This window comes from Amblyomma mixtum, chromosome 6, assembly GCF_055824585.1.
Source record: "Amblyomma mixtum isolate Tamu chromosome 6, ASM5582458v1, whole genome shotgun sequence".
Classification (NCBI taxonomy): Eukaryota; Metazoa; Arthropoda; class Arachnida; order Ixodida; family Ixodidae; genus Amblyomma; species Amblyomma mixtum.
The window spans coordinates 71,398,643-71,459,590 of NC_143017.1; the positions used below are offsets into that span (position 1 = coordinate 71,398,643).

The window sequence follows — 60,948 nt, forward strand, 5'->3', positions numbered from 1 at the left end:
AGGTCTTTGGCGAAATGCTTCGGCAGTGGTACTTTCTACGCCGACAAGGCAAAACAACTGCGTATGCGAGCTGTAATGTTTGGTGCCCACAATTTATGAGAAGCCCGTACACGATGATCAATCAATCAATCATTTATTCAGACATGAACTTGCATGCACAGTACATGCCCACGAGATGAGACAAAAGGAAGAAGCTGCTGGCATTCTTCCTGACGAGGCCTCACCCCGGGTCACACGTCAAGGACAGAAGGATGATCAGACTCATTAAAACTCAACAAACTCTTTAGTTCAATTTTCACAGTAGTTGAAAGTTAAGGCACATGACATTACAAAGAAAAAAGAAAAAGACCAGTAACGCTACACTTCGCAACACAAAAGAAAATATGACAAGCGTAAGGCTATCACTGTAAACACTACATATCAAAAGTATTTGATGGGTCAGTAGTACGCATAAAGAACATCTTCATTTTCTTTTTGAAATGACAAGTGGTTTTACATGTTTCAGCTTCGTCAATTATGGAAGGATACACAATGAAAACTGCAGAAATTTGGTTACCGATGTGTTGGGTGCAGTAGTTTGTCCGGGCACGACTGGAAACGAAAGAAGTGACTCGCAGACTATAGCGTATGTTTCTGTTCACGTACTTGTTTCTGAAAGATGTGATGTCCTGCTTTATTTTATGATAAATATGAACAGCAACAGAAAGCGTATAGCACAATGAGAATGGAGGAACATTGGAGGGCTGTAATAAGCAGTCGCCCGAGGAAGGATTAGGAGAACATGCGCATAGCTCTTTTTTGTAATAAATATAATCTGACTGTGTCAGTTTTGTTGCAAGTGCCCCAAATTAAATCGCAATACACCAGTTGTGAATGGATCAGGGCAAAAACAACTGCTTTTTAGCCTGTACGGGCAACAAGTACCTGATGCGATTTATCACACCAATAGATCGAGCTACACGCAAACGGACGTGATTTATATGGTCACCCCAGCCTAGATCACTACGGAAGAATACGTTCAGGAATTTGCAAGAATTTACGGATTCAATCAATGTATTGTTGAACTGGAGTTGGATGGAATAATCTATAGGCTTATTTTTGGGACGGAAAATGATAAACTTTGTTTTCTTAACATTCAATTCCAATTTGTTGACTGCAAGCTACAACATAAGTTCATGTAGCCAGGAATTTGAACGACGCTCGAGTTCAGGAAGATCTAAACCGGAAAAGAAAACGTTCGAGTCATTTGCATACAGAGCAATGCTAGAATAAGATAAAATGTTTACTATATCATTAATGTATAGTGTAAAAAAGAAGGGGCCCCAGTATGTATCCTTGAGGAACGCCAAATTTGATTAATTCTGCGTCGGATATGGCATCATTTAGTCGCGTGTACTGAGTGCGATTTAACAAACAGCTTTGTAGTAACCTGTGAGGTGTTCCGCGGATACCATACGCGTATAACTTATGAAGTAGTATGTCGTGCTTGATTGAATCGAAGGCTTTGGATAAGTCAAGGAAGACACCAACAGTGTAGAGCTTATGTTCAATATTATGGATCAGACTGTTTTTTATCTCGAGCAGAGCTGCCTGTGTGGATTTTCCAGGCTGAAATCCGTATTGCTCCTTGCAGATTATATTGTTGGAATGCAGGAATTTATATACCCTCGTGAAGATCACTCGCTCAGCAACTTTGGAGAACAAAGGCAGTATAGATATCGGACGGTAGTTATTGGGATCATTTTTGTGGCCTCCTTTGAAAATTACTGTAACACGGGCAGATTTCATTTTATCCGGGAACTCTCCTGTAAGAAGCATTTGATTACAAATATGCGCACTTGTTTATTTCTGCTTCTTTTGAGCACAAATGAATCCTCCTCTTTACAACGCTAGCGGTTAAAGCAAAGGTTCCCGGCCTATATATATATATATATATATATATATATATATATATATATATGTGAGAGAAGCCAACAGCCGCAGAAATCAAGGGGCACAGGGTATTTTTAATTTATTTATTTATTTTGTGGTGTTGATCAATTTATAATATTACTGAATATGTTATCGCTTAAAGCTAATCAATTAGCTTTAAGCGATAACATATTCAGTAATATTACAAATTTATCAACACCACAAAATAAATAAATTAATTAAAAATACCCTGTGCCCCTTGGTTTCTGTGGCTGTTGGCTTCTCTCATATTTATAACGAGCCCCTCATTCCCCTTTCCTTGTCTATATATATATATATATATATATATATTCGGAGGTCGTGGGTTCGGATCCCACCGGCGGCATGTGGTTGTTTTTTCTTCTGCTTTTCTAATCAATTAGCTTTAAGCGATAACATATTCAGTAATATTCTAAATTGATCAACACCACAAAATAAATAAATAAAAATTAAAAAATCCCCTGTGCCCCTTGGTTCTGTGGCTGTCGGCTTCTGTCATATATATATATATATATATATATATATATATATATATATATATATATATATATATATATATATATATAGTAGCAGTTATCGTCAAATAACTAGCCCTCACGGTGTCGTGATTACGCCATGCTTATAGCTGGCGCCCCACGCTAACTTCGGTCGCGACAAGACGGCGTCAGACGCCTTGACACGCCGCTCAAGATTTGAGCCTTGAGAGGCAGACACTCGCGGGCCCGCTAAGGGTCTTAATAAATCAGAAGAGTGTCACCTCCGGCGGCTACAAACTATCTCGTTTAATAACCCAGCTAAGTTTCACACCACTGAACCCGAGTCTTTTTCGGCGCAGTGCTGATTTCGTGGGCAGAAGGCAGACTTATACCTTATGGTACGGGCTTGTCAGGAAAATAGCAACATTGACGTAATAAATCAGCTCACGCGGGAGGGCTGTGAGGCGGCCCTTTCCAGCTCAGACCTCGAGGTGTAACGAGCCCTCGTCGAAAGAGCACGGGCAGCGGCTTTTGCCAGCGGTGTACCGGACTATACCGACCAGTCATCCAGTCATGAAGGTCAAATGTGGCCTCCCGGTGACCTTGGCTCCTGCTAGGCCAGTAAAGCTTTCGCTCTTTAAAAAAAAAAATGGTTATACCGTGAAAGAGCATCTCTAGATTTGCATAACAGGGCTTTTCTCACAACGTCAAGAAAAGCTTTGTTGCAGGTCTAATACGGCATTGTAAGGATGCTTCAACAGCGAACCCCTCATTCCACGCATCTTTTCGCTGTAAATCATCGGGCCCATGCTTTTTTCAGAGGGGGTAATGACGCGAAGCTTTGCAATTTTTGTCACTGGCACGCGGATTTATCACTTTATTTGCGACGCGTGATGTCACCAGATTTATCTGGAATGATCGCAGCCACGCGCAGCTAGTTGTAAGTTGTTCGGGGTTGTAGTGGTTGCTTGGTGCGATGTATCTCGAAAGTTATTTGACGACCGCCGTGCACGTTTGTTGCTATCACCGCCGCCGAATTGTTTTTTTTTTTTTTCGAGCGCAAGTCGGCCAAGTAAAGAATTCGTTTTACCAACACTTCTGTCTGCTTTTTGTCAACGGTTTGCCAGCGGTTGCCAACTGCTTTTTGCCCTTTGAGTTTTGGTGGTTCCTATGTTGGACGAACTGGTCGTTGTTTGAACGATAGGCTGAGGGAGCACAAAAATTATGTCAAGAATGCTGCCCGCCACATCGGTGTTCACTGTCGTGATTGTTCTTGCCAGCCTTTATACGACAAAAGCAGGATTGTAGATAAACACAAAAATCAGCTGACTTAAGAAGTTATCGAAGCGTCTGAGATCTTGAAGCTGGGTCAGATGTGTGTATGCACCCCTTCTGTCGCTATCTTGCAGAAAGAACATTAATTTTTGCACACGTGTTAGCCTTGTAAATATGTGTTTGGTCGGAGGGATATTTGTCACGGTTCTTTGTATTTTTCTTTTTTCAGTGTCGCTGGCGCCTTTATAAGCATGGCTTACTGAGTAAACATTCTGCTGTTAGTCAGCGCTGTGTATCGTCCCTTCTTTTCCTCTGGCCTTGTGCCGTTGCGCTGTTTCACAAGAAATCATGTCTTACCAACATGTCCATCAGTTATTGTTGTCTGTCTGCTTGTCCATTGCCAACGACGTTGTCACCACCATATGTGACAATACTGCTGGTGATTAGAACTGGAAATGGGTTTCCGTCTTATTTCTAGAATGCATATTAAACATTGCCGTGGAGAGAGAGGAGAGAAAAGATTTCATAGTGCTTTTATTTACAGGACGCATTTATTTGAACTATGCTTTTCTTCAACTTTTCCTTTAAAGAAATGGAAGCAATGTATTCTTCGAAGAAGAAAATTTCTTGCTCCGGTGGGGCAACCTTAAATCTCCTCTTTGGCTAGAAGTAGAAATCAATTAAAATCAGACTTTATCGCACTCGCTTTTTTCTTTCGCCCGCCTTACCTTGTGTAACATAAACTGGCCCAAAGCGAAAATCCATGCAGTTGAGGTGCAGCCTTGTCCCCTTAGTGAACAAGAAAAGATATTCAGCATAGTTCGATTACAAACAAGAACTAAATTTCATCGAACGAAAGCGCGGCAGACAAGATGGCTGAAGAGGGCCCGTAATGACGTCCTGATGGCGCCTATTTTCACTCGCCGACCTTTGATTCATCGGCACTCTTGAAATATACTGGCACTGTTTTGATCGCGCGTGACTTGATGGATGGCTTTGATCATTAATGTTAATCGATAGAGCACAGGCGTCCCTAAACCTGTTTTCTTAGCGCCTTTACTTCGCTGAATGCATCTGTGTTAGGCAAATTACCGCATTTACGCAACCTAAATAAAAAATATGAACCAAAAACTGGCACTACGTCTCCGGTTAGTACTTCCTCTTTTTAACGAAATGCAAGCGACCTAACAGGATTGCTTTTTACTTCGTTTCGAGTTCAAAAACCTTTATTTTCTTGAAACAAAGAACTTTTTAAACTTAAAGGAAAGCTCGCTTTGAGATAAGCAAGTGCTGCGATTTTTTTTTCCTTTTTTTCGTGATAAATTATGCCGCAGTGCTGTGAGCTGAAATCATTACTACGATATATATAGCTTCCGATGGCTGTTGGATTAATTAAAATATTTTTTTTTAACATGGCAAGTACCAGTTCCAGAAGAATTGCTGTCAGGTTTGTGATCAACTTTTCAATATACCTAACTGTCTTCCCATTTGGACGGTTTGGTAGAGTCTGCCTCAACAGCGATTATCTCCGCAGACATTGCAGCTGGCATTTTCCGGGACAGGGCGAAGGATATCAGAGTAGACCGCATGCGAGTCGATGAAGACTCGAACCGGCTTCAGTCCGGTGCGCGAGAGGTTTTGAGAGAACAGCTGGAGTACCGTCGCCAGATCAAAACCAGGTCATGATGAGATATCTCTATTGGATTTCCAAACGCTGCCTTTCAGTGTACAGCGACGGCTCAGAAATAAAACCAGCTGTTCACGTTAACAACTGTCATCTGAAATCAAAGACCAAGATCACAGCGTACCTATTCTTATGATCGTGTTGACATGCCAACACTGCAGCATCGTGGCAGTACACTGGAGTGCGGGTGCATGACGCACCTTTTTTCACAGTCTGTTGGCCAGCATAGGCGAAGTGATCAATGTGCTTGGTTTACAAGGGGCTCCTAACGCGCCGGGCATAGCATGTAAGGTTAAAAGAAATAATTTTATCTTTCTTCCTTTCTTACGGATCGAGACACTATTTCGTAGGTAACAGCGGTTAATAAATGGAAATCTCAGCCAGCCTACAGCTGGAAATTCGTAACTGAAATAGAAAGAACGCATGTCCTGATAATCATTATTGTTACTGCGTCAACTTGACCAATCGGTGCAGTGTATCTCCAGATACTAGCTTACTGCACGCTACGAAACAATTTTTGAGATCAAGGAGAAGTTCGGGCACTCTCTAACAAAGAATAATGACCGTTCTTTTTTCTAACTCCAATTAGTGACGAATATGGTAGCGCAGATTACTACGAGCATCCGTTAATGGGTGATTAGGGCCAGGTTCTCGTTTCACAAAATCACGGGGGTGCTATTGTTGAAGTCGGTGGCTAATTTTACCCCGCGACGCGGACGGCGCTAAATGGAAATGAGACGTCGTTTCCTGGATTGGCGCAGTAACGTATCTTCGCTTTGGGTTGGAACGGCCAGGAACAAAACTGCGGCGTGCGAAAAGCACAGCCGACGCGACCGGGTAATGTGCGCTCATTAAGTGGAGAAACGACTCGCTAATAATAGCGGAAGGAATGCTAGCTCCGCCGAAGGCCACGGAGCTTCCCCCGTGGGCTGTTAACTCGCTAATAACTCGGCGATTATAGTGCCTTTCTCAACAAAGAGCCATTTCCTCTCATTTTTAGAGCGGTTCCTTTCCTGAATAAAGGTTTTGTTTTTCTTTCAATAGATAGCACTCGGCCGACTTCTTCAATGCTCGAAGTACCGAATAATTAAGCTCCCCTCCATGCACCTCCGACCAGCGGGTGACATGTTATCATGTTATCACTTTCCACTGCCATCTTTCCTTCGTCTGCAAACTATGCCCACTGTGCCATTAACATTCACATGTGTCTTGTAGTGCTCTTCTTGCAACGTGTAAAGTGCTTGAAGGCTGCCATGCTATTCGTGGGCACGTCTAAAAAACTAACCAATAAAGATAAACAAGTCTCAGGAGCATTTATTAACGGCCTCTGGACGATATCACGTCAAACGGGCATACTCGGCAAGGGATAGCCACAGAAAATAGAGAAGTTATTCGTCTCTTCTGGGTCTAGGAAGAACCAGCTGCTTGAACTTCCGTTTCAGTAAATAACATAAGGTTAAGCTGTGATACAGTTTTGTAATCATGTTAAGACCAAAATGGTTCACTATCGAATAACGGCAACAGGTGGTGGCGGAGGTGCTGTCAAGGCGTAAACAGAATAAGCCATACACCTATTATTAGCAATTGCTCCGCCTCCATGTTATGCAGGCTAAACAAAAAGTATCTTTATGTTCTATAAACAGCCCAAGCAATCATCTAAAAAGATGGCAAGAGAAATGGCGTCAAAAAACGATTTTGCTTCAAAAAGCGTCAAAAAGCGATTTTACGCGGCTTGGCGTCAACGTTGAGTGCGTTCCGGACACTGGATAAGCAGCACGCCCATCCCTGCCACCCTGGCAGGTGTCAGTTGAAGCACTCTATGCTTGAAGGTTGATCGCGAGAGTTGGCTCACCATGAACGAGGCCGCTACCAGTCAAGGACTGCCAGCCAGCCTCTAACCGCGGCCGCGCAACTCCCCGTCTCCCAGGTCTGCGTGCCGGGGGCGGTGATAAACGACTTTTATGATGGAAATAAAAGTTGTTCAATCAATCAACCTAATTAACGCTTTGGTGGTGGTGGAAAACGTTTATTTGCTCTATTTTACAGTGGTTTTTGCGGCTTCAGATGGAGTCTTCCATCTTCTCTTCAGGGTCGGTTCCCCTAGTCCAGGGCTCCGCTGAAGGTAGCTGCCCTGCGTGCACGCCTTACTAGTCCTTGTTGGACTTTCAGGATGTCGCTGGATAGCATCCTCTACCACTGTTCCGCACTCGGGTTTTCAATTATGGCTAGCTCGTCTTATTTTCTGGCAAGCCTATATGGTATAGACCGTTTACAGCGCGCAGTTCTTCCGTTTGAGACCAGATGGCGCCACGGGTGCGCTCGGAACACGGCGTCATTATTTGCCTCGTAATCGCCGGCGTGTATGCCTCGACGCAGCAGTGGAAATGTGAAAAGTAGGGGTGTGCGAATATCAAATTTTTCGAATAAGAATCGAATACGAATACTTGGTTCCGAATATCGAATCGAATACCGAATAATCAAGGACAGACGCATTTAAGCACTACAAAACATTATTTGAGCATCTAAGAACATCACAGTTGATTAAATGAACACATCGATGATTAAATGAACACAAAAGCTGTGTGTGGCTGCACAAAAATGATCAGACTCGAACATTATTCTTAGAAGAGTGGAAGTATCAGAGAAGATGGCTGGTACACAGCATTGATTAAGGCTAGCTTGTCATCAGCACAAACGCGCGTTGCTGGGATGAACATAAAAGGTTGTAGTGAAGGAAAACCCGCTGTTCCACATGGTCAGGCAGTAGTTCCCTTCTAGCTGAAACGACTTCTCCAGCCAAAGAAAATGCCTTCTCACTTGGCACTGAACTGGCACGTATTGCGAGGTACTTCGTGCACAGCTCTGACTATACCAGCTTCGCAGTTTTACCCACAAAGGAGCCCACCAGCGCAGTCAGCTACGGCATGGCCCTTGGAGGAAGGAAGAATTTTCGCGCACTGCTCCGGGCGCCGCTTTGTTGTTATTTTTCTGTCGATAGGGCTTGAGGACCGAAATGAATGCCGGTGCTCACAATGTATTGTCACGTTGTAGTGACGGCAGTCCAGCGGTCAGGAAGACACCAGAAATACTTGCAAACGAAGCTCTTTATTTGGGCTGACTTGCGCCCTCAAAAGAACTGAATCACTTGGTGGCGGCGTAAGCAACAAGCGTGCTTGTCAATCGTCGAACTACGAATGCCCGCTGCTCGTGGCATCGTTCAATTTAAAGCCGGCTAGGAAACTTCGAGATAAGGCCGCCGCGGTGGCTCAGTGGCTATGGTGCTCGGCTGCTGACCCGAAAGACGCGGGTTCGATCCCGGCCGCGGCGGCTGGAATTTCTTTGGAGGAGAAATTCTAGAGGCCCGTGTACTGTGCGATGTCAGTGCACGTTAAAGAACCCCAGGTGGTCGAAATTTCCGGAGCCCTTCACTACGGCGTCTCTCATAGCCTCAGTCGCTTTGGGACGTTAAACCCCATAAACTAAACTGAAACTTCGAGATAACAGGTCGAGATCATCTAGAGTAATCTAGAAACACGTAGGCGAAGCTGTTCATGGCTGTGAACAATCGAGATTAGTCCGGTCGCTTCTCGCGTCTCGAACAGAAATGATAACACCCCTTTTCTGCGGCCTTGCGCGAACGAACGGATGCTACAATGATACGTGGCATTACCCCCCTCGCAAAGAAGCATCGTCTCGATGCTTTAAAATGAAAATAAACGCGGAGAATGCGAACTTCGAGTCCTTTAGCGTTCGTAATAATGTTTAAGGGCAGCGGTAAAAGCTTCAAGTGTGGCTGTGTCGTCGTCGTCGTAGGGGTCGTCGTCGTAGGACTCGTCGTCGTAGGGGTCGTCGTCGTAGGGGTCGTCGTCGTAGGGGTCGTCGTCGTAGGGGTCGTCGTCGTAGGGGTCGTCGTCGTAGGAGTCGTCGTCGTAGGAGTCGTCGTCGTAGGAGTCGTCGTCGTAGGAGTCGTCGTCGTAGGAGTCGTCGTCATAGGAGTCGTCGTCATAGGAGTCGTCGTCATAGGAGTCGTCGTCATAGGAGTCGTCGTCATAGGAGTCGTAGGGGCCGTCGCTGTAGGTGTCGTCGTCGTAGTTGAGGCATAGTCTTGTGTTTTCGTCGATGGACGGTCTTAGTTCTTGCGCTCAGAAGCAACCTCCACCAGATGTCACGTTGTAGTGACGGCAGTCCAGCGGTCAGGAAGACACCAGAAATACTTGCAAACGAAGCTCTTTATTTGGGCTGACTTGCGCCCTCAAAAGAACTGAATCACTTGGTGGCGGCGTAAGCAACAAGCGTGCTTGTCAATCGTCGAACTACGAATGCCCGCTGCTCGTGGCATCGTTCAATTTAAAGCCGGCTAGGAAACTTCGAGATAACAGGTCGAGATCATCTAGAGTAATCTAGAAACACGTAGGCGAAGCTGTTCATGGCTGTGAACAATCGAGATTAGTCCGGTCGCTTCTCGCGTCTCGAACAGAAATGATAACACCCCTTTTCTGCGGCCTTGCGCGAACGAACGGATGCTACAATGATACGTGGCAGTATATTCGGCTAGATACGAATATTCGCGTCGGGTCGAATGTTCGAGACAACACGAATACTTTGATTTCGAATCGAATACGAATACTAAAAATATAATATTCGAATTATATTCGAAAATTTCGAATATTCGCACACCCCTAGTGAAAAGGGAAAATACATGCTCTGTTGTGGGTTGCTAGAAGTGCGACAAACAGTTAAAGGGGCGGGATGCGATCGTTTGCGAGCTTCACGGAGTGAGTGAGTGAAAACTTTATTGGATCTTTCAAGGGATTCGCGGTTGTGAAGTCTCTGTCGTCTTCTCTGGCGCTGGCGACTTGAGGCTTCTCGTCAGCAAGGGTGGGCCCCTATTCCAAGGCTCCACTGAGTCGTGCTGCATCAGTCGCGTGCTGCACTAAGGCCCTTTGGGTCGCGAGCTCGCCGCTGGTGAGCCGACTCTCCCATTGCTCCGCACTCGGGTGTTCGTGTTGGTGGAATGCCTTGTTGCGTTCGCATTCTCACGTGATATGATAAAGTGTAGGTGTGGCATCGCACCAAGGGCAGGTGGCTCTGTATTGTGTCGGGAACATCTTATTAAGTATGTGTAGGTTAGGAAAGGAGTTGGTCTGTAATCTGCGCCAGCCGGTCGCTTCCTCCTTTGTTAGGGCTTTGTGTGGTGGTGGATATCTAAGTCTAGCTCCCCTATGCAAGTGCAAGGTCTCTGCGTATCCCCCCTCGCAAGCCTGTAGACGGAGCTCCGGAGCATTTGACTGCCCTGCTCGGAATGCGTTACCTCGAGCTAGGCTGTCTGCCCTTTCGTTCCCCACTATGCCCGCGTGGCCCGGGATCCAGATTAGGTTATGCCTGGGTTTCTCCTCGGCGGAGGTTACCCCGCTGAGTATTTTAAGGGCTGTTCTGCTGATCCTGCCCCTCGTGTAGTTCCTACACGTCTCCTTCGAGTCCGTCAGTATGTTGAGAGATCGGCCCGTTCTGTAGCCTTCTCCTGCCGCCAGCGCAACGGCAATCTCTTCGGCCTCCGCTGTGCCGGCGACCTTTGCCGTGGCACACGTGATCATGTTTCCTTCCTTGTTTACCACTACAGTCGCGGCTACGCGTTCTCTCTCGCGCGGATATACGGCAGCGTCCGTGTATACGGTGTTGTCTAACTAGGCTAGCGTTCTCTCCACGTACTCGGCCCTCGCTTTTCGTCTGTTTTCGTGAAGATTGGGGTCCATGTTTTTCGGCAATGGCCCTGCGTTAATGGTTTTCCTAAGGTGGTCCGGCACGTCCGCGTATCTGTCTACCAGTCCGCTCGTGTCCCGACCCAACCTTCTTAGGAGCGCTCGTCCCGTGGGGGTGCCTCTGAGTCTCGTGGTTTGCGTTCCCAGCAGAGCTTCGGCGAGCTCGCTGAAGGTGTTGCTGATGCCTAGCTGGAGCAACTTTTCGTTCGACGTGTACTTGGGTAGGTGCAGAGCAGTCCTGTACGCCTTCCTGAGAATGATGTCGGCTTGCTCTCTTTCCGCCTTGGTCGTCGCGTGGTACGGCAGGGAGTACGTGACTCGGCTGACAATTAGGCTGTTAACTAGCTTGAGAGTGTCGTCTTCTCTCATTCCATATCTCTTTTGGGAGACTCTGTTGATCATACGGCCCACCTGCTCTGCCGCCTTACTCAGCAGGCTGATGGTGTGGCTGCATTTCCGGCTTCCTTGCAACCACATGCCCAGGATCCTTATCATGTTCTTTTCCGGGATGTTCTGTCCCTCGAGAACGACCTCCAATGTCGCTTGGGTGGGATGCTTGCCGACCCTGAGGAGTTCCGACTTCTCCGTCGAGCATCTTAGGCCCCTCTCTCTGGTGTAAGTTTCTACGCAAGTTGCCGCTTCCTGTACTTTTTCTTGCTTCTCCCCGAGTGATCCTTGGGTGACCCATATCGTGATGTCGTCGGCGTACATCGCGTGTTGGATGCCCTGGATCTCCTTGAGCCGTCTTGAAAGTCCAATCATTGCCACGTTGAAGAGGACGGGCGATATGACGAATCCTTGGGGTGTGTCTTTGCACGGCGTGGGGAAGACGTCGCTTCTCAGCTCGCCCAGCCCCACGGTCGCCGTTCTGTCGCTCAGGAAGGCTCTGACGTAATCGTGCGTTCTCTTCCCGCAGTTGGTGTTGTTGATGCCCTCCATGATGGCCGCGTGGCTTACGTTGTCGAAAGCCCCCTTTATGTCGAGGGCCATGACGACGTTTTCGCCCGCCTTCGGCATCGCCTCGAGCACTTCCTCCTTGAGTTGGAGCAGCACGTCTTGCGTAGAGAGGTTGGCTCTGAACCCGTACATGCTGTCCGGGTACCATTGTTCGTTTTCCAGGTGCGACTGGATTCTCTTCGTGATCACTTTCTCGTAAAGCTTGCCCAGACACGACGTTAGAGATATCGGCCTGAGGTTCTCGATCTGGAGCTTCTTGCCTGGCTTCGGAATCATCACGACGACGGCGTGTTTCCACTCCGCCGGCAACTCCGCCGGCACTCTTCCCTCTTGCCAGAGCTTGTTGAGGTAGGTAGTAAACTGATCTATCGCCTCGTCACTGAGGTTCCTTATTAGCGAGTTCCGGATCTTGTCCGCCCCCGCCGCCGTGTTCTTCGTGGCCGATCTTATCGTCTCGACGACCTCCTCTCTCGTGATGGGTCGGTCCATGGCCGGGTTCTCCTCGCCACGGTATTCATCTCGGTAGCTCTCGACCTGATCTTTGCCGTAGCACTTGATCCGGTACCTCTGTTGTTCGTCCGTGCCTTCGTATTGGTGCACCAGCCTCTGTATCGACTTGCTGCCTTCGGATTTGTTTTTGCTCGGGTCCATGAGGGCCTTGAGGATCTGCCACATTCTGGCTGTGCTGAGGGTGCCGTTCAGCGAGTTGCTGAATTGCTGCCACCCCTGCCTGGCCAGCTGCGTCGCGTACTGCTCCGTTTGCTTGGTTATATCGGCAATTTTCCTCTTTAGCTTCCTGTTGAGTTTTTGTCTCTTCCACCGCTTGGTGAGCCCGCGTCTTGCCTCCCATAGGTTGAGGAGCCGCTTGTCCACCTCCGGCGTTTGTTCCGTTCTGTCTACTTCTTTCGTGTATAGGTCTTGGATTCGTCTGAGTTGTTGGCTCCACTCTTCCGCAGAACCTATGTCGCCCCTGTCGCCCTCGAGCTGCTTGCAGTGCGCTCTGAAGGCGTCCCAGTCCGTCAGCCGAGCCGTGCCAATCTTCCTCCTGACGTTGTCCGCCACCGTGCAGATCCTTATTATGTGGTGGTCGCTTCCAAGGTTCTCGAGTAGGTTTTCCCACTCCGCTTGTTTGGCGCCCCTTATGAAAGTTAGGTCGGGACTCGTGTCTGGACTGACGCTGTTCCCCTGCCTAGTCGGTTGATTCTCGTCGGTTAGCAGCTCGCATCCTACGTTCTCTGCCGCCGTGCAGATGCCGTGCCCCTTTTTGTCCTCTCTGTTATAGCCCCATCTCGGACTCTTGGCGTTAAAGTCGCCCGCTATGATTAAGGTGTTTTGTCCCGCCAACTTTTTCGCCTCCGCAAAGAGCCTAATAAAGTTCCCATTTGTTTGCTTGGGTGGGCTGTATAGTTTACGATATAGGTGCTTTTGGAATTTGTTTTCTTTTTGGGAATTATCTCTGTAATTACGTGTTCGACCTGGGCGTCCTCTATTTCATTGTGTGCTATGGCTACTACTTGTTTGCTTATGAGGGTCGCAGTGCGACCGCTTTCCTGACACGTGTAGCCCCTGAGTGTTGGGGTGTTGTTTGTTTCTTGTAACATAATTACATCCGGTGGGGTTCCTCTGGTGTATATGAATTGCTGCAGGAGGCCTTGCTTACGCTTGTACCCCCTGCAGTTCCATTGCCAAAGATCTAGTTGTTGGTGGCGTTCTGCCATGTTTTGTTATTGTTGAGCTTCACGGAACCGAACTGCACAAGGACGTACTGCCCCTGTTCGCGCCCGTTGGACATCCACCCTTTCCGAACGGGTGAACGCAACACACACGTTCGCCAGCGCTAGACAGCGAATATAGAAGGAAAGGTCTCGATCTTGGAAAATCTTCGAGAGTAAGTGCGCAACATAGCCGCATGAACAAGCTGTCCCGCCACCGATACGTCACAAAAAAAAAAAAAAACGACTTACGCTCCCATACCCCTAGTGCATATTGTGCAGTGCATAGCCGTGCGAGCGGACAACGCTTACTGTCAGTTCGCGTATTACACACCGCCTTGGTGCTACTGTTGAACTTCGCTCCAAGTGGCGCGGTTTTTGTGGACCACAACTGGAATAAAGCATTTGTGTTACAGCTTCTGTGCTCTGCGGTTGTCACTTCCTCGCGTTCCATGCGAGACAGTCACTAGAAGTGACTCCGGCTGATTACTTACAACCAGCGAGACCTCGAGCGTTTTCATGTCCGCATATCGAGTACGGAGCGTACCACAGTTTTATACTATGTGAGGCTGACATAATTGTGAACTTCGTGTAGTGAGCGCTCGGCCATGCGCGCGTTATAACAATTATATCGCGGAATCCTTGTAAACGATTGCATGCAAACTTGTGAAGGCTGCTTGATGCATACTGCTTACATGATTGGGTAACATTTGTTTGTTTACTTATTTTTGTCGCCTTCCTTTGTTTAGCAAACCAACAGAAAATATTTTAGGCTTCCTAAGCACCTTTAACAAGTTGTAAACAAATGAGTACGATGTGCATGTGAGCGTTTTAGAGCAGTCTCCGCATGCATGTACACAATACAACGACCTGCGCAGCCGCAGGCTCATTAAACCTTGCTGTTTTAGATAATAACAATAAAAAAATATTAAGCAAAGCCTTCAGCGGCATTCAGGCGATCCACCCGTTGCCTCGAACAGGCGGAGAGCTCAGCGGCTCTTCGCGACATGAAGCCCGATCACGTTTTCACGCCTAAAATGAACAATTAGGGTTTTCACATGTCCTTCGAAGCTTCGGACCAACCACAGTGTCGTCTTGCCACTCCTTTACAACCGTATCAGCTGAAACACTGCCTGTCGGAACAGAAACATCAGACGCAGCAGCCGTCGCGACGAGGCGCGCGCCGAGCGGTCAGGAGGCGAGTAATGGCGGCGTGATCACGTGATCAAAGATGGCAGCCCCCATGATACGCCGCTGTAAAGCGTCTATAGGGTTGGTTTGTCTCCACACCACGGGCACTCGCTCTCGTACTGCATGGGGTAGATTTTGCTTAGCATGTTTAGGCACGGGAGTGTTCCCGTTTGTAGCTGTCGCCATGCTACGGCGTCTTCTCTATTTATTTGTTTGTGTGGGGGCGGGTATTTTCGTCTGATCCCTCTGTCTCTGTATAGCTTTGGACTAACGGCTCGGGAACGCTGCGGCCTATTGCTGCAGTGCCGCGTGTCTGCCACAACGTAGTCAGCGCTAACGCATGCAGCCCACCTCTCTCTCACCACCCCACGTACCTCGAAGCGCGATTCAGGCGTCCACTGACCCAGGGAACCAGTTATGAGCACTACATTTCCTTCTTATCATCGGAGTCTAAAACGTTGTCAACGTCAACGCCAATGAACACAATGAACGCCGAAGGCCGACGTTGTCAACGTCAATGCCAATGAGCACAATGAACGCCGACGGCCTATGGCTTCAGTGCTGCGTTTCTCCCACAACGTTGTCAATGCCAACGCATGCAGCGCACACCTGTCACTATCGACACATAGCTTAAAGCTCGACAGGTGTCCACTGTTCCAAGGGAGCAGTTCTGCGCATTTCATTTGCTGTCGAAGCTCCTGCTCATTGGTTTCGTAGCTTAAAGTGCGACTAAGGTGTCTACTGTCCCAGGGGGCGAGCTATGCGCCTTTCCTTTAGTTTCGAAATTCAAAATTCTTTGCGGCCACCGCGAAAGTGGCTTGACTTAGAATAGTGAAGCTATCGCTTAAAAAAAAAATCTATCGTGTTTCGCGCTGTGCAAGTTGTCGCTAAATGTTGATCCACACGTCGGACAAAATCACTGATTCCGACAGCGGACATAGCACCACGTCATCCCACATAGTATATCCTGGCTCCACCTCGCCTCATGCACATGGCGGACGGCATGGAGGAAGGAATGGCGGACGGCGACGGCACGAACGGACGAGGAAACCAGTTGTGGAAGCCTCTCCCTGCCGCGCAGTCACCCACTTGTTGCTTTCCATTGCCCTCATCGCATTGCCCTCCCCAGAGTAAGGGAAGTTCCGCATCCCACAACTGTACCAGCACAATGGAAATTTGCAGCCGACGGACCCTCGCCAGTCACACCGACTGAATCACACGAAAGTGGTCCCATCCTAGTAAATGAGAAAATGAGCGAAAACTCTCGTAATTGAGGTTAGTCAGGGAGCTCTCTCGGGGATAAGGGTGTACTCTCAATAGACACGCACTTCTGAAAGCGCAGCAGACTGCTGCAGCTCAGGCGACAGATGTGCAACCCGCGCACCATACAGTTTTATTGCAAAAGCAATACTACTTGCACTTTCACGCCTTTGCCGTGCCGCGGCGGTGACCACCATTGATCTTCATTTGACTTTGATTGCATTAGATTGGACTGGATTAGATTAGATTACATTAGATTGGATAGGAGTGGATTGAATTGGATTGGATTGGTTTGGATTGTATAACCGATGCATCACCATAAGTCTAACCACAAGCACCACCACCAGCTACACTACCAGCTGTACCATGGCGTAGGTACGGATATTGCTTTCGCAATTACCGGGCTTAACCAAGCTAAGCCACAGCGAATTTTTTGGCTTGCGAAGCCTGAACCGCCCGCGTATGAGGCGGAGCCAGTGGATTCGAGTCACATGCTGTTGTGTCCGCGCCCAGGCGAAACCGATTTCGTCTGTCGTGTGGTTGGGCCTTAAAGAGCCGCCCGAAAACTGCCGCGTCTCGTCTACCGAGCCGGAGTGCCCGGGTTCGAACCCGACCGCAGCGGCCGCGTTTTGATGGCGGTGGAACCTAAAAGGCGCCGGTGTTCTGTGCGATGTCACTGCATGTTAAAGATCCCCAGGTGGTCGAAATTACTCGGGAGCCCTGCACTGCGACTTTTCTATCTTTGTTCTTTTACTCCCACCTTCCTTCCCTTCCGGCGCGGTTCAGGTGTCCACCGAGATATGTGAGACATATACTGCGCCATTTTCTTTCCTCAGAAACCAATTTACCGCGGGCTACCCAGTGAGAACATTATCCAAGCTATCTAAATAAGAGGTTCTCTGGGAGTGGGCGCTTTTATGGTCATCGGTTTTATGGTCATCGTGTTGCCGAGCTTTTAGTCAGCATTCGTGGTGTGCTTGAAGTGTCCATCAAGCAAGGCAGCAATGTGGGCTAGTTGGTTGTACATTTGTGGGGAATAACACGCTACACACAGACAATAAACCACAACTGAAACAATGGACAGAGGACAAGCGCGCACTAACAAGTGAGATTTATTCTGCCCCCCACTGCACGTCACAAATGTTCACCTTACTTTGAAGAGACTACAATTTTAGCTCGTGTAATATACAAGAAAGAAATAAATAAAAGAAGCCTTTGAGATATCGGAGGCAGTCCATGCTGTTATCAAGTGAGGAGTTAGAACTAATCATGAAACGAAGAAGCGAGTGTGCAACACAGCCAGCCAGTGGCAATCACTTGATTGTTTTGAGCATGTGCATGAAATGCCTTAGTACCAGAATAAATCTCAGTTGTTAGTGCCCCTTGTCCTGTGTCCGTCTTTTCAGTTGTCCTTCTGTCCGTGTGTAGCGCATTATTCCCCTCAAGTGTCCATCAAAGTGAACCAAGCATGCACCTTTCCTTTTCTCAAAACCTGAAGAGAGTTTAGACTGAGAATAAGGCAGACTGAGAATTAGACACTCTTACTTGCTTCCTGCAAGCCAGCGGTTACAACTCGAATTTTCAAGCATATAAAAAGCTAAAGATATACAAAGATAAACTAGAGCAAACAGGCTAGCACACAAGTTGCATTTAGCTTATTCAGCTAAAGAATAGACTACACTCACGATAGTGCAAGTTCGGTGGCACGGCCATGCCATGAGAGTTTCACATACGGAGGTGTTTAGGTTGGCACCAGGACATTCATAGAAAGGCGGCATGTTGAAGGAAGTGGTGGAGTGGTCGTCACCCGCGGAAGATTGCAGATTCTTCGCTCTAAATTCGCGGAATTCAAAAATTCAGGGGGGCACTTTGTTGACCTAAAGTGCGGTGAGGCGAAAGCCATAAGCGCTGTGTTGCTGCTTGTGTCACCGATGCATTGTTAAGATGCTAGGCTTCGCCTATAAGAGTGAAACGCGACAGTGTCTTGCAACGCTGCCAGGGAGTCCATAGAACGCCATCCCCGTTCCCCTGTACACCTTGCTCATCCGTAAACTGGTTTTTGAGGAAAGGAAATGTATCTGTCTCGCATATCTGGGTGGACACAGGAAGGGAGGAAGATGGGTGTGAGCGAAGACACCATATTCACTAGACGCGCCTTCGCCTTTGTTCATTTTGTTCATTCCAGACCATCCAGCTGGCATGGCGGAGTGGTTAGCATGCTCGTCTCGCACTCCGGGAGACCGGGGTTCGATTCTCGAACTCAACTAATTTACTACTCGGTTTTATTTATTTATCTGGCCTGACTGTAAAGGTTAACTAGGCTAATTGGGTAATTAAGCAATTAAGTAAACTCAGTCCCACTTGGAACATCACTATACGATCCCTTTAATTGGTTGCATGGTTACTAGCCAAAGTACAATTGGCCCCGTTTAAAATTTGCGCACTGTGACGTCACGACCGTTTCGACCAATTGAAAAGCGTGACATTTCTGTCGACAACTGCTGCTTACAACGATGAGGCATTAAAGGCTTCCGCCTTGAAATTTTCTGCTGCAGCATGTCAGGACCCTGCATGCTCTTACATGTATTCACTTTCATTGAAATGCACTTGAAAAATGATCTTAGTCAATTGTGCCTGTATGACTAGCTTTTGGCGCAATTGGTGGGTGCTTACTCCTTGTGCAACTTGAATTCACCAAATAAGAGCATGACCATGACAGCCTTGCAGTCAGCTTGTACTAATGAAAGAAGAAACGCAAACTATATATTGCAGGTTTTATTGTTCTTTGGGCAAGTGAAGCGCTATTTACAAAAAAATATACGTAACTCTGAAACATGCACACTAATTTCTTTCAAAAGTGCAGCAAATCTATACGATGCACGTGGTTGCTCCGAGTCACTGCTCTATCAGCCACTATGATGCACTACACTACACACTAACATAGGCAAAATGTTTACAGTATGCTGTCCCTATGCTGCCCGAGAGCATAGTACTGGTCCACTTGGATGCAGTCAATGAGCACACATAGAAAGCAGTCTCAAATGCAGACACAAAATTAGCGCAACTCGCAAATGGAATTTCAAGCAGGAATGCAATCCACTGCCTTGCGTCCCGTGACAATGGCAATATTAATTTTTACACAACACAGTCGACAAAAAAAAAAAAAACTGAGATCCTTCTCTGCCCATGAAGACAAACTACAGAGCAACAAAATTGTAGTCAAACAAACTGTCAGAGACATTCCCATGTGGGCACACACTCCTATGCAATACCATTCAGTAAAATACCTGGTGTAAAGAACCATCCCATACAAATATCCAAAAGTGAACTCCGTGCATTACGTCAATTAGAGGTCTGTGGTCCCTAGTATCATGGTGCATGAACACAAGAAAAACACTGTCTGAAAAATATTCACTAGAAAATTTATTCGGAGACGCACCATTTACTCTCAAGAATTTGCAAGATTCTCTCAAGACTCCTCTTATAAAAAAATGCCTGGTGTAAAGTACCATTCTGTACAAAGTTCAAAAAGTTTGTCATGTTCTTCAAAAGGTGTACATACGCACTGAAAGCTCACATTGCAGGCACGAAGTGGGAACCGACAGTTGGCCAAGTGTCATCACATATTAAATCCTTGAAGAATCTGTCCCACACAAAAACTTGGCAATAACAGTAGACACATGTCTGCAAGAATTCTTATTACACGCCTAAATTCAATGGCAGACACTTATTCGGCACACCGCACAGGCTACCACGCCTTGTGAATGGCACTGACATACCTTGAGCAAAAACTCAATTTGGAAGTCACGTCAGAAGGTCTCATTAGGGCTAAGCAACCGTGTGCAGTTCTTTTGAAGTCACACAGCAATGTAGATTACTCTCGCTACCTTTTACAGTTAAGAAAAGAGATTCCAGTCCAGAACACATTGTTTCGCACCATAGCGAGACAGCAAAATCTGATCTCACTACCTTCATTTAATGCTTACAAGAAGCTAGTTTATCAATTCAGAGGGCAGATGACATGTTCCACTAAATTTTCACCACAGCACTTGTAACGAGACGTAACACTGATAATGACCTCTATGAACTCTATTCTGATGAGCTATTCTATTCTATTCTGAGGAGCTGGTTGTATGAAAAAAAAAGGGTTAGAATTTTAGCTCTGCTTTCATATAAAGCATACACTCAGAATGGAACACCAACTCCCAGCACTTATATGTCCTAAGATGCTACTTAGTACTGTACTATGTTTATTGTATATTGGGCTGCAACAAGTTGTGTGCTCGAAGTAAATCTTGAAGGAGTGGTTTGCAAAGTAAGAACATTGCTCAGTTGTACCCAATCCAATGTGCGCAAATTCCTTTTTCTCGGGTTAATTACCTCTGCTTATATGCGGCAAGCCTTCAAACTATAGTGGACTCCCGTAAGAGTGAGCTCCATGCGCTTGAAAACTAGTGACAAGGCGGCACGGAGAAGTGTCAACTGCTCTGCTGCTTAGTGGGTGAAACTCAAGCAAGCAATGGCGAGACGAGAGGTACACAACGTGCAACGTGCGATTTCGTTCGGCGCCTGTGTACTCAGACTTTTCAATCCCGTAACCCGTCACCTTGATCTGCTTGTAAGTGAGCAAACTACAGTGGAACCGATGATGCGTCCCCCATTCATTCGGCAACCTGCATTTGATGATGAAATAGCGTGGACCCGGCGATTCCCAGATGAAGATAATGCATTAAAGGCCTCAATTATATGGCGGAAAATTATACACACCCCGCTTCATATGGAGGCCGGCAGGAACTGTTTGGAATGAAAAAAGCTGGTGGAGTGCTGGTGGAGAACAGAGCAAACCTGCGCATGATGGCCTGTAATGGCGGTTCTGCCGAAGGCTCGGACTCCCGAGCTTGCGACCCGTGGCCGTCGATGCTGACTGCTCTTACTAAGCTCACTCTCCCTCTATCTCCACTGACAAAGACGTTAAACAAATCAGGTCTGCGTTCATACCAGATGAAGCTACTGTGCAAGTGGTAACAAGATAAGACGTCTCTATGATCATCAGTGGCTAGTCTGAAGTGCTTTCATTGCAGCTTCAGTGCGGAGTTAGGTAGGTAGGCCTAGCGACACCAAGTGAGCGGTACACTGTCACCCGGTGGGCCGCACGCTGCTTCTGCTCGTCGGTGACAAGGTTGCACCGCGTGTCGCAGAATGCCTTCGAAGAGTTGGAGCAGCCAAATTTCTAGTGCGTCAACTAAATCATCGTTTTCAAGGCGCATATGACACCCACTTAACGCGCGCACACCTTGTTTAAAGCGGCCTCTTCAATGCCAAAAGGGCTGGCTAAACAGAGGAATGTGATGTGAGAAGCCAGAAACAGCCAACACCGGTCTGACTGACTACAGCTGCAAAGGAACTTAGGTGCCAAGAGAAATTTTCTGCGGACACGGAATGACGGCACCGTTCATCGCTTGCTGCCATCCCTTCAGCCTTCGCAAGAAATTTCGTGCACATGGAGCTCAGCCTTGAGGATGAACTTGGGAAACCTCATTTCTCTGATCAGCTGAACAGTTTAACCCTTTCAGGTGCTTTTTACACAATTGTGTAAGCGGCAAACTTACAGCTTTTTCTGAGAAATTGGAGCACTTAACAGTGATTTCATTATTTCAGTCAAATTGAGCACCCTTCTTTTGCAAATAAGTCGCTTTTTTGTACCATGTAGCGAATGCAGTAAATAATATTTCACATAAGAGTGAGCTACGTAGCACTTTGTCTGCTGTTTCTGTGCAGACAGATTTTGCCGCGAGTGAAAACATCGATTGTTTTTGCTCAATTTCGAGCGTAATGTGAATCTTCGAAACACAAAGTCATTCCACGATCCCTTGGGTGTTTACCAGACACACGAGAACATTTCGATGTTATTATTTCTAACAAATCTGACACTTTGTATGGAATTCTCCACATCGTTATAAAAACTTACTTGCTAGTCTTTCACACTCGAAAACTAACAAATTCCCTTTCTTGAGGCCTGAATATACTACTTAGGTGAAAAAATAATTGATTTCAGTCAAAACGAAAAATGGCGCCTGAAAGGGTTAAAGGCCTCAGTTGCCTTCCTGCTGACGCAATTAAAAACTCAGGCTAACACAAACCATTTGACTGCATACATTGTTTAGCACAAACTGTTACTGCCATGAGAGCATAACCAAATGTGTTAACACAAGTAGTAGACTTGTAGCCTAACAAGTTCCAACGGCACTGCATCTATCTCAGGTACGAGGGCAGTCAGCAGTCTTCAGAGAACACTGTGTAGATCCTGACTGCCCATATTTTGGGGAATGTTTGAATATTGTTCCAGAGCAGCAAAAAAACCCATTTCCTGCAAATTCTTCGTTTTCCCTTTTTTAGGGTTTTGAATAGGTTTTCCCTGCAAATGTGGATGGATTGCCTTTATGCAGACCACTTATTTAAGCGCTTCTATTGAGCTGAACTTCTGATAAGCTCAGTAAACACAAAAAAACCTCGTCACAATCTAATTGAAAGAAGTTAACTTTCTTCACCTCACAAAACAATAGCAGATGCCTCACGAGTCCTCGAGACATAGAAACCATGAGAAAAAGAGATTAATTTCCTGTGGCCTCAGTGCATACTTAGGCACTGAGGGATGTGTTGTGTTAGTCACCCTTGCACGTGTAAACTAAAGGTGTCAATTCTGATCTGCACGCAAATAAATTCAGCTGTTCCATAGCTCCTGTGTTCTGTGCACACCTGCACTTGCTTTGCTGCTGCATAAACGGCCCTTAATGAATGCCTTTTCCAGGGTAGTTATTGCTCATGGTTATTCACAAACACACTACTTTGAAAAAACAAAAAAATACATTTTTAAATGGAAGACAATTCACAAGCACCTCAGTGAGCCACCGACTTGCACAATTTTCTCAAACAATATTAGGCGGTCACACAGCACCGACACAGAAAATCTGAGTTTTTCCTGCTGTTTCTTCATGTTCTCTCTATTATACAACATGGTGTAAAAAACATAATGATGGAAATGTGCATGCATACTTACATGTTCACAAAGTAAAGTAAAACAAAGCTGAAACAAATAAATATGCTTGTTAAAACAATGAGTGCCTGGTGATGAGTCCGCTCAACAAGCAAGCAAATGAGGAACATGAATATTAAACCTGCCATTTGTGGCACGTCCATATAGGAAACAAAATGCTGCCATGTTTAGCTAATGTTTGGTCCAGGTATAACAGCCTGCTCCGAAAAAAACCCACGCTGAGGTCTACGGATGCTAAGAGCATCCTGGTCCCTGCAAAACAAAAGCTGAATAATCATTAACATACTTTCAGCGAGCAGTGATCCATAACCTCTTCCTCTGATGATCACTTTAAGAACACTATGTTAGCAGCAACATGACAAATAAAAAAAAGCGCGTCATAGTTTGGCAATGACAACAGGAATGTAAATATAAGCCCATGCCAGTGCTCCTCTCGTGAGTGCAACCAACTTCCTGGCAGGAACACAAGACCAAAATCGCTTCCGCCAAGACTGCATTAGGACACTCGGCTAATCCTCAGATACCAGCCAAACCTCAAGGCACCTTTGTATCTCAGCATTTAGAAAAACACAAAAGGCTCCTATTGATTTAAAATAACACAACGAGAGCATCGTCAAATGGCATCTTGAATAGACAGCTTAGCCACAAGTACGGACGAAAAAACACAGCACGGCATCGTACATAACAGAAAGGCTGGGCGACTTAGAATACTGTTACATACTACAGTTTGCAGATGGCCGCGTCGTTAGTCTTTTACCACTGTTTTATATAAGCTATCCTACGGCCTGATTTTAGATACTGAAATCTCAATGCAAAGCGAACAGCTGCAGAAAGGGAACAAGGACTCAAAAGTCCTCCTGTCATAAGGATTTCTTTCCTAAACACAGAAGAAACCACGGTGAGTGCAAGCCGCACACTACATCGGAAGAATCGGCTGTAAGCACTGATCAGCCGTTGATGACAAAGCGCGGAAGATGTCCATGGCGACTGTCAGGCCCGCTGGCTGTACTACCGGGGATGAGTTCTCCGCACCATCTTCTTTCCTACACCTGGCGAAAGAGCCTGTTCACTCACAGTGGTTCAGACTGCATGTTGCAGCAACATACGGAATTCCAGTTCACCGGCAGAAGCACTGCAGTCACACTTTCGTCTCGGACAAGGGCAACTGGAATGTCACAGCTTCGCTGTACGGTGGTGGAGGATCCTCTTGAGATGAAGATGATGGCCTCTGTGAATGGCACAGGAAAAAGTACTGAATGCAAAGACTGCAGTGCAGTGCAAAAACTGAAAACAACATTCATGACAGGCTTTTTAATAAATACTGTTTTTCAAGACTGAAAGCACCAGTAATGTAAAGTTAATCACAAATTAATGTCTGAATGAAGTATAGGTAAGCGGACAGCCAACACTTCATACATTACAGCACTATAAAGATGGTAGGATGTCAAAGGTAGACCGTTTTTACACTTCTGGAAACAGTTTTCGGTCAACCCTTCTTGGGTTTTCTTCAGCATGGGTAATTTGTAAAAACTTGTGAATTGCACAAAACTCCGTACATACAGTCATGGACAAAAAGTGCCCAGAAATATGAGCTGACATGTGTGCTCTGAATGGATGCCGCGACCGTCCAGGGCCGCCCCACGCATGGTTGGAAGCCATTTTTGATGTATGAGTAGAGGTTTCTGCACCAAAACGAAGGAGAAAGAGGAGGAGGGGAAGGGAGATGTCCCTACTTTACGAAGTTTGAGGGGGCTATACCCATGTACGGAATGCACCCTGTTTTCCTAAACAAAATATTTTAAAAAGTAAAAGATCCGCGTAAAGGCCGCACCCAAACCTTTTACGACCCACATGGGAATAGCCTTCAAAATGCACACGCACAGGAGGTTCCACGTGCCACCAACAGATGGCGCCGGAGGCCGCAAGTGACCATCATCGTCGTCAACTTTTTCCTCCCCTGCGAGCTTCAGGTATCCATATCGGCATCAGTATCACCAGCTTTAGCTTTTATGGCTGTCAAAGGCATGTACGCACGGGAGTTGTGGTAGCGTGGAAGTCCTCTATAATTGTGGCTTTCGTGTGCTGCCGCCGAGCGTAGCAATCTTAGCACGATGGGCAAGAACCTTAATAGCTACACGGCTGGGAGTTTGCACTTGAACACGGCACAGCGGGCAGCGGGTAGGAAATTCGATGTGGCCAAGAAATGCATGCGATGATGGCGCAACCGAAAAGGATGCAAGCTGCAAAAAGCGCACTTTCCGAGGCAAGCCATGCAAGTCTCCCGAACTGGAAGAAGATGGTTGGTTTTGGTTTATGGGGTTTAACGTCCCAAAGCGACTGAGGCTATGAGAGACGCCGTAGTGGAGGGCTCCGGAAATTTCGACCACCTGAGGTTCTTTAACATGCACTGACATCGCACAGTACACGGGCCTCTAGAATTTCGCCTCCACAGAAATTCTACCGCCGCGGCCGGGGTCAGCAGCCGAGCACCGTAACCACTGAGCCACCGCGGCGGCGAACTGGAAGAAGAGCTGCTCTACTATGAGATGAAAGTGCAGACCTACGGCTACGCATTGACAACAGACACGCTGTGCGACTTCTTGTGGGATGAGCTTGCACCAGAGCACAGCACGAGCTCAGAGTCATAGAGCTTCGCAAGTGACGACTGGATGGAGAATGAATGCTGCTCATTTCCCGACTGGTGTGTTTACACTTAAAAAAAGATAATAATAAAATCGCACATCACGTATACGGTCTGCGCCCCGAAAATTGGCCCTTGAATCTGGAAAAAGTGCGGCCCTTACACGCGTTTATAGGGCATACGGTATAGATCGCACATTATGACCTCTGTAGAGTCTTTTAGGACAAGTGCGCAAAATCTCATTTCCGCACGCCTTAAAGGTGCACTGAAGAGGATTCTGAACATGTCTTTTTGCCGCGGGAACTCGATCCACATGTTCCTAGCATTCTTAGAAACAGTGACTTATTGCCCTGTGTGGCCGATTTCCCCAATTAAAACGAATTAACGTCCGGCTCCCGCCTTTTTTTTTTAATTCTGCCTCGTACGGTGGGCGGAGTCGACCAATGCGTGGAGTGCCTTTCAGCCAGCTCTGTGCAGGCTTTGCTTTCGCTTTATTTTGTTTTTTAGGTTTCCATGAATAAATAGTTTCATTCGCAAATAATATAGCCGCAAAATAAGCCCGAAGAAATAAAAATACGCGCGGACTATTTGCTACTACGGACTACTACGTATTACTCCGCCGATGGCAGAGCGGCAAGCCGCCACGGGACTGGGTGAAAGGCGCTCCACGCATTGGTCGACTCCGCCCACCGTACGAGGCAGAATTAAAAAAAAAAAGGCGGGAGCCGGACGTTAATTCGATTTAATTGGGGAAATCGGCCACACAGGGCAGTAAATCGCAGTTTCTAAGAAAGCTCGGAACGTGTGGATCGAGTTCCCGCGGCAAAAAGACAAGTTCAGATTCCTCTTCAGTGCACCTTTAAGGAAAGAGTGCACAAATTACGCGAGTGAATGTGGCAGGCCCTCGGGCACAAAAAAAGAAGACACCAAGGAATCATGGCCCTGCAAAGCCCAGTTTGAGAACCCCTGTTTTACACCCAGCTGCAATATTATTCCCACCTTGAGTGAAACAGCTGCTTCGTACGAGGGCAAGGTGTCCGAGCTCCAGGAGTCCTGAGTCCGGACAGGGGCATGCTGCCGGGTTCCTCTGGAATTCGTGCTGCTGCCAACTTGCAGGCTGCTCAAGAAGCCACTGCTGTTGGCCCTGCGTGCAGAAAAAGATTATCAATTCTTGCTTGACCCCAGCCGAGAGAAAATGCTCAAAGATGTCTAGATTGCATCAAGGCCTAGCCATACCACTCTGAACAAACCAACCAGAGTCTGGCTTTGGATCTGGCCATGAGATATCTGGAGATTTATTATGCAATCTATTTATCATCTGGTGATTTCATTGCCTGTTAGCACCCAGCAGAGCATACTATATGGGCAAAATTGGACATGGGCACACTACATGGGCAATGGGGGAGGAATGTCGACCGAAGTTGCCCCGTCACGGCATAGTTTCGTTTTCTGCGCTTCGATACTACCCTGGCGGTTCAGACGCGAATTGGCGCGTTGTTAGGGTTTTCTTTCTTTAGGAGGTGTCTCGCCATGCCAGCTCAAATGTGCGTTCCCCTCACGTGGTCCTGTGCGTCGATAATGAGCACTCATTACATGCTGCTCGTTGTGTGGTGAAGCCTCTTTACATGTACACCGCCGCGTGTGAGGAGACTCCATCGCTACTGCGTCGCACCTGTGAAACAGGCAGTGGAAGGCCTTACTGTTTTGGAGCATGTTAAGTTAGAGGCCAAGGGCACTGGTGGCTCATTTCCACCCTCCGCCAGAAGCTGCCGCTTTCATGGGGAGCTGTAGGGTTCGGGACAAAGACAGTGCGTCGAATGATGTCCAAGGCCTTGGGGCCAAATGGGGAGGAAATCCTTGAACGCCACCGTCAAGGCCGCAGCAACCGGTCGCAAAGGGACGAAGACCTTTTGCCACTGAAAACAGACTAGTGCTCAAGTGCAGTCGTCATTAAAGTGGGCGGCTTCTTAAATGACCTGGCCGTCCAACTAAGCGATGGCTTTTTTGTTACTATCAGCGGAGACAGTAAAGCCGATACGGGGAGGCGCACCGATGGGTTGCACACGTACAGAACTGTATACGCGAAACTGCGCGCCCTGCATGTTCCCGGAGGTGCGGGGCCGCTGAGTAGGGTTCTGCAAGCCCTGTGCTCCGCCCACTTGCATGTATGTTGCCAATGCACTACTACTGGTTGAAATTGGACGACAGCAGAAATAGTAAAGCTGCACCCAACTACCGAAGGTTTTAAAACAAGCTATAAACAAAAAAAATTAGTTGAGGTTTAACTACTCCTGAACCTGGTTAGAGAGCAAAAGCTATGGCGTTTCTATTGGGCAACTATACACGGCTTAGTGTGTTCCGTTCCGGACACTGGATAGGCATCGCGCTCACCTTGCAACCCTGGCAGGTGGCAGTTAATGGTTGATCGCGAGAGTTTGCTCACTCAATGAATGCTGTGGCCTATTGCTGAAGTGCCCGATGTCTGCCCCACAGAGTGCTAACTCATACAGCCCACATCTCCCTCTCATCACTCCACATACCTCAAAGCGTGCTTCAGGCGTCCACTGACCCAGGGAGCCAGTTAAGCGCACTTCCTTTCCTTAAAATAATCGGATTCTAAAACAGTGTTAACACCAACACCAATGAACACAGTGAACACTGCTGACTGCCTATGGCTTCAGTGCCAAGTTTCTGCCACAACACTGAGTGTCACTACCACCACACCACAGAGCTTAAAGCACGACTCAGGTGTCCACTGTCCCAGGGGGCCAGTTATGCGCCTTTCATTTGCTTTCGAAACAACTGCCCTTCATTGGTATGAAGAGCTTAAAGCACAACTAAGATGTCCATTGTCCCATGGGGCCCGTTATGCACCTTTGCTTTAGATTCAAAGCTTCTGCTCTTCACCAGTTTTGTAGCATAAAGCACAACTAAGGTGTCCACTGTCCCCGGGGGGGGGGGACCAGTTATGCACCTTTCCTTTCCTTTATCTGAAGGTCAAATGAAGGTGAAATCTCCAGACATGGTGACCTTGGCTTTACCTAGCATAGTGAAGCAGTGAAGCTTTCACTCTCAGCAGTTTTTAAACCGCTTTTCGTCAACTGCCTTGTACCATTTCCTGTCCTCAATAAACCAGTTTTGTTAAGAGGTTAGAGTGACTTCCTCAAACAGCAACCTGACACCGGACAAGGAGGCAAAAGGCACCCCTAACTGCCGTCTACGATCACAGCCAACCTGGCATCATTATTCGTCGATCGCCCGACGGCCCAAACAGGCCACCCGTTGTAAGTTCACGGAGCAGTTCTGCTTTGATATTCTCGACAGTGGGCATGCACTACAGACTGAAGGATTTGCGAAAACCATCATTGCCACGCAGTTCTGCATTTAAAGAGCAAATGACCACTTCCTATTTTTTCATCAGTCAAATTTGCTGCGGTGTTAAACTGCTTCAGGAAGCTTTTTGCAGCCATTCAACTTTTCGACCTTTCAGTTCAGACCTTTTTTCATACTTTGAAATTCTTACTCTATTGCGAAACCAGTGCATTATTGATAACGTTTTTCGACAACACTTGGGTAAGCAAACTTTCACCCATAATTTTTTGTTGTGCTAAAGCATTTAGCTACATTTGCATAGAGAAATAGGTCCAAAATACTACTGCATAGATATTGATAAAGCAAATTGCATTCAGTCTTGGATCATATTAGATTGCACTTCTGGTAATTCAAACAAAAATTTATAGTGGCTTGAAGTCTGAATTAATGAGAGTCTACTGCATTTAAGTTTTTTCCTCACAAGCCGCCGTGGTGACTCAGTGGTTATGGCGCTCAGCTGCTGTCGCCGAGCGCCATGTCGAAAGACACGGGTTCAATCCCAGTCACGGCGGTTGTATTTCGATTGAGGCGAAATTTCAGAGGCCCGTGTAGCGTGCGATGTCAGTGCACGTTAAAGAACCCCACGTGGCGAAAATTTCCGGAGCCCTTCGCTATGGCATCCCTCATAGCCTGAGGCGCTTTGGGAAGCTAAACCCTCGTAAACCATAAACCATCATTAATGCACTAATTCATGCACTAATCAACCATCAGTCACAGTGACAAGAAGCTAGCATATCTAAGCAGTACATGAAAATCATTCTCCTTAATTCCATCTTTTTTGCAAACTTGATAAGTACATTCTGCATGCACTTTCTAAATAGTTTTTTAGTGTTATTCCCTTCTGTCTTTTCTCCTTCTCTGTAACTTCATGAGGTAAACATATATTTGTAGTCTTTGAATAATCGTTCCGAAAAAGTGTGAGGAATTTGCCGCTCTGTCATATGCCAAAATCTTAGGACTGCCATAAGTCTTGTGAGCTTGCAGGAACAAAGGGATCTGAAGAGCCCTTGAAAGGTACTTTTGTAGAAAACCAGGGAATTCAACTGGCTATACAAACTCTGTGAACTGTTTGAAGTCAGCGCCCACTTTCTGTTTGCATACCTTTCTTGCATCCTTGTCTAGTTCAAACTGGAATACATTTCAGCAACGTGCCAACCAGCCCATGATATCCAGCCCATGAGATGACCTGTGACATCATCACACTGACATCGACAGACAGTGTGCCCACCCTCATTTCTTTGTGCCACATCCCCTTCTGCACTTCTGTTGATCCCCACATGCTGAAAGAGGCCTGCTCAAGCACCTTCTTGATATTCAGATATTAAATCATGTAAACAATGATAATTCAAGTCCAGAAACATGGCGAGTATTTTTTGTTGCATTTCGAACTTTTGGCTGTACACAGGGCAATGTCCAATACATAGCAAAATATAAAGTTTTTAAAGCACACAGAGAAGTTACAGCCCTCGCCACTCCAACGCATGGCCCTATGAGTTGGCAGCACTCTTACACGAGTGCTAAAAGGTGATTAAAAATGCATTACCATGCTCTGAAATGCACTTGATTCTGCTTAGGTTTTTTTACCACAACCGTAAAACATGCCCCCACCGGCTCTTGGCTCTGAGATCTCCTTAAGAAAGAAACGATGTCACCTTGTCAATACTCACTAGAGAGCAGCACATGTTCTAAACGAAGCTAAGACGCAGCTTTCTACGAGACCAAACCCCGCTTATAGATGCCACGCCTGCAGTTCCACGTCTAATATCTTGGACAAATTTTCCACTGCCGGGTCTCAGAAAGGATCCAAATGATTATATATATATATATATATATATAGCAAACAAGGGAAGAGGAATGAGGGGCTCGTTATAAATATAAGAGAAACCAACAGCCACAGAAACCAAGGGACACAGGGGATTTTTAATTTTATTTATTTATTTATTTGTGATGTTGATCAATTTAGAATATTACTGAATATGTTATCGCTTAAAGCTAATTGATTAGAAAAGCAGAAGAAAAAACAACCACATGCCTCCGGTGGGATCCGAACCCACGACCTCCGAATTACGCGTCCAGTCTACCTCTGAGCTACGGTGATGGCTGTCAAATCTTCTGCTTTGTGGGGTATTTATGTTTTACAAATAACCTAATCTTGAGATTGTTCATCAGCGCCTCCCACGTTCGTAAGCAGCGGATGTAGTACGTCCTGAGTTACCACTGGTGTGACGCAAAACGTCATCGAACAGAGAGGGTGGAAGCTGTGCGAGAACCCTCTTATATATATATATATATATATATATATTAATACATTGCTCATGCTTTAGTAAAAAGCACACACTGACCGTTTGCAGAGGCGCCACAAAGCAAGGAAGCAACACAGCATGCTGGAGAGAGCCACTGAGACCCCAACAGCCATGGGCAAAAGGATGTCTGGAGACACAGGAGCCAGCTTCACTGCAATGCAAACACAAGGTGCAACAGACTCAAAATAGATTGGCTGACGCTTAGCTTAGTGGGGCATAACAAAAAATTATAGCAAGACATGCAGAACAAATTTACACAGCGATGCTCTTTTGATGTGAGCTCGTCAAAAATTTTAAGCAAATTGTCTTGTCATGGCCTTGGTCCATCGAGGATTTCCTACTGTAGCTAACAGCAAAAGTATATAATGTGATAAAAAAGGCCAATGAGGGAATACACTGTAAGGTTTATTTTCTCAACTTTCACTTTTTTTAGGAAGTGCTATCACTCATTCCTTCGACATTTCGTGATGAATAACAATAGAAGGATTCTGTCTTTTGCACGTGAATCCCAAGATGTTAAGGAGTGCATTACATCTCGCGATTTTTCTACATTTGCGTGCAATAGGTTTGTAAAGTTATTTTCATAAGAAACGTTATCATGTAATTATGTAATTGCCCAAATGACTTTCAACCTTTGTTCCCATGAGTATCGGTCGCATAAAAAAAAAAAACTGATTATTGCACAGAACACGGTTTTGTGAATATGCTGACATAAAAAAACTTGTTCACTTTCTCATTAGTTACTTCATGCTCCGGGGATAACTTTACAGGCTGTTAATTGTAATTACTTTGCAACTTTAACAGTTAGCTTAATATAAAATGCATTTCTGAAATCAGCTTAAGAAGTTATATACCTGCACCAGATATGCTTACCTTTCGTGCATGAACAATGAAAACGGTTTTAGTTTTGTCATACCCCCTTGAAGTAATTATCCAAGACAACATGCACATAAGTTGGTTGATCACAGAGTGAGAGTGACCGATAGTCCTGAATAGAAAAATGGATTACAAGCGTCGCGTACTAAGCTGCTTTAATCATAGTAGCCAATTTTCTGCTGATGCATTAAAATGTTTTGACAAGTGTATTCATATTCTCATGACAGAGGTACTCACTCTAACCCATTTAGTTCCTTTCTTTATTTAACTTCAAACGGCAAAGCACCCACAGCACCACTAAGAAATCCCAACGACAGTTTTAACCATGCGCACAGAAAAGGCTCCACATGTCCCGATGAAGGACACGCAAGAGTTAAAAATCTCTGCATCACCTATGCTTCTTTCCAGTAGCACTTCAAGATACTTTTCAGAGCATATATACAGCAAGGGTTGTCAGGGAACCCCAATGACTTTCAAAAGGTACTGAGGAGCTATGCATGTCTTGGCTTCTGTTCCTCCCTACATAACATGCATGCAATAAAGGGCATGCAGACGCACAGTCCGTCAGAAAATGCCCGAATTCGAATAATGATGACCAGCTGTACAATGAAACATTTTGCTACAAGCCACTCCAGTACAATCAGGCCCAAAATAAAATAGGTAACCGAAAGGTGGGGGTACAGACATGCATGAATTTAGGTGCTTGGGGAGCAAAAAGCACTCTTAAAGGTGCACTGAACAGGAATCTGAACTCGTCTTTTTGCCGCGGGAACTGGATCTGCACGTTTCGAGCATTCTTAGAAACTTCGATTTATTGCCCTGTGTGGCCGATTTCCCTAATTAAATTGAATTAACGCCCGGCTCCCGCCTTTTTTTTTTTAATTCTCCCTCGTACGGTGGGCGGAGTCGACCAACGCGGTGAATGCCTTTCACCCAGTCCCGTGGCGGCTTGCCGCTCTGCCATCGGCGGAGTAATACGTAGTAGTCCGTAGAAGCAAATAGTCCGCGCGTATTTTTATTTCTGCGGGCTTATTTTGCGGTTATATTATCTGCAAATGAAACTATTTATTCGCGGAAACCTAAAAAACAAAATGAAGCGAAAGCAAAGCCTCCACGGAGCTGGCTGAAAGGCACTCCCCGAGATGGTCGACTCCGCCCACCGTACGAGGGAGAATTAAAAAAAAAAAGGCGGGAGCCGGGCGTTAATTCGATTTAATTAGGGAAATTGGCCACACAGGGCAATTATTCGCAGTTTCTAAGAATGCTCGGAACGTGTAGATCGAGTTCCCGCGGCAAAAAGACGAGTTCAGATTCCTCTTCAGTGCACTCTTAAGGAGCCAAAGAGCTTCACGAAACCCAGTTCGAGAACTTCCACCATAGAGCCAAGCCTACTTGTAATGGACCCCTTTAAAACGAATGCTATGTAAAAACAAGGGTAGCATGACCATCACAGAGCACGTCAGGACGACAGCACTGAGCCTTGGACGCAACAAACATCACAGGATTCATCCAACATCAACACAGGACGCAACAAACGTCTGTAGACACAGGGTTCAATTAAAGCAAACATGCAGGCACAAGAGACTAGCAAGTGAAGCCATGTGACCCCACTGCAGCTTCATACTGCAGATGCAACATCAGTGTCAGATGAAACGTGAACAGGATAACTCTAAAGCAATCATACGAACACAAAAATAATGGCTTCAGGAGAAGAAATACAACTGAAATCTATTAACAATGTCATAGTTTAACAGTTTAACAGCTTTATCTCCAACGAAATGCAACCACCGCGGCGAGATCGAACCAGTGTCTTTTTGGTCAGTAGCCGAGCACCATAACTATCGAGCCATCATAGCGGCTCCATTCAATAACAGCGTCGACTCATTTGATTGTCATTAAATATTGCTTTCCTGTTTAAACAAACGTAGTATCAAAAAAAATAAATTGCAGCTCATGCCTACTTTGTGCCTAGACACAAAAATAAAGCAAGTGGTTTTTAGCACTTACAACGTTTGCTGCCTGTCTCCATTTGCTAGAGAGCTCATTAAATGTTCAGCAGTTGGCTCTAAAGCAGCAAGTCACATCTTGCACATTTTGCCTCTGTAGTCCAATGAGGCAGCAAAAATCCACAGATTTTTAGCATGCATCCCCAGAACTAAATGTACTCACAGGGCTCGCAGGATTTGGTCTCTTCATTGTAGACGTAATCATCATGGCACTCACAGCGGCTCTGAGATGATGTTCGAGAGCAGTACGTGTTTTTGTCCATCTTAGTGCACTCTTTGGTGTCCGTGCATAGTTCCAGATGTCGTCGTGCTAAGTAGGAAGTTAAACAAGACATGAAACACCTCTGCCATTTCATAAATTATTGACATATTACGGTATATGTGTGGTTTGACACACAAAGCTTCATATGGGCTATGAGGGATGCCTGACTGTAGGGCTCCATTGTAATTTTGACCACCTGGGGTGTTAGCATGCACTGGCATCGCATAGCGTACTAGCAACATAGCATTTTTCCTGACTGCAAAAATGACATGAATGATATTCTCACAAGTCTGTCATAACAATATACAAGTGCTCCAATCTGCACATCTAAACTAACCCAGGGATCCACATTCATGAGCACAACCAAAAAACATCCAGCAGACCTCAAGCCCTGTCAAGTGATACTGCACATCTCTCAACCATCATCATCATCAGCCTGGCTACGCCCACTGCAGGGCAAAGGCCTCTCCCATGTCTCTCCAATTACCCCTGTCCTTCGCCAGCTGCGGCCATCGTATTCCCGCAAATTTCTTAGTCTCATCCACCCACCGAACTTTCAGCCGCCCCCTGCTGTGCTTGTACTTTTCTTGGAATCCACTCCGTTACCCTTAAAGACAAGCGGTTATCTTGCCTTCGCATTACATGCCCTGCCCGAGCCCACTTCTTCCTCTTGATTTTAACTAGGATGTCATTAGCCGGCGTTTGTTCACTCACCCACTCCACCCACTTCTGATCTCTCAACGTTGCGCCTATCATTTTTCTTTCCGTAGCTTGCTGCATTGTCCTTAACTTAAGCTGAACCCTCTTTGTTAGCCTCCACGTTTCTGCCCCATAGGTGAGTACCGGTAAGATACAGCTGTTGTACACTTTTATCTTGAGGGATATTGGTAAACTGCTATTCATGATCTGAGAAAACCTGCCATATGCGCTCCACCCCATTCTTATTCTTCTAGTTATTTCTCATGATCCAGGATCAGCTATCACTACCTTGGGATACCAGACCACTAAGCCTACCACAATGGCACCACTGCCCCAACCACCACCCATTATTGCCCACGCCTACCAAATGTATCTGAAAGGCGAGCGAAACCATCATGCAACACAGATCAGCGTATGACCATCAGCAATTTTGCATGTGTTTCTGAACAGTCAACCTATGAATACAACAGGGGAGGATTTATGAGCTACCCTCGGCATTTTTAGTTCTTGGCATTGCCGCGACATCGGTCATTCTTTACGTTACATTCATAGACCCCTGGGAATCCTCATACCACTCCTGGCGCAGTGGTGCAGCAATTAAGCAATGCACCACTATCCTGCGATGGAAGGTGCTGCCATCGGTGGGGCTTGTGCAATCCAGGTTGCTCTTCCCGAGCAACCTTTCACGACGAATCATTAAACGTGCAGTGAAGAGGAACCTGAACTCGTCTTTTTGCCGCGGGAACTTCATCTACACATTCCGAGCATTCTTAGAAACAGGCCTTTGTGGCCGATTTCCCCAATTAAATCGGATTAACATCCGGCTCCCGCCTTTTTTTTTTTTTAATTCTCCCCGTACGGTGGGCGAAGTCAACCAACACGTGGAGTGCCTTTCAGCCAGCTCCATGGAGGCTTAGCTTTCACTTTATTTCGTTTTTTAGGTTTCCGTGAATAATTAGTTTCACTTGCAGATAACATAGCCGCAAAACAGGGCTGCAGAAATAAAAATACGCGCGGACTACTTGCTTTCGCATGTTACTACGTTTTACTCCGCTGACGGCAGTGCGGCAAGCCTCCACGGAGCTAGCCGAAAGGCACTCCACGCGTTGGTCGACTCCGCCCACCGTACGGGGAGAATTAAAAAAAAAAGCGGGAGCCGGACGTTAATTCGATTCAATTAGGGAAATCGGCCACACAGGGCAATAAGTCAGAGTTTCTAAGAATGCTCGGAACGTGTAGATTGAGTTCCCGCGGCAGAAAGATGAGTTCAGATTCCTCTTCACTACACCTTTAATTTAACTGGCACCTGCCATGGTGGGCACTTTGCTCACAATCCAGTGGGCAGGGCGCCACTCCTAGGGCTTCACTTCCTTCGTGAGATGTCCCCTCTAATGCTCACGCATTACAAAAAACAATGAACAGAAGGGTAAGCACGGTTCTTGATTACCCAATTTCTAGCTACTATTCTCATCAACCCCCACCTCTTAAATACAAAGCTATAAATGGCCTCCACAGTCAAATAGCATCTTACGGCAGATGGCAAAAGAAATGGTTTGGTTTATGGTTTGGTTTATGGATGCCGTAGTGAAGGGCTCCAGAAATTTCGACCACCTGGGGTTCTTTAACGTGCACTGACATCGCACAGCACACGGGCCTCTAGGATTTCGCCTTCATCGAAATTCAGCCGCCGCGGCCGGGAATGTGCACAGGCTTAGTGGACCAAGCATTAAGTTGGATGGCTGTGTACAAGTTTCAGCACACGATACCATCAGTGTGCACTGAAATGTGAATAACCTATGTGCACTAGAATACACTCTTTTGCATTTCTGGATGTCTTGAATGAGCGGTAACTGTGTATAATGTACTATGGCATGCACAGTGAAAATCACAAGCACAGGAACTGTTCAGCAATGACATTTTGATGCTGGGCAACAGATAAGACCTTACGAAAGTGTGAATGAACCTTGTATGAAAGCCGACCCCGCTGAGTAACCACTGTGATCGCCCGTGTGACACCAGAATAATACTGCCTGTCATGGCAACCGAAGTTCATCAGCGAGAAAGCAGACCTTTAAAAGAATTTAATACAAGTCTTGTTTTCATTGTGGAAGCTAGCGAAAATTTGAGAACAGCACACTTGCAGAAGCCGTAGCCTCTCAACTGTACCTTTCAACCCAGCTCAAACAGAGTAATCGAAAAGGAAATGATTCCAAAAGTGGACACTCTCAGGTTTTGAGTGAAAAATACATACATCGATTTCATCTGACAAGACAGCACCAAAATGTAGCTGAAGCCCAAAAAGGTAAGTTGCATGCAAGGGGAGTAATCACAGCCCTAGCACAGAGCAAGAAACCTATGAAACCGACATGGCTTTATATAGATATCCGGACTGTAACATAGGTCACATGATTTCACACAATTTAAACGGAATAAATCTCGGCATTGTACCGAGATAGGCACGATAGGAATCAACAAATGCAAGTCATCAACCAGTTTCGTCGCACTTCCTGGCTGACGTTCGTTGCAAAACTAAGTACGCATGTGCTACGTGTTTTGCAACAGCGCGCACTTAACGGTGTCTAAGGAGACCATGTCACTGCTTACCTTTAGCGCACCTTCGATCAGATATCTGCACAGGGTAGTCCGGCTTGCACCTGCAGATGTTGTTGGAATCGCAGGTAGCGTGCCTTGCGAGGCAGAAACTAATGAACGTGCATTTGCTTCCAATCTGCGCACAACCTGCAGGAAAGGGGAGGATACTCGTATGCACGTCGCAAACAGACATCAGTCACCAATAAGCGAATGCTTTGTGCTAATAAAACCACGATGTACTATTTACAGCGAGCCTTTTACTACAGCAATGACCTGAACCATCGTAGCGTTAGCATTACCGCTACAATTCGAAATCGAGCCTGTTTTCATCCCATGAGTAAGCCTCGCTCCTACCTGCCCAAACGGCGGAAACCAGCTACATAGCAGCATTAACTTGGCGGGGTTAACAAGAAAAATTACTGAACGCAAGGCACACACAAGCTGGCTCATTCTAACTTACACCAATTAGGAACACAATGAGGCTCAAACCATTGTTGAAATGTAATACGACTGCTGCAATCACCCCTCAACTGCAGAAGGAGAAACTTCTCAGAAACACTTTCACCTTTGTCAGTCAACTACACACAGCACGCAAACTACGAGTGGCTACAAGATTGTGTAGGCTCTTTTCTTTTTCGTCAGGAAGAGAGTGGCAGGGAATCGTTGTTAAAAGATCAACATCCAAGAAGCAACGTTTCTGATCCTTGACGCTTGACGAGTTCAACGCGCCTCTTTAGAGCCATAGGCACGAAGTAAACAACGTTTGGCCGCGCCTTACAGAGCCACAACACCGCCTGAGCTGATCAGATACAAAATAAGTGTCTACTTACTACTTCCAAAAAGCAGGAAGAGCAGAACACAAACGTAGGCCCGGTCTAACTCCGGGTACATGGTGGTACGAAAGCCGTTCGTCAAATGACTACCTATGCCTCAGCTCAGTTGCACAACATTAGAAAACATTGACCACTGACGTTCAAAACATGACGTCCATCTTCTGAAAACGCGTTTAACAGCTGGCGCCATCTACGGTTACTTGTGTCAACTATATACAGTTTCAAACATGGCCGTCAGTCGCCGCTGGTTAACCTTTCTAGACAGAGTTTTAATATTTAGAAACTCTATGCTCCTAGACCAGCACAGAGTTTCTTACTCTATTTAGACCAGTGACTGACCCTCATTCCTTCCTCCAAGCCATTCCATTCCTTTCCTCCATGCTCCAAGCTGACCCTTGAAATTTTCCTTCCTCCATGGACTGACCGTAGAGTTTCTAGCTACGGGACTGACCAAGGAGGTAGAGGCTTCGGTAGAGGCTTCGGTGCAAAATTTAGTCTATTACAGGGCAGGGCTTCATCGCGTGTCTAAAATTCCCGCACGAATTAAAAACTAAGAAAAAGTTTCGTGACTGAAAGATATATTCCCTTTCCAGGTAGTGTTCGGTGTTTGGAGTATGGACTGCTGTGTCGCTCAGCGTCAGCGAAAATCGAAAAAAAAAAATTGGCGGGGGCTTAGCTTTCGTTAAGCCTGGTAGGTTGCGAACGCAAAAGCGCAGCGCCTCCAACTGAAGGAACGCAGTGCGCCGCGTCTACAAGTCACTCGTGGCTACCGGCCGCCGCTGCGCGACGACTCAAAGCGTATTCGGTAATTTTTTTATATTTTAAGCATGAAATGCTTTTAGCTCCCGTTGTCGGCGGTGTGGTGACGTCACGCCGAGACCGAGAGCCAACATCCGGGCACTGAATTCCACTCATCCGGGCACTGAAACGAGAGCATCCGGGCACCGTACGAGATTTAACGAGACTCTCTAAGCCCTCCTACAGCACCGGCGTACAAGCGCCGGTAGCTTCGCGCCGAACGTGTGGTGGCGTTCCTCCCTGCCTTTACGGTGCGGTTCGGGTGTCCACCGAGATGCCAGAGAATTACTGCGCCATTTCCTTTCCTCAAAAAGCGTTGCGTTTCCTTCTTTCCTCCATGGTTGCGTTCAAAGGGCAAGGCATCGCGCCGAACGGATGGTGGCGTTCCGTGTACTGTCTGGCAGCGCTACAACACGCTGTCGCGTTCCACTCCTAAAGGCGAAGCTTAAGCGTCATTAATTAGCAGTTTAATTAGTGGTTAGTTATTAATCAGTAATTAGTCACTAAATAGTAATTTGTCATTACTTCATCAGTTGTGTGTGACGTAATCCAGCGGTGACGTCACCAGTGTCAGATAGGCAAAGTGGTGCGGAAAACACTTTCGAGCTCTGCGCACTTTCTACAGTTTCGAACGCGCTGCATATACATTCTTGTCAGGCCTGCGTCGCGTCGTGTCCGTGTACGCTTCGTGTTATGCCAGTAAACATTTCATTCTACTCTCGGTTACGGGAGAGGCAGAGAGGCGCAGGCTAAGTCCGCACGCAAAAAGTAGTTCACCACACAACCAACGCGAACACATATTTCGTAGTGATAAATCTTTTTTTTTTAAACGTCTTTATTTCTGCATTTAGTAGGCCGATACCTTGCGGCAGAACTAAGGTGCTTCATGGAGGTTGGGGTGGGGGAGTGGTTAAGGGTGTGGGTGAGAATGGGGGTGGGGGTGAAGGTGTTAAGTGCCCTGACTGCCACCTCCTGGACTTCGTTTTACCGCTTGCCACATTTTCGTCCTGCGACTTGTCGAGATTTTGAGAAGCAAAAAGTACACTTGGCTATGCACTATAACTTGGCGGTAAGGTACGCTGTTGGTAGGGCGAATCGCTTCTACTAAATCCGCGCCCAAAAAGTAGTTCACACTCCGCGAAAATTGTGGCGAGAGTGCCCGAACACTGAGCGCCTCACAGCTTCGACCATGATTTTCAATGCTACTACATCGTTTTATACCGCTCTTTATATTCGTTCAAACAATAACGGAGTTTCGAAGACAAATGATACGTGGTGGAGTAATATAGTTCGGCGGAAGCACTACTTCAGCAGCCTCCGCAGCGTTGCCTGCTATGTATGAAACGGAGTATATAGGTAGGAGGGTTAATTACCGTTGAAAGAGGAAGGTAGGCGAGAGCGGTGGCAGCCACGGGAATCGCGGCTTCTGCCACAGGGAACCACCCTGTTACCATAGCAGGAGGAGGAGGGTATAGCGAGAGCGGTACAATACGCAACCGCAAAGAGGAAAGCCTAACAGCTCTCGCCGAATCTCGCGTTACAAAAGGGGGGTTTAAGTTTGCAGAACCAATCTCTCATTTTTAAAGCAGTTTCATGTTACATGAATTGCCGCTTTATACGATTCTTTACCACGTTATCACATAACAACACGGAACAGTTTGAAAAGCTGTAGTGCACTTTGTTTTTACATTCCTGTCACTTATTTACACGGTAAAGAGAATTGGTTGGTTGGTTTATGGGATTTAACGTCCCAAAGCGACTAAGGCTATGAGAGACGCCGTAGTGGAGGTCTCCGGAAATTTCGACCACCTGCGGTTCTTTAACGTGCACTGACATCGCACAGTACACGGGCCTCGAATTTCTCCTCCAAAGAAATTCAACCGCCGCGGCCGGGATCGAACCCGCGCCTTTCGGGACAGCAGCCGAGCACCATAGCCACTGAGCCACCGCGGCGGCTGTAAAGAGAATTGTTTTTCATTTCAGACGTATACGTATAGACCAGATTTTTTTTACCCTCGCACGCAGGCTGCGGACGCGCGCCTACTCTGTACGCCAGTCGCCATCTGTCGGCGCGCGCGGCCCGAGGGACTGCGGGTCGCGCCGGCGCCGCGCATAGAACGCATGTTTACGTGTTCGATTCTGCCGTTTTGTGCTCCATCAGCTAACGTATGAGGGTGTGTGCTGTGCGTCACTACTCACATTTGCCCTCTTCCAGACAGTGCTGCGGTTATCTTGTGCGCAGTTACTCGTTAACGTGACATCCGAGGGTAGTCGACCAGGTAGTGTACCGACTGGAAACCGACACTTCGAAGCAGATTTCTGCGCTGTCGTGTCGTTTGTTGTCGCCTTTTATGTGCGATATCATCTATGATAATTTTATGCATCAGAATATAGATCTATTGATTTGACTCAGTGGGATAGTAACTGGATAGGCGAGCTGCAGACTGAAGGTTGTCCCGACGGAGCGCGTGTTTTCGATCACTAGTACGTGTTCGGCATCCTTGCGCTGAGCTTGCTCTTGTTCCCATTAAACACATTTCATGCACAGGATTGTAAGCACGACCGCTACCGAATCCAGCTGCTTTTTCCGCACACATGTCAGAGGTATCTGGGGGGTAAAGGTTTATCTATAGTATCTTGCTGCTGTTGGTATCTACCTTAGTTTGGTTTGGTTTATTAAGGTTTTACGTCACCAAAGCGACTCAGGCTATAAGGGACGCCGTAGTGAAGGACTCCGGAAATTTCTACCACCTGCGGTTCTTAACTACACAGCAGAAAAACAAAAACAAAAAAACTAAGCGAATTGGTGCATATTGAAGAATTAAAAAAAAAACAGCGCAGCGACGACGGACAAGCGCTTGTCCATCTTTATTCTGTCTTTTAACGTGCACTGACATCGCACAGTACACGGGCCTCTAGAATTTCGCCTCCATCGAAATTCGGCCGCCGCGGCCGGAATCGAACCCGCGTCTTTTGGGACGGAGCCGAGAGCCGTAACCACTGAGCCACCGCAGCGGTGCGGTATCTACCTTATTCATAGAAAAATATGCGCGATTTCATTATATTTCCACACTTAGCCAAACGGCTACGCAACGCTCTCACACGCGGCGAGAGCTCCTGAATAAAATAACGCGACTTCGGACCTCAGAATTAGTGAAAGCTGGATTAGCAGCTCATATGTATTCAAGCTTCGATAAATTAAGCGAAATACATTTTTATGCACCAGGTTGCATAAACCATGACAAAATTTGTTTTCTGTTGGCGCTGCGACTCAGTTGAGCTCACAGCGGTAATTTGTTGATAAACTGGCGCGGCGACAAGAAAGCCCTGTTTGTGGAAGGGGGGGTCTTTATGGCCGGCCAGCAGGAAGGAATAAGAGTGCAAGGGAATTGGAACTGCATGCTAGCCGTACACCTAATGCTTGATATTGAACAAAAAGTTTCGTTCGGTGGAGCACCAAGACGGAATTCGATATAAGCACGAGCGCGTTCTAAGCGCCGGCACAATTAACCTGAATGTCAAACTAAATGTCATTAAAACGCGTCAGTGTTATCGCTTTGATAACTTAAATACTTCCTGCAACACAGCCACGCAGCGGAAGTATGCTCGACAATGTTTTTTTAGCGCCCGAAGCGCGGCTATATGCAGGCGCGGCCGCGGAACTGCCGCAGCCCCGCAGTCCCCAACGAAACGCCCGCACCGCGGCGCGCCAGTCGGTGCAAAATGGCCGCGCCCAGGAGAGGCTCAAAAATCTGGTCTATACGCCGTATTCAGCACGGCTGAGCAGCCGAATAATGCGCGTGAGGTCCTCCACCCTTCGGTTATTTAACATGGCTAGGACGCCTGAGTTCTCTTAGTCCCCAATAATGGCCTTCACTTGGTTGGCTACCAGCTCCTGGTAGACCACTGGCTGGATAAGGCGCTCGGTGCTGGGGTCCAGGCAATGCTGTACCCGCTGTGACTCTTCGTTGATGCGCTGCTCCGCCATGTCGATGTAGTCGATCGGGTCACTCGAAATGTTCCTCGTAGAGCGATCTCGTTAATGATTTTCCCAGCATCTGGCGCGCGACCGACAGCCTGTCGACCACCTCGCCGGCTCATCGTTTGAAGCAGACACTCTTGCAGCTTGTCTCGTGTCTCCGTGGCGCGCTACCCCATCCCGGAAGAGCTCGAGGCTTTGAACGCTCCACATGTTGTTGTCTGGCACTTATATCTGCTCCAGGTACAAAACGATGCTTCCGATCTGCCTCATTCTTGACTGATGATCGTTCGCTCGATTCAGCGTTTGCAGGAAGGTGTCTTGAGCGGAGGCGAAGCCAGATGGACGAACCTTGTTCACCAGGCGGTCGGTCACGGCTTCGCGGTGTCCGCCGTGGAGCAGCGCCCCTTGATCCTGGACCAGCATGTCGTAAGCAATGTGGTATGTATCGTAGAAGCGCTGCCCCTTCTTGCCCTTCTCCAGGATGTCCAGGACGGCCCTCCGAGGGGGCTGCCAGAGGTTCTCTGTGCCGGAATGCGGAGACTCTATAAAAAACATCACTTTGGAGTCCTTCTTGTTGTTGTTGTCCTCTAAATAATGGCGCGTACCCACTGCGGGGGATTGGCCAAGAAGCAGGCGGCAACTGATAGGTGCACAAAATGTTAAACAAGAAAATAGTGGTGGTTAAAAATAAAATAATTATGATAAAAATAGCAATTATGAAATAAATGCAAGGTTCTCAGATGTGTAATTGAAATAGGCTAAACAAATGCTGTGAGATCGGCCGACGAAAGAGGCCATGGAGTCCAAACTTTCACTTTTTCTCACTTGGCTCTATTGCGCTGATGAAGATGATGATGTCCTCCGGCTTAATGGCACATAACCACGGCGGGGGATTGGCCAGGGTGCATAGCGGATACAAACGCACTCATGTATAAGGAGTGGAGCATTTGGACAATTTTGCGTCTTAGAGTAGAATCTGTAGAAAAAAAGTACAGGTTATTCTCTTCTTTCTCAAATTAACGGTCTAAGAAAAAGAGTGACAAAAATGGAAGAAAGAGAAGAAGGTTGTTGTTGTTGTTGTTGTTCACCTCATGGGATGGCGCATACCCACAGAGGGGGAAGAAGGTATTTGCGGGGTATTTGCGCTCAATGAAAAAGTTTTCTTTTTCATTCAAGCTTTGAGGTAATCGCTCTTTAGCCAGCTCAGCCAACGTAGCGCTCCACGAACAACTTCTAAAACAAAAGTGAAAGCAAAAACGCAGCTTTTCGTGAGCAGCATGAAAAATTCGCTCGAGGATACTGAAACACAGTGGATACCATCGAAATATACAAGGGTCACTGGATGGCACGCTACGCAGTGCACGAAGTAGCAACGGCGTATGCGCGCTTTCTGCATCGGGCCGTGGAAGCACGAAAACAGCGATATATGTAAAAGAAACTGTGGTGTTAGCCGGGGCGGCCGAGTGAAGGGGGCCGAGATTCAAGGCTGGTTGTGACAGAAGAGCGGGACGGAAGAGAGAGAGTTTATTGACAAGAGTACTTTAAGATTTGTAGGCTCGGATCACGCGCACAGGACGCGCACGTGCCAATGCATAAGTACACACAGATAAACAAGTATGAAGACAAGCAACAAACAATAAAACAAAAATGAGTAGCAACGGATGAACCAATGTGCATGGGCGTCCGGAAGGGGGGGCAAGGGGGGGCGGTTGCCCCCCCTTGGAATTACGGATATTATTTATGCCCTAGTAGAAAACAACTACAAACCTACCGCTTCCCCCATCCCCGGACATCGGGTGCACCCCCCTGGAAAAAGTTCTGCGGACGCCCTTGCCAATGTGTAGGAAAAAACGCGGACGCAGATGACGTCAAGATCCAAGGAACCAGCCACGGTTGGGTTGCCACTTGTATGTGTGTGACAAGTCCCGAAAATCCTTACCTATAAAAATTAGGGGCAGATTTAAATTTTACACGAAAAACCATATTGCCCTCATATTTTTTGACAAAGAGAGCTCAAGAAATGCATGATGCAAGTTGGAATGCCCTAGCCATCGCCCTCTCCGCTAAACCCATAGAGGGTTAAACACGCCCCTGCGAAAAATCTCAAAATTTTTAGACTTATGCACACAGGCCGTTTCAGCCAGCGACTAAGCGAAATAAAAAAGGGCCTGACAATGGATATTCGTTGAGTTTATTTTGGAACGAGAATTTGGTTGGCGGCGGAAGCGGACCCTTGCAACGAGCATCGTCCCTGTCATGGCACGTAGACGTACACCTCGGCGTTTTCAGGATCCCTTTCCAGGTATTCGCGCTCTATGAGGGCATCGATTCTTTTCTGAACGGCCTCGGGGTTAGGGGTGAACCTCGCGCTCAGCAAATCGGTGAGCTTCGTAAGAAGCTCGCTGAACGACAGCCGTTGTTCTGACTTCATGATCCTTACAATGGCGGCATCGGTTACAAACCGCCGATCTTCGTCCACGTTGCGCGTAGCACTCTCGCTTTCTTTCGAATCGACCCCTTTCTTGGCGGCCGTCTGTACTTTTACCTTGTTCAGGTCAGATGTGAAAGATTCGTTCACAGTTAACACGTGACCTGGCTCGAAATCGTTCGTCGGAGGTTCCTTGACGAGGATTCGCTGGGCGGCCTTGCCTACTGTTAACGACTCCAGGGCGTTCACTAGGTTCGTCTCGGGAATGCCCGTCTCGGAGGCAATGTCCTCGTACGCGATCTTGTCGCGGCTGTTAAACAGCATCAGCACGCACATCTGGTACGTCGACACTAGTATCATGTACGTTCGTGGCCCGCTCAGCTGAATGGGGAGCGCCGACGAAGGTGGCGGCTCTCCCGGCGGGTAAAACACCGCTCGCATGTCTACCCAGCCTAGCTGTGGCTGCAAATCCAGCCGTCGACCGTTGTGCTTAGCCAGGTAGAAGCGCCGAAAAGTCAGAAAAGCGCCGAGGGGAGCAGCGGGAATGTTGCATCGTTGAGTAGCCGCGCGGAAAGGCCAGAAGCCCGTTGTGAGCACGCGTACATCTAAGTCCAGTCCATGAAGTTCCAGTTTGCAGGAAGCCACGGCGTCCTTGAACTCGTTTGTAATGGTTCTGGATAGAGACAAGTCTCTCAACATGGCCTCAAACTTTGAGACGAACATAGCGCCGAACTCAGCCTTGAGCTTGTTGACCATGATTCTCTCAGCATCCTGCGACACGCTTTTGTTGAGCAACAGCCGCTTGCACAGGTTCTGTCTGTAGAAACCCTCGAAAAGGTCTTTCTCGTGCAGGAACCGGACGAAGACGATAATCTTGTCTAAGAGCTGCTTAATCTCTTGCTCAGTCATTCCGTTTATCTCTTTCCTCAGCATGTCGTCTGCAAACAAAGCCACATACTCGGGAGATTTGCGGGTCAGGCTGAGGATGTACTCAAAGTCGGCACTGATAATCTTCGTGACGAGGAACTCGTCATTGAAGCAGGTATTCAGAATATGCTCATAGTGATCCTTAAGATCAATCAGCTTCTTAACTAAGCACAGCGAGTCTGCTTTGTCGCCGTCCTCTGCCATGAGTGATCTGCCCAGCTCCCGCAGGTACTTGCTCACACACTCCGTGACTGCTTTGCTGCCGATCTCTTCACGGCTTAGCAGCCGGAAAATGCGTGTGAGGTCTCCCACCCTTTGGTTCTTCAACATGGCCACGACGCCTGAGTCTTCCTTCCCCACGATGGCGTTCACATGGTTCGCAACCAGCTCCTGGTAGACCACTTGTTGGATGAGACGCTCGGTGCCGGGGTCCAGCCAAAGCTTTGCTCGCTGTGACTCTTCATTCATGCGCTGCTCCGCCATGTCGATGTAGTCGATCGCGCTCTTTTCTGCCAACTCCTTCTGGCTCTCGAGACCATAGAATTTAGTCGAATCGGCCAAAAAAAGTCGCTCGAAGTGTTCCTCGTAGACCGACCTCGAATTGATGCCCAATTTTCTCAGCATCTGGCAGGCGTTTTTGACTGATAGCCTGTCGACCATCTCGCCCTCGCGATCTAGGTTTATCGTTTGCAGGAGACACTCTTGCAGCTTGGGTAGTATGTCTTCGTGGCACGCTACCTCGTCCCGGAAAAGAAGCACCCCAAGGTTGTAAATGCTGCGCACTTTGTACCGTGCAACGTGCACCTGCTCAAAGTACATAACGATGTTCCTGATCCGGTTCATTCTTGTCTGATGGTCGTTCCAGGCTTGATTTAGAGTCCGTAGGAAGGCGTCGTGAGGGGAGGCGAGGACGCCTGGCCGAACGTTGTTCACCAGGTGGTCGGTCACGACTTCACGCAGTCCGTCGTGGAGCAGCGCCCCTTGTCCCTGGACCACCATGGCGTAGGCACTGTGGTATAGATCGCAGAAGTGTTGCCTGCTGTCACCTTTCTCCAGGATGTCCCGGATGGCCCCCCGCAGAGCCTGCCAGAGGGTCACGGTGCCGCCTTCTCCCATCGTATATGCGAAGGCTCTGGAATCCGCACCACCTTGGCGTCGTCCTTCGCGAAGAGCGAGGCCAAGGCGTCCGCCCCTAACACGCTCGAACTATCTTCTCGAGGCAACTGCACGTCTTCATTTTCTTTTATGCATGTCCGTGCTCGCAATAAGTGCAGGTTGTTTTTTCGAAGGAGTAATTTGTTATGTGGGCAACCGCGGGTGGGCACAACTAGGAGACAGTGCCCACGGTGGGAGAGACGTGTTTTATTTTTTTGTCTTGGCTCCGCCGCACCGCGAGGCAAGGCCGGGGGTCCCTTTAAAAGAGGACAGCCGTTCTCTTCTTCTAATCTTTTCTTTCATGTCTCTTTCAACTCTCCTTTGTCTGCACGTGGCAGCGGTTGTGGCTCAGCTCGAGCCAGTGGGCAAGCTCGTGCACTTTCCGTTCTTCCGTCAGTCACATCACCACCACGATCATTGAGCCAGTGCTGCGGTGTCAGTTGTTTGGTTTTATGGGGATCTTACGTTCTAAAGCGGCTTAGGCTATGAGGGACGCTATAGTGGAGGGCTTCGGATATTTCGACCACCTCAGGTTCTTTAACGTGCACTGATATCGTACAGTATACCGCCCTCAAGAGTTTCACCTCCATCGAAATGCGACAGCCGCGGCCTGGATCGAACACACGTCTGTCGCCTCGGTCACCTTGTATACCGCCCTCCACACCGCAAAACCTCTCGGTATCGCAAGATTCCGTGGCGTCAGCTTCGCAGACTCACATTTTTCGCACCCCTACCTTCCGCCACCTCATCCAACCAGCTATCTAACCCTCCTCAGCATGTAATTCATGTCCGGCCAGAGAAAAAGAAAGAATAAACTTTATTTGAGTCTTTGAAGAGGAAGGCTCTCTTCTGGCGCAGGTGGGCTACTGTCGCTTGGTGGCCTTGATCTTTTGGATCTCGGCGACCTGGTCAGCTCACTCTGTGAGCAACTTTTGTTGCCACAGGTGCAAGCTGCGCAGCGCGGTCTCCCAATGCTCCTCTGTGGTTATTCGGCTTAAAGAGTTCTTGCTGCAGGCCCACATGATGTGTTAACAGGACACAGCAACGTACAACACAGGCACTGACTCAAAACTGTGTCCTGTGTTTGCGCTGTTCCCTTTTAACAATGTTCAACCAACTAGCCCGCAACAGCAGCCTCGTGAACCATGCGATGTGGTTGAGGTTAGTATACTCTCCGCAGCTTTTGCATTCTGCAGAGTATATATCTGGGTAAATTTTGGCTAGTATTGCGGTGCGTGAATGTGTGTTTGAAGCTGCCTGAGAGTGGTTGCTTGCTCTTGCGTGGTGAGCGTGGGGTTGGGAGGGAGATATTCCATTCTGCTTTTTTGATAGAAAGTCGTGATTTCACTAAAAGTGTGTAGATGGTCCCTCGCTGATCTGGCCCCGTGGTTTTGGATTGCGCCTGGTCCTGCCCGGATAGTTAGTAGCACTCAGGCCTCCCAGGAAACGAAAAGGTCTGCCCGACCAGAGCCAACCTTGACCACGTCATGTAGGCTGTGATCGACACCTGCAACCCAAATACCTGAATATTAATTCAAAGGAGCGGTGGATCTCCTGCGCAGCTCAGCGCCTGGTGTCCAGGACAAGAACCTGGATTTGGCTGAGAGGGTAGCAGAGGACTACCCAGCCTATAGAGCCTCTCTCCCTCCACCGCTGCCCCCTTCCCTTTTGAGGTAAATAAAGCTCTCACTCACTCTTTGGTTTGGTTATGGGGGTTTAACGTCCCAAAGCGACTGTGGCTATGAGAGACGCCGTAGTAAAGGGCTCCAAAAATTTCGACCACCTGGGGTTCTTTAACGTGCACTGACATCGCGCAGTACACGGGCCTCTAGAATGTCGCCTCAATCGAGATTCGATCGCCGCGGCCGGGATCGAAACCGCGTCTTTCGGGTCAGCATTCGAGCGCCATAACCACTGAGCCACCGCGGCGGCTTCTCACTCTTTCGAGCTCACTCGAGTCAGCAGCTGAGCACCATAACCACTGAGCCACCGGGGCGGCTGTGGTAGTGTGTTTGGTGTGCGGACGTATGTGATCCGGGCTTGTGCAGAGTGCGTACGCGTCTTACTATGATAGCTGTCCTGAATTAAAAAAAAATACAGTATAGTGGCCTGAGGATTTAGCGGAACAGCACGGTGTACCAAGATGACCCAGCAGAACGGCGACAGCGTTTTGCAACCATGGCGTCGGCACCTACCTTAGGAACTTATGAAGCGTTGGACCCCAGGACCGGTGCGGCTTGGCCTTTGTGCTTCGAAAGGCTAGAGCTATACTGAGTTGCTAATGGCATCACATAAAGTGAGCAGAAGCGGGGTGTGCTCTGAACGGGTTATGGCGCAGCAACCTAACCCTTTCTTTGTGCTCACCGACGCTGCCTTCAGAGACGCGCTACGACGACACCGTGTCCAAGGTGAGGAGGAGGATAAACTTTATTTTCGTCGACAGATGTATCTGACGGTGTGGGGTTAGAGCCCCATCAAGTGGCCATGAGCCCGTGGCGTTCGGCGACTTCTAGGGCTCTTGTCACAACCCGGATCTGTGTGTCCGAGTCGGAGCTGAGCAATGCGGCCTCCCACTGGTCTGGATTCGAGAGCTGCAAGCCTCTAGGGGGGTAGTCCCGAGGGCAAGCCCACAGTATGTGGGATAGAGTGGCATGTTGGCCACACATTTGACAGGAAGGGGAGTAGACCCCAGGGTATATGCGGGCATATATCGCGGGGTTGGGGAAGGTGTTCGTTTGGAGTTGCCTCCACGCAACTTCTTGGGGTTTGGTGAGAGAACTATGTGCGGGGGGATATAGAAGTCTACCTAAGCGGTAGTGCATGGTTATGTCATGAAATGTGACCATACGATCTCTCGCCGTCCGCAGGACGGGCGACACCACAACCCGGTCGACGAATCCTCGGGCATAATTGTGGGCCGCCTCGTTGCCTGGATTCGACGAGTGCGCAGGGACCCAGATCAATTGGATCGGGCGGAGTTGAAGTTTGGTGGAGTGGAGGAGAGAGAGGGTGACAGGGGAGACCCGGCCTTTGGCGAAACTACGAATCGCCGATTTAGAGTCGCTGAAGATGGTTTCTGCAGAGGTGGAGACCATCGCCAAGGCTATGGCCGCCTCCTCGGCCTCTTCAGGCGATCTGACGGGAATGGAGCACGCAACTAGCGGCCGTCCACAGTAGTTTACAACCGCGAGCGAAAAAGCTTCGCGGTCGGGGTATTCAGCGGCGTCGACATAGACTGCTGTCTGATCTGTTAAATATTTTTTGTGCTGAGACTTAGCCCTGTGCTTGCGGCGAGCGACATGATACTCTGGGTGCACATTTTTAGGAAGAGGGGTAACGATAAGGTTACTGTGGATATGGTGTGGAAGCTGGACCCTGTCGGGTGCGGTTGTTTCGAAGCGTATTCCAAGCTTGTCGAGTATGTGACGTCCCGTGGAGGTGTGAGTGAGACGCTCGTACTGAGAAGTGAGATGAGCTTCCGAGAGCTCCATCACAGTGTTGTAGACCCCTAATGCCAGTAGTTTATACGTGGGGGTCCGGTGGGGGAGATGAAGAGCCGCCTTGTAAGCCTGTCGAATAAGGCAGTCAACGCGGTCCTGTTCCTGGCAGCTAATGTAGAGGTAAGGGACGGTATATGTGAGGCGACTGATAACAAACGCCTGAACAAGACGTCGGAGGTCAGCCTCTCGCATGCCTCTATGTTTATTAGCAATGCGACGAATTAGACGAATGGTCTGCGATACAGAGACTGTAAGTTTAGCTAGAGTGTCGGTGTTTTTCCGATTGCTCTGGATGAGGAGCCCCAATACCCTAATGGTGGATACTTCGCGTATGGGCTGACCACTAGCAGTAATGCAGATGGGAGGATGGCCGTGGAGGCCGGGTTGACCTCGGATGAGCAGCAGCTCGGATTTCTGAGGGGAGCACGAGAGGTCGGCTGCGGCTACATGGCGCTCAATGACATCGACCGCTTGTTGAAGTGCGGATTCGACCTCAGCATCGTTGCCTGTTGAAACCCAGAGGGTAATGTCGTCTGCGTATAAGGTATGGGATAGCCGGGGGATAGCGTCTAATTTAGAAGGTAGCGTGAGCAAGGCGACATTGAAAAGAAATGGGGAGAGAACGGATCCCTGGGGGGTGCCATTGCTACCGAGGTTTATAGGGTCTGAGAGGAGAGAGCCAAAGCTAAGTTCAGCTGTACGACCAGAGAGGAAAGTACGTATATGCTCGTAGGTACGGTGACCAGGATTTAATAGGGAGAGGTTAGTGAGAATAGCTCGGTGCGAGACGCTGTCAAATGCTTTAGTTAAATCAAGCCCTAGAATAGCCTTTGTGCCCGCTCTGGTAGAGGGGCACAGTATCTCTCGCGAGAGCTGGAGCATAATGTCTTGCGTAGAGAGATTTGAGCGGAAGCCAAACATGGTGCGAGGTAGGAGATGGTTATCTTCAACGTAATTATTGAGACGGTTGAGAATGACGTGCTCCATCAGTTTCCCAGCACAGGAAGTTAGGGAGATGGGGCGGAGGTTTTCGAGAGCTAGTTGTTTGCCTGGCTTCGGTATGAAAGTCACGCGTGCATGTTTCCATGCTGCGGGGATTTTACCCTCTCTCCAGCAATCATTCATAGAGGCAGTGAGGGCCTCAATGGACAGGTCATCTAAATTACGGAGAGTTTTGTTGGAAATGCCGTCCGGTCCCGGGGCAGAGTTAGGACGGAGCTGAGTGAGAGCGAATCTTACCTCAGCTTCCGAAATCTCCTGATCGAGGGCAGGGTTGGCACCGCCCATGTAGGGGGGGGAGAGGGTCCGGGGAAGTAGTATTGTGATAGCGTACACGAAGTTCATCGAGAAGATCCTGGTCTGAGCCGGGGTGTTGATGGACTATGCGGGAAATGGTGTCTCGTTTGGATGTTTTGCAACCGTCTGGGTCTAAAAGGTAACGGAGAAGGTGCCAGGTGCGAGTTAGCCCGAGCTGTCCACGCAAGGTGAAGACACACTTCAAACCAAAACTGTCCGTCATATAGTTCAACAGTTCGAGTTCGGGAGCTTAACTTCGCCGACTGTACGAACACTGCGATTTTGGCTCGGGGCGACACGCTGCAAGGCAGGTTGGTCTCGGGTATCCGCTTGCTTACTTTACTCTCGGTTACGGGAGAGGCAGACATTTTTTTCGTCTCGGTAAGTAGCTGTCGCTGTAGAGCGACAGCTACTTACCGAGACGAAAAAAATGTCTGCCTCTCCCGTAACCGAGAGTAAAGCAAGCAAGCAATGCAGGACGATGCAGAAGCGTACGCGGACACGACGAGACGCAAGACTGCAGCGCGTTCGAAACTGTCTAAAGTGCGTAGAGGCTAAAGCGTTTTCCTCACTTTTCCTATGATGATGATGATGATGATAACAACTTTTATTTCCACCGATGTAGGAGGCCCCCTACTCCCCGTCCCTGGCACGCAGGCCTAGGGGACGGGGGACGGGACCTCCGCGACTAAAGACTGGCGAATATACATTGTCTCTTCGCGGCTTCAGCCGCCAGGCGGACAGCTCGTTTCTGGTCGGCGGGGACCTCGCTTCGCAGAAGGGCCTCCCAGGCTTCTCTACTCTTAATATTGTCCTCAGCACCCGGGGATCCAGGGCATTGCCAAATTATATGATCGAGGGTCCCCTCGCTCCGCAGGTCTTACATTTGTCACCTTTTTTATCGTCTAACGTGGTTTGAAATAACCAGACAGGGTTAACGAAATTTCCGGCCTGTAATCGTCGCCAGGCGATGGCCTCTGTATTGGTTAAGTTTGGACCTGGTGGTGGCATTAGACGCCTGCCTAACCTGTAGTGCACGGCGATTTCTGCGTACGTTTGCAAACGTTCGTCCATCCCCTGGGGGTCGGGCGGCTCTACAGTTACCCGGAAGTAGAGATCTCGGGCTAACATGTGGGCCGCCTCGTTACCGGGGACGGATGTGTGTGCTGGGACCCAAATTAAGGTGATCTTGCGATCAATTTTGGCTGCGGACAGAATTCGAGCTGTTTCTGGCGAGACCCTGCCCTTTCCGATGTTGCAGATTGCTGTTTTGCTGTAACTAAGAATCAAACTAGCCTTGGTTCCGGCGCAAGCAAGCGCTATTGCGACCTCCTCGGCCGTATCTATGTTTCTACTCCTAATGGAGGCGGCAGCGATTGGTGCCCCTCAGCCGTCGACTACTGAGGCGACCGCCGCCCCCGACCTGCCACTCGCTGCGTCCACGTAGGCAACCTCATCTGCCCTGAAATTTCCGGCCCTTTTAACCAGCGCCTCCGCCCTCTTCTCCCGTCTTTCCCGGTGATGTTCTGGGTGCATGTTGCGGGGGAGGGGGGAACGATGATATTCTCGCGACATTGTGGCGGTAGGGCGACCTTGTCGCATAGGCCCCTATCTACTTTTCGGCCGACCCAATCTAAGATGGTCCGGCCCGTATTCGTTGTACTCAGTCTTTCGAGCTGGGCGATTCGCACCGCCTCGGCGAGTTCAATCCAAGTATTATGCACCCCCATTTCCAACAGGCGGTCTGTAGAGGTGGAGATAGGTAGGCCCAGCGCCCTCTTGACGCAACGCCGAATAATTGCGTCGATCTTCTCTCTCTCGTTTACCCTAATATCGAGGAATGGCGTGGCATAGCATATTCGGCTAATAATATACGCCTGCGTCAGTTTCAAGAGGCTACTTTCTTTGAGGCCCCTGCCCTTCAGCGCGACCCTCCTGAAGATCCCTGTTACTTGCGCAGCGTAGTTGCTGAGCTTCTTGATCGTTCCTTCATTGTAACCGTCCTCTTGGATAAAAAGTCCGAGGATCCTGATGTGATTAACTTTCGGTACAGGTTTGCCCTCTACCCTAATTTCAAAATTCCAGTCGCGCTTGCACCGGAGCGCTTTCGGATTGTAAACAAAAAGTTCTGACTTCTGCGGCGAACACACAAGGCCCCTTTCGGCCGCGTAGGATACTACAGTGTCTGCCGCTGCCTGCAGCCGCTCTTCTATGCTACCGTCACTACCACTGTTCAACCATATGTTGATGTCATCTGCGTACAAGCTAAATTTTATGCCGTCTATATTCCTGAGTGCGGCGGGAAGGCCCCTCATTGCCACGTTAAAAAGGAAGGGGGAGAGCACCGATCCCTGTGGCGTTCCCTTACTTCCCAGGTAAACCTTCGGGAAATCTAAGTCCTGAAATTTTAGTTGTATCGTCCTGTGCGACAGGAAATCCTTGATGTAATTATACGTCCTTTCGCCGACACCTATGTCCTGAAGCCCCGTAAGGACGGCCGCATGCTTAACATTGTCGAAGGCTTTGGTTAGATCTAAACCTAAAACCACCTTCGCGTCTTTGGATCTCGAATTTATAATGTCATGTTGCAAGTGAAGCATCACGTCCTGCGTACACAAGCCCGGCCGGAACCCGACCATCTCGTGCGGCCACAGGTCGTTGTGCTCCATGAAGCGTGTCAGTCTAGCCTGGATGACGCGTTCCATAAGCTTTCCTACGCACGAGGTTAGGGAAATTGGTCTGAGATTTTCTAATCCGGGCGGTTTACCCGGCTTAGGGATTAGCACCACGTTTGCAGTTTTCCATTGCTGAGGGAGACGGCCGCTACTCCATACCTCCTGCATGTATTTCGTCAGCGCCGTTATGGACATGTCGTCCAGATTCCTTAATAATTTGTTCGTTACCCCGTCTGGGCCGGGGGCCGATCGCGTCTTTAAAGTCAAAATTTCGGCCCTAACCTCCGCCTCTGTTATGGGCGCATCGAGAGTCTCGTTAGGAGGGCCCTTGTACTGCGGGAGGGGGTGGGATTCTGTTTCGCCGATGTAGGTGTTTACTAATTTTGCCACGAGTTCCGCGTCCGTCCCCTCGAACGCGTGCCTGGCCTTCACCAATCTAGTGCCCGATTGTGTTTTTGAGCTATCAGGGTCCAGGAGATGTCGCAGCAGGCCCCACGTCTTGGAAAGGCTCATATTGCCTTCCATTTCATCACATCTACTACACCAGTTTTGCTCAGAAAGTTTAATTGCGTATTCCTCAATTTCCTTATTATGCCTGGCTATTCTTCGCCTCAAATTTCTGTTCCATCTCTGTGTGCGGAGACGCTTTTCCATGCCTCGTTTAGCTTCCCACATGTGCAAGAGTTTGCTGTCGGCGGTTGTCGGTGCGTCTTCCTCCTGTAGGGTCGTGGTAGCGGCCTTAACTTGGCGCATGAGGGCTTCCACCCATTCGTCGATATCCTGGATGTTCTGCTCTACGTCGGAGCTTTCTCTGAGTTGTCTGAATTTATCCCACTGAGTTACACTGGGTTTTCTGCTGCTTCTTACTTTGGCTCCCCGTTTAAGGGTTACTGCGAGGACGTAGTGGTCGCTCCCAAAGTTGATGTCGGTGTTTCTCCAGGTAATCTCTGCAACGTTTCTGGTGAAGGTTAGATCTGGGGTAGTGTCGACGCTCACGCTGTTTCCCACCCTGGTCGGACAGCCCGGGTCCGTTTGCAGTGTGAGGCCCAATTCGCGAAAGTCTTCCCACAGCTGCCTTCCCTTCGAGTCGTGCCTATTGTATCCCCACTCTTGATGGGCCGCGTTAAAGTCCCCTACAATTATCAGCGGGTTTGTTCCTGCCGCCTTGATGGCTTTGCGAAAGAGGGCCCTGAACCTAACTTTACGCTGCTTGGGGGTGCTGTAAATGTTTAATAGGAAAATACTGGGCTCCACCTTCCTACCCGTGAGAATTTCAACGAGAACCGCCTCAATGTCACGAGAACTGATTTCGTGTGCGATTGCCGCTACGTTCCTTTTGACGAATGTAGTAACCCGAGATTTTTCTCCGCGGTCGCTAGCGAACGCTTGATATCCGGTTAGTTTAACCGCGCCCTTGCCCGTTTCTTGCAGCGCTATGGCTAAAGGTTTCTCATTTTCCTGCTCGAGGTACTGTTGCACGAGCGCTCGCTTACGCGGGAACCCTCGGCAGTTCCACTGCCACACAGTCGAATCACTCTTTGATAGAGTTCTGGCCATATTCGGATTGGTGAAGTACTGGCTGCGTCCCCGTGAGAGCGCTAGAGGCTGCGTTCCCGGCAGCAACTGTAAGTTGTTCCTGAATCTTATTTAGGAGACCCATAATTTCGATCATGCCAGTCTCGATCCTCTCGAATCTCGCCTGGTACTTCGCGTCTAACCTTTGTTCCAATGCCACAATCGGATCTGTCTCCCCACCCCTCCGTTTCTGCGGGGGAGGTCTAATCGGCTCAGTGACCATCTTTTCCTCCTCCGTCGCCGGCGGCGCGTGTGGTGTGAGTACGTTTGACGCCGGAGGTGGGGGAGCCGACTTAGCTACTTGTCCTGAAGGAAACGCTTGCTGAGACGGGAGGGACCCCGCGCATGTTTGTGGTTGAGGTCGGTGAAGGTCCTGAGTGAGTTTTTTAATGATCTTCTTAAGTTCACCGACTTCCTTTTTCAAATTTTCTATTTCTCTATCTTTCTCATCTTTCGCCTGGGAGGCCGCGCTGCTGAAACTTACGATTTTACGGTCCCCGCTCGGGCTTCTCTTCCGGGGGGCCGACGGGTTCCTCGCGTCCCTGGAGCTGGAACTGGCCCTGGCTCCGGACCTGGATCCGGATCGTCCTCTGCCACGGGAGCTCGAACTGGAACTGGCCCTGGCTCCGGACCTGGATGCGGATCGCCTTCTGCCACGGGAGCTCGAACGGCCTCTAGGAGGTGGCGTAGGCCCTCTGGATCCGGAGCGCCCTCTGCTGTTGGAGCGCGAGCTGTCCCGACGATGGTGCTTTCCGGGGTTCCCGCCCATGGTCTCTTGCAGGCTCGGGAAATCTTCGGCACGGAAACCCTCGTAGTTGTTGCCGCGCTTGTCTCTGGGGCGATCTTGAAGGGTGGAATTCCCCTCCAATTTTTGCTGGGTCCCGTGTTTTGGCGAACTGTTGTTGTTGTTGTTGTCCTCTAGAAAATGGCGCATACCCACTGCGGGGGATTGGCCAAGACACAGGCGGCAACTGATAGGTGTACAAAATGTTAAACAAGAAAATAATGGTGGGGAAAAATAAAATAATCATGATAATAATAGCAATTAGGAAATAAATTAAAGGATCTCAGATGTGTAATTGAAATAGGTTAAACAAATGCTGTGAGATCGGTGACTGAAATAGAGAACGGGGCTAAATATTCCACGTTTCAGAAAGCTTTCATTCTAGAGAAATATTGATCATGAGAAAGAGCAGAGCTTAAGACGGCAGCCGTTTAGTGTCTGTAAGGAAGTTTTGCATGGCGGAGAGCACATTCCAGTTGCTGTGCCCAAGGGAGGAAGCCCCAAGAGACAGAGCAACCCCAGCTGACAGACTTAGACCAAGCTGTCGTAACGGAAGCTCCAGCAGGCGGCTCCGTAAAGAGGAGAAACGGCGGCAGGTCAACAAGAAATGATCTATCGTTTCGGGTTCTCCGCAGAACGGGCACAATGGGGAGACCGCCAGACCAGATCTATAAAGGTAGAAGTTTAAAAGAGGCACGCGACAACGTAGACGCGTGAAGGAAACCTCAAGCTTGCGTGATCGCCATCCTTTACTGCACCACGGGTAAAGGAGATGCCGGAATTCGGGAGAGGAGGTCAGAGCTGATGCTGCGAATTCTTTCAAGAGCAGATACCTGCGAAACCTGGCCGCGGTAATATATGCGCTGGGTGGAAGCACAGATACGACTGGGCCTTTAAGAGATGCCTTCGCCAGGGTATCAGCAACCTCATTCAAATGGATTCCTCTGTGCCCAGGCACCCAGACCAACCGTAATGAACACACGTGGGGTGGAACCAAGCATTTGAGTAACCGAAGTGCCTGAGATGTTGTAGGCGCGGTGAGAGAGGAACACAACGATAATGAATCTGTCATAATTATGACAGAAGACAAGGAGCTGTTTAATTTGCGCAACGCTAAGACTACTGCTAGAAATTCGGCCAAATAAATAGGGGTGTAATCGGGAAGGCGGAGTGAGAATGACCAGTCAAGGGAGATGGAGAAAATGCCAACACCGGCCTTTTCTTCACACTGTGAGGCGTCTGTCGCTATGAGCACATGAGATTTAAAGCACAGCAGGTAATCCTGCAATAAACCGCTGAGCAAATGAAAAGGCATTAACTTTGCATGTTTTGGAAAGATGTCATCAAAGACAATTTCAATAGATGAGTTGGCGCATACCGGACGGATGTCCGAAATGCGGACGTTTAAGGGGTCCAGGAGGGATTGCACCAAACATATCTGAGGGGTACGGAAACGAGACCAGGTTTCGTTGAAAAATAGCCTAGGCTGACGAAGGAAGATCAAATTGGAGGCATGGAGCGAAGAATCGCACATCCTTACGAACGTTTTCACCGTTAAGAGCCGAAATCTAGAAGTCAATGATGGAGTACGCGCTTCCAGGTACAAAACGGAATTCGCCACAAATTTTGGAAGGCCCAAACAAAGGCGCAACGCCTCCCGCTCCAAGAGAATCAAGGGGCGAAGTTTATACGCTGGTGCACCAGAGAATAAAACACAGCCGAACTCTAAGACTGGACGGACGTACATTCTATAAATCATAAGAAGTGAGTGCCTTCTCATGCCAGAACGAACACTGCTCAGCCTGCGCAGCATACCGACTGTTCGGACTCCTTTCACAGTGATCTGCTCGATATGGGCCGCCCAGGAAAGAGAAGGATCATAAATTACTCCGAGGTATTTGACACTTTGCACTTGAGGAATTACATGGTTCCGGTAAACAATAGAGATATTAACTGGACGAGAGAGCGGAAAAACCAATAAAGCACATTTATTGACATTAAGGGACAGATTAATGTCTCCTAACCATTGGTCTAGGACATTGAGGTAGGACTGTAAGGACTGGTACAAAGAGGAAATGTCGTTCTCTGAAGCAAAAAAGGCGATGTCATCAGCATACACATAGGTGGACACCTGAGGACTGCAGGGAATACTGCTGAGTAAGATGTTAAAAAGTACAGGGGAGAGGACCGCCCCTTGGGGCACTCCTCTCGATTGTCGAAATTTGCTTGATGAAACACCGTTCTGAAAGCAGTAAAATTCCCTGTCAGCAAGGAATTCAGCAACCCAAGCCACAAAGTATCTCGGAAGTCCTACTGCCTGCAGTCTTTGCAAGAGCGTCCTGTGCTCAACGCTGTCATAGGCTTTAGATACATCTAAAGTAACAAGCGCTGCGTATTGGTTTCGGCGCCGAGCTAACTGTATGCGGCTCTCCAGATCGGTATGGGCACACCATATAGAGCATCCTGGTCTGAAACCAATCTGGCAAGGGTTCAACAACCCAGCCTCTGAAATAACAGACGTTATTCTACCATGCAACACCCTCTCAATTAACTTAACGAGATTCGAAGTTAAAGAAATTGGCCTTATATTGTCTAACACATAACCATCTCCCTGCTTTTTAAGCAACGGGATAATCTTTGCTAAACGCCACTCATTTGGAATCCATGGCCCCTTAAGAGAGTAATTTATAAGCGCCAGTAAGTCGGTGGGAGATTCCTCGAACAAAATTTTAATCATAGAAGAAGTCACACCATCAGGGCCAGGGGCCGCGGGAGGAAGGCGGGATACAGTGTTCGAGAGCTCAGTGATGGTGACCTCCTCGAAATCGTCCAAAGTGGCAAGAAATCTCTGAGGAGAAGGAAGAAGAGCCGTAAACCGGCGCTCAAGACCTCTGCCTATCTCTTCCAGGGACTGTGCAAGTTCAGC

General features: G+C 48.1%; 1 protein-coding gene and 1 pseudogene across 2 annotated transcripts; both read right to left on the reverse strand.

Annotated features, from left to right (window-relative positions):
• Positions 1-19,024: 19,024 nt before the first annotated feature.
• LOC149339348 (uncharacterized) lies at positions 19,025-39,144 on the reverse strand. Its single transcript, XM_089548097.1, has 6 exons — positions 38,900-39,144; positions 38,082-38,216; positions 34,680-34,826; positions 31,674-31,785; positions 26,959-27,103; positions 19,025-24,546 (listed from the first exon to the last, which is right to left on the reverse strand). Exons 1-6 carry the CDS (start codon positions 38,958-38,960, stop codon positions 24,457-24,459), a joined length of 690 nt encoding a protein of 229 aa, XP_089404223.1. The 5' UTR covers positions 38,961-39,144; the 3' UTR covers positions 19,025-24,456.
• A 6,377-nt stretch (positions 39,145-45,521) lies between these two features.
• On the reverse strand, positions 45,522-57,797 carry LOC149339349 (cullin-3 pseudogene; annotated as a pseudogene). The gene is made up of 2 exons (XR_016283507.1): positions 57,723-57,797; positions 45,522-49,699 (listed from the first exon to the last, which is right to left on the reverse strand). The product of XR_016283507.1 is annotated as a cullin-3 pseudogene (transcript).
• Positions 57,798-60,948: the final 3,151 nt, after the last annotated feature.

Bases quoted from the DNA above. Each gene is read 5' to 3' on its own strand.
- LOC149339348 (XM_089548097.1), bottom strand. From the start codon at position 38,960: ATGTACCCGGAGTTAGACCGGGCCTACGTTTGTGTTCTGCTCTTCCTG. The intron at 38,217-38,899 runs GTAAGTAGACAC...CCTTTCCTGCAG, and splicing joins CTTCCTGCTTTTTGGAAGTA to GTTGTGCGCAGATTGGAAGC. The intron at 31,786-34,679 runs GTGAGTACATTT...TTTGCATTGCAG, and splicing joins GACCAAATCCTGCGAGCCCT to TGAAGCTGGCTCCTGTGTCT.